Raw genomic sequence first — 72089 nt, forward strand, 5'->3', positions numbered from 1 at the left:
GTGCTCTTAGCATTTTCATATCCTCACTTGGGTCATCTTTAGTTTCTTTTCTTAGTAGAGGACTTTTAACATTGGAACCGACTTTCATACCATGCTTCAGACGCAGCTACAACTCATTTGCAATATTATATTAACCAATAGGAGAATCCACTTTGAGTGGAGTATTACCAGCTGATAATTTATTTCTTAAATTTTGCAAATGAATAATATTTTGAACCTTTGGTGCATATTGATTTGTACGAGGATCAAGACAACAATTTATTTTAAATTGTTCATTTGAACTTCTTGTTCATGATTTCAGCTGCTTATTCTCTCCCCCTAATATTGGAAAAATTAATTTATCAAGTGATAATCAACCTACTGGGCTGCAATCAAGTATTTGAGTATTTTCTCAAATTATATCCTCAAAATTGAGAGTCATTATATTTTTCCAATATTCTTTCACGACTCATCTTAATGTATTATATTGGAGAAATTGGAATATACACAACACATCCAAATGTTCACAAATATGAGAAGTATTAGAATAAATTAGGGAGGACTAAGATATAGTATCTTGTTGGCTTAATGCGAATAAATATCTTAATGTCATACTTTGGGTGTTTCAAATATATAATTTAGAATTGATGATCTCATAAGTATTAACCATATAATTAACTTTAGACGTCTAAAGAATGGATCTCCGGGTCCATTTTCTTTTTATGAACATATATTACATGATATTCAATATCAATTTTAATAATACATGAATTTCTAAAAAATCCAGAAAACAAGATCTTAGTCTAATTAGTTGAGAAAATAATTTCACAAACTTCTGGTTGTAAGTAGAGACATATGCATGATAGTTTAGTCGATGCAACAATTAATGTCATAAAAATGCAATTTCTCAAATTTTTATTTTCCTTTAGAAACACACGAAAATTGACTGAATTGAAGAAACTTCTGGTTCTTCAATACAAATTATTCGCATCATATTATATCCGAGATGACCCAATCGGTTTTACCAACGACACATTTAAGTCTAATTTGTAAACTACTGGTTTACAATGACATGTGCTTCAATTGTACTAATATAAGTGTAGTACAAGCCAGGGGAAAAAGACGGTAGCTTTTCTATTACACATTTTCTGTCCAAATTGTATTGTGTAATACAAGGATATTCGATACCTCCAATATAAGTCAAAACCAATATAATAGTATTTCATTATTAAACACTTTAATCAAATACATTCATATGAACATATGATCATATAATTATCAAAATCATACAAAATCATATCACTAAAATTATATCATCATATATATAGATGAAATATATATATATATATATATATATATATATATATATATATATATATATATATATATATTTATAATTCTAATTATGAAATAATTTATACTCTAACAAATTTAATAAGTTTTTAACATAGACAAATGCTAGAATATTACAATAATTCAAAAATATAGTTATCCTTCTGGGATGTGTTATAGTCACTCATATCATTCTTCTGGAATGACAAACATTTTATGAGTATATTACAATTTTTTTACATTAAAACACACAAATTTCTTTGTGAAATACTTCTGGAATACTTCACTATTATTGATTCAATCCATCTAGAATTTGATAATATAGGTGATGCAATCATTTTTCAAATTTTTAACATAACAGATGTAATCCTTCTGGGATATGTTATTAGTATAGATGCAATCCTTCTGGGATTCATTAATATCATGATAAAATTCTTCTAATATTCTAGTTACAACATTTTAAGGTGTGAGAAATCCTTATTTTAAAATTTTAACTCTTCGGGAATTATATATCACAAAGGATCCTCGTAGTGATAAAAAGAAACAATTACTTGTATAATCCTTCTAGGAAGCTCAAAAAAATTCCCTTCAAAGTCATGTCACAAATATTCACATCGATTAAGAAAAATAATTCTTTAAGCAATCCTCTTGAGATATCTTAACATTAGTTTAAGATATGTTTTTTTTTTGTGTAGTTCTTCAGGAACTCAATCACAATCACAATTTTTTTATAGTTCTTCAGGAACTCAATCACATTTTGTAGTTCTTCAGGAACTCAATCACAAATCGTTTACTAATAAAAATAATAATATTTATAATCATTCAGGGATGCACGCTATTCATGCAATTCTTCAGAAATGCATGAAAATTACAATTGTTGTTTTCATAAAAATTGAACAATCATTCTTTAAGCAATCCTTTAGGGATGCTTCAAGAACTTATCGATGATAGACAACTTTAAAATATATAATTGTGTTAATTAAACAAAATTTCCAATGAAATCTTAGACAAAAAAATAATAGAATAGTATGCTAAAATTTAATCTATAAGATGAAGAAAAATCTTAAAAACTTACTCGAAAGAGAAGAAACATGATTATGCAAATTGATCATAAAATCGCTCACACGGTAGAGTTTCGTGCTGATAACGTGTTATGAAATTAACCAAAACAATATAGATGAAGGAGAGATGAATGAGAGAAAAGAAGAGAAAAAGTAATATTGTATTATCATCTTTCAAGTAGATTGCTTTACATTGCAAAGTGGTCTCTATTTATAGGATATTAGGAAGGTGAAAAATCATAACCTTACTATACCACTTAATAGGGAATATGAAGATGAAAGATAAGAATATATATGGACATCCACAATAATATTTATTCATAACAATTAGAATGATAAAGCAACGTGGTGCAAATTTTATTTTCAAAGCGACTTATAATAAAAACGGAGAGAGTAGTAAATTAACATATGACCCACCAATTGCACGGTTGCAAATTTAATTTGTTAAAATTTTTAATTTTGTATTCATAATTTATATATATATATATATATATATATATATATATATATATATATATATATATATATATATATATATATATATATATATATAACATGGAAAATTACATAATTTTTTAATTGAATATGAGTCATAATCACTCCTAAAAAAATATTGCCTCTGTTTGATAAGACATAATTTTGAGCTTATGTCTTATAGCTTATAAGCGCATATGACAATTTAGACCTGTTTAATAACGGTCTTTTCATCACTAATTTATAGTTAATTTTACTATAGCGTTTTAGCTTATAGCTTATAGTTTATCATTTTTTTCTTTTTTTTTATCCTTATTATTTTATCATAAACTCATTTTTATTCTATTTTTTAATATAATATCATAAATGTAAGGTTCATGAATTAGGGGGAAACAATGTTATAAGGTTATAATATGACAAAAATGATCAATGCACCCAATAGCTACAAATTTGCCCCTATAATTTGGACAATCGTCATCAATTTCACATTTAATGTGAAATTTAATAGATTCTCCTGCATTGACAAGAGATGGTAAAACAATATTACTTAAACCTGATAAAAAAATTGTGTAGAAATTATATGAAGTAAAGAAGAAAATTAAAAAAGAATGTAAAAAAAGATTTACCAATAACACGAATGACAACAAATAAGGAAATATATAGAATCCAAATATATAATAATTTGGTAATTTTAGCCATACTTGTTCCACTTTGTTTGCATGTAAAAAATAGAATATAATTTTATCTCTTTGTAGCATACAAAGCTCATAGTTTTATATATGTATTTCTGTTAAATAGTAGTTTTATCACTTTTGAATTGAAATAATCTTTTATAAATTTATAATAATTATTAAATATTTCTTAATTATATAAGCGTATTATGTTTGCCCCTTTAGCTGACCTAATAAGGAGCCACATGATAATAAAGTGAGTTTTTTGTAAAAATAAAGGGAAATCAATATTTTTTATTCTCAAAAAAAAGAAAGAAAAGGAAATCAATATTTTTGAACCTTTCATTACTCCTAAATTTGTTGTTACTTTTTAATTTTCCATGATGATAAAGGGACAATTTTCTTTTTGAAACACAAGTTAAATAAGCAATTTTGTAAATAATGACAAAGAATACGTAAACAATAATCAAATAGGAGACATGTTTTAATTTAAAAATTGAACCTAATTGTTTTAAAAAGAAATACAATTATAATAATTTAAAATGGCATATCAACAATATAATTGTATAATAATAAACAAAATTTAATTATGATTATCTTGACTTTCATCAATTTTATTTTTTGATTGTATTAAATTTTTTGTTTCATAGCATTTCATCTGCATCAAAAATTAAAATATTACTTATTGTTTGACCTTATTTTTATACTGCAAATGTTAGTCCAATCATTTTTCATATTACATTTTCCCCACATTTAATATAGTTAATTAGTTTTTAACTAAGAAATTGATTTTTGCATTCTAATTAAATGATAAATTTGTATATTTCCAATAAAGAAATCGGATTTGTGTTCTTTCGTAGTGGATGTGCATAGTTAAAATTACAATTAGACCCATTTTCATAAATAAAATCAACCAATCCACGAATTTTAGTTTTCCAAACTACGAATTCTCTGACTTTTCTATTGCACGAGAGAATACGTAAGCACAAGATGCGATGTCTTGGCGAGTACAACAATAAAAAACCTAAAACTCATTTCTTTTCTCTTTTCTCACATAATGAAATAGCAAACTATCGCGCTAACACTCATTCGCAAGATAATTAAATGGGTCCCATCGAGTACGATGGATGAGGGAGGTACTAATATCTCACCCTTGCATAATATACTCCCGGATCCTAATTTGGATGCGACAACCATTTCTTTTTCTCGTGGTGGGTTTTATTCGATATTTTTCCTTTTTTCTTTGAATAAATAAAAATAGGTGGCGATCCTGTTATACCTCGAGCGTGTGTTACGCATGGTAAAATTATATATATATATATATATATATATATATATATATATATATATATATATATATATATATATATATATATATATATATATATATATATATATATATATATATATATATATATATATATATATATATATATATATATATATATATATATATATATATATATATAACTCAGTTTCAACTTAAAAACAGATTGTGCATAGTCTATAACTTTCATCTTCGAGTTTTCATCTCCAAATCTATCATAGTAACTTTCATTCTCATCACATGACTCCCGGTGACTTACAACACCATACCACCAACCTACCATACATGTGACATTGGTCTATTTTTTATGAGGATTGATAGGTTGACACTAATTTATTATACCGTAGACCAATTACACCACCATATGCATTTAACTCTTTTAGTGTTACACATATGCCAATGTAAGATTCAAAATTATTTAAAAAATTATGAGTTTTTATTGCTGGTATAAAGTACGGTGTAGGTGTAGAAAATAGTGTCAAAGGAGTATTTCTCATTTTTTATAGCAAATATCTTTTCTTCTCTTGAAACCAACATAATATAATAATATAAAAAATCTTGTTAGATCGTTGGATTATAGTGGATTATTTTTTTTTGATAAGGCGAAATCACCTTGGTGGGTGGATTGGAGTAACTTCATCAATTGTGAACCAGGATAAAAATAATCGTGTCATTTATTTTTATTCACTTGTTAACTTTGTGTTTTGAGTTGTGAAAAAATTATATTTGGTGCAACCCAATTCAACCCCCCTTTTCTTGTGTTTCCCTCACTTTCAAGGATTTGAGTATTGAGATGCCCATAGGATAGGGATACGGGTTGTAACATTAATGCCTACGCGGGTATGGGCTCGAGTACGAGAATTTTTTTAAGCTGCACGTATGGGGACGAGTACTATAGTAACTTGCCAAACCCTGCCCATTGACATCCCTTAAATCCATCCATATATCTTAATACTTAATAATAGTAAAAAATAGCACAAAACATATCATTTTTATAAGATTCATAAATTAGAAATTATATAAAACAAAATAAGAAACAACACTTATACTTAATTTACATAAATTCCTTGGTCTAATATTAATCTAGTAATATATTTGAAGATGAATGAAAAATTTGGATAAAATTGTGGTTTGTATTGATATGTTAGTTTTGTAACTTTTTAAAAATCACTAATGAATAATCGAACAAATCTATGTAAATTTGATCGGGTAAACAAGTAAATGAATTAGTTTGAGTAATTAGTAAGTTTGGTCAATTTTAATCGATGGATTGACGAATCGACCTGCAATTATAAACACTGCCAAATATGTATCCTATTTATTAGGTAGATAAAAGAGACAAACACAATTAATTTTTATAATTAATGGAACATAACAAAGCAGAGCAGAATGAGACATAACAAACTAGAATAGAGCGGAGCAGAATAAAGTATAGATCTCACTTTATTGTTGGACTATTTTATTAAAAATATCCCATTTCATTACTTACACGCTAATCGCATAGAACAAAAATGAGGAATTGGATGGAACACAAAGAAATGGACTACTGTTGGAAATCCATCAAAACCTGTGATGAATTTTTACCAATCTTGATGAACAAGATTGATATCACCACACAATAACGATGAACAATATAAAAGAAAGAATGAAAGAGAAGACAATTATTTTGTGCAGAGTTTCTCTCTTCCCACAAACTGTGGAAAACTTCTTATTCACTTGCAACTGCAAATTTTGTGAATACAACACAATTGACTTGATTACAAAAAATGGGGGTTACTCCCTTTATTTATAGATTTAGGTTAGCTTGCTCTCTAAGCCAATGCCTAAATCTATAAAAGCCTAAAATACCTATTTTAGAACTAAATCAAATATGTGTGTAACAAATTGTTTTCATACTTCTAAATCAAATCAAATAGTTTTGACATAAGGAATTATAATTTAACACACCACCTAATTTATTGTGTCTAAGTTATATATGAATATCTTAGCTCTTAATCTTCTGAACACTTGGACTTGCACTCCCTTCGTCATGATATCTGCAATCTGATTCTCCATTATGCAGTGTTTCATGTTCATCTTCCCATCTGCTACCTGCTCTCGAAGATAGTGGAACCTCATTTCAATGTGCTTGCTTCGATCATGTGCTATCGAGTTCTTTGCCATATTAATAGTTGACATGTTTTCGATCTTCATGGTAATTGCTCCATGATCTTTACCTGTGATTTCTTCGACCAAGTTCACCATCCATGTTGCTTGACATGCACAAAGAGAATCAGCTACGTACTCTGCTTCGCATGATGATAATGCCACTACTGGTTCCTTTCTCGAACTCCAAGCAACTGGTGCACCACCTAGCATAAACACATATTCTATTGTGGATTTTCGATCCCCGACATCACTACACCAACTCAAATCAGTGTATCCTACTAACTTGCATTTTTTTCCTTTATCAGATGCAGAAAACAGAATGCCATATTCAAGAGTTCCTTTGAGATACCTTAGTATTCTCTTCGTCGCTGCTAGATGTGATACCTTTAGCTTATGCATGAAGCTACTTACCATACCAACACTGTATGCTAAGTCAGGCCTCGTGTGATAAAGGTATCTTAATGACCCAATAAGTCTTATGTACTGAGTTGGGTCGACATCATTTTCATCTTTATCTTTCAACACTTGCAGTCTTGGTTCTGCAGGTGTCGAAGTCGAGTTGCATTCTTCTATCTCAAATCTCTTGAGAATTTCTCCTGCATATATTCTTTGATGCGTCATCAAACCTCTACTACTTTTGTAGAATTCAATGCCAAGGAAATATGAAATGTCACCCAGATCAGACATTTAGAATTCCTTGATGAGATCACCTTTGAAGTCTTCGATCTACTTATTGCAGCTACCTCTTATTAACAAGTCAACGACATAGAGATATAGTATAAGCAATTCATTATTGCTTCTTCTTGCATACTCTATGCTCAGTTGTGTACTTCACAAATTCCTTCTCCCTTAAGAAACTATCAATCTTCTTATTCCAAGCTTTTGGAGCTTGTTTCAATCCATACAGGGCTTTATGAAGCTTGTACACCTTTCTCTCTTTGTCATGTTTTACAAACCCAACTGGTTGTTTAACATAAACTTCTTATCTAAGGGTCCATTTAAGAATGCACCCTTCACGTCCATCTGACATATGTGCCAACTATTTATTTCAGCTAGACCAACAACCAACCTAATTGTTTTAATTCTAGCAACAGGTGCAAAAAATTCATCGAAATCTATTCCTTCCTTCTCGAGAAATCCTTTCGCCACGAGCCTTTCTTTGTGTCAAGTTATTTACCCTTTGGGATTCATCTTCACTTTGTATACCCATTTGACATCAATTGCCTTTTTCCCTTGAGGCAATTCAACAAGTGACCAAGTATTTTTGTCTTCGATGGATTTTACTTCTTCGTTCATTGCTTTCACCCACTTCAAATCCTTCAATATTTCATCTGCATTGATTGGTTCGACAACTGCATAGAAAGCATAATGTACCAGCTCACCTTCATTATCAACCATATCATCTGATGTAATCACATAATCTTGCAATCTAGCAGGCATGTGTCTTATTCTTTGAGGTTTGTTTGGGCCTGCATCACCTCTGACTTCTTCTTGTCAAACTTCTTCTCTTTCGACTTCAGTAGCTGGTTCGTCACAAAATATTCTCACTTAATCCTTCTTGACATTTTCATTCCAATTACATTATTTAAGCTCATCTATAATCACGTCCCTGCTGATCACTACTTGCTTGTTCACTGGGTCGAACAACTTGTAACCTCCAGTCGAATGATATCCTATTAGGATCATCTGACTCAACTTGTCATTAAGTTTTCTTCTCAACTGATTTGGCACATGTCTATGTGCTATAGATCCAAATACCTTTAGATGACTCAAGCTAGGATTTACACCAGACCAACATTCTTCTGGAGTAATTCCTTATAGCTTCTTCATCGGACATCTGTTCAAAATGTATGTCGCAGTCGACACAGCTTCACCCCAAAATTATTTAGGTAAATGCTTGCCTTTCAACATACTTCTCACCATATTCATGATGGTTCAACTCTTCCTTTCTGCTATGGAGTGTAGGGTGGCACCACCTCATGCACAATCCCTTATTTCTCATATAATATGTCGAAGTCTTTCGACGCATATTTTCCACCATTAGTTCTCTGAACCTTGAGCTTTCACCCACTTTGTCTTTCGACCATAGATTTAAATTGGGCAAATACCTCGATCACTTCACTTTTCTTCTTGATCAGGTAAGTCTATAGTTTTCGACTAAAATCATCTATGAATGTAACAAAGTATTTGTTACCTCCATTCGAATCCATCTGGATTGGACCACATACATCAGATTATATGACTTCAAGGATTACCTTCGATGTGCTTCCTGCATCCTTGTTGAAGCGGTTCTAGTGTTGCTTCGCCTGAACACATTCCTCACACACTTCTCTTGGAATTTCGATCTCTGGTAACCCTGAAACCATATTTCTTCTTTTCAAGTCTCTTATGTAGTTGAAGTTGAGATGGCCTGATCGTGACTTTTACGTGTCTATTAATCTGGTGACTGCAAGTGCACAGTCGTATCGTATAGTTTTAAAAGATATCAAATCCATAGGGACTATGAATCGATCTACCGTTATCTAAGGTAACTATGTAAATCTAAGCCTAAGGATACTTTGGTTGTTTCTAAAGGGAAAATTAAAATTGTAATTCTAAGAATATAATAATAAACGGATATCAGTATGTATTTCGTCAAACTTAGGTGATCCGAAGTTCCATTGGCTATGGTTCTCATTTAATCAAAAATCTCTATTAACTATGTCATTTAAAAGTCCTCCTCTCAAACTCTCGCTCTGTTGATTTAGACTACTATCCTAACTCATAATGTACGCTCTCACCATCCCATTAGATTTAGAAAAGCTTTTTGAAAACATCACAGTTGATAGAATGCTCATTTCATGAAGAGGTTATTTACTTAAATCTCCTAGTCTCAAACTCTCGCTCTATTGACTCAGATCATGCTAGTATTCCCTAACATACGCTCTAGCTGTCTCGCGTCGGGTTTAAAAACACTTTTTGAAAATAAATAAATTCTAATTAGTTTTAATATGCTCTCGCTGTCCTTAAAACTAATGTTCTATGTCTACTATCCAGTTAAAGATCTCAAACTCTCGCTCTATTGATTTTAACCTTTATCAGTTCTAAAATCTCAAACTCTCGCTCTATTGATTTTATAACTTTAGCATATTCAATTAGATACAAAACCAGAAACGAGTGATTTTTAATAAAACATATTTAAGCCAACTTGTTTCGGATCCCTACGGTTAAATTACTTTACATACCGATATCTTAATTAAATTAGCCAGACATATTAATACAGTTAAACATGCATAAATCAATTCGGTTCATAATATTAGGCATATTAATTGGCATACAATATATCATGCAATAATAATTAAAGCGGTAAATAGAATCTTGAATAATGTAAATCTGAATTAAATAAAACTTAAAATCTTCGAGTACTTGAACTTCCACCACAGGTCGGTTGGATCGTTCTTCAGAAATTATTCGTTCACATAATAAAAACAAGGAATTAAAACTAAATCTAACGTAAGATTAGATCTATTGAAGGTTCACAACAATTTCCGGTGTAGAAATTGTTGTGAGAAAAGAACAAGGAAATAAAAATTGCTGGAAAGTAAATTAATGGAAAGCAATGAAAGCAAGAAAATAAATATGGTGCAAAAACTCGGACCCTGATAATGAATTATCAGTTCCCTTTTATAGCTGAGTAGTAACGTCCATTTTCTCCCACACTGTGCCTTTTTTCTAGATTTCACGTACCCTATTTTTGACTGAGTTGGAGACGTGTGTCTCAACTCTTTGAAGTTAACTTGGCACACACTTGGAGAAGTGCGTCTCAAGTGGAGAAATTCTAGGGGGCATGGAGACGGGCGTCTCCCTGTGGTGACGTGGCAAGAGCCCCTTGGAGACGGGCGTCTCCCTTTGACTAGTGGGATTTTTCAGCTCCCACGTGGGCTGGGCTTCCACTAATGTCTTTTGGGCCTTGTATATTTGCACCTCCGGATCTCTTTTGCACCTCTTTTCACGTCTCTTTAATAAAAACAGATCAATTTTGCTCTGTTTCTTCTTCTTTTCACAAATATGCTCGCGTAGACTCATTACCTGAAACAAAGGAAAATACCTGCATAATACCATAATAAAATAACATAATTAAATGAAAATGCTAATAATATTTATGGAAATTAATGCTAGTCGATAGTGCCATATCCATTCATCTCTGCTAGCTGCAATTGCAAGGCACTTATGCTCCATCACATCGAGTTCGATCTTGAAGGTTCTATTCTGAGACATAGGAGCCTTCAAGATTAACCTTCCACTTGCATCGACAACTCTCATCATCTTGTCTTCGATCGATACCTTGTAGTTCTTTTCGACCAACTGCCCAATGCTGAGCAAGTTGCTCTTCATGTCTGGTATGTACAACACATTGGAAAGTACTGACCTTTTTCCATCTTTCCTCATAATTAGAACGTCTCCAATACCTTCAGCTGCTAGAGTATTGTCATTTGCGAATTTCACCATTTTCTTCATTGAGGGCTTTATGTTGACAAACCAATCTTTCATTCCAGACATGTGTGATGAGCATCCTGAATCCAAGTACCGTTGGTCCTTGAATTTATCTTTATCTTTTGTTGTGACCATCAACAACATCTCTTCTTCTTCTTGTTGTTGTTTTGTAAACTTTACATCACTTTCTTGATTCTTATTCTTTTCTGGACACTTTGTAGAATAGTGACCATACTTCTGACAATTGAAACACTGAATGTGACTCTTTTCATGCTTTCGACCACCACCTCTTCCTCTACCTGCGGCACCACCTCTTTGGTTGCTTTGGTATGAGGATTTTCTCTGTTTCAACCAGCTTCCTTCTTGCTGACTTCGACCAGTCAAATTGTTGTAGCCATCTCTACCTTTATTTCCATTCCAACTTCCTTTGCCTTTCTTTTCATTTGTTGACTGAGCCTGCAAAGCCACATCACTCTTCGACTTTCCTGCAGCTCTTTCATCCATTCGTTATTCATGAGATCCAAGCGTCCCTAGAAGCTCTTATTTTGTCAACTTCGATAAATCCTTCGACTCTTCTATGGCTACCACCATGTTATCTAACTGATGGGCTAAAGACCTCAAGATATTCAAAACAACAGCTCTTGTTGTTAACGTTTCTCCATATATCTTGATTTAATTCACTGGTTTCATAACCCTAGTGAAGAAATTAGTTATGCTTTCGCTATCTTCTATCTGAAGCAATTCATACGTTATTTTGTGAGTTTGTAACCTCACCTCTTTCACCTTCCCAACGCCTCCAAAAGACTTTTCAAGAATCTCTTAAGCTTCTTTTGCAGATTCAGAATCACTAACCTTTTTGAAGTTGTCTAGACTCAGACATTGATGAATTATAAAGAGTGCTTTATAACTCTTCTTCTCCAATTCTTCATGTTCTTCCTTTTCTTCTTATGAAGCATCTTCTCCAAGCTCTTCTACTCCATCCTTTACAAGATCCCAAAGACCTTGACACCTGAATAGAACCTTCTTCTGTTTGTATCAATTCTCATAATTATCTACTTTCAGAATTGGGAGACTTGCTGGATAATTTCCATTCCCGTAATTCATCACCATCGTGATTTCTTCTTCTTCCCTTAATCGATAAATCTGAGGTCTTGATACCAGATGTTGGAAATCCACCAAAACCTATGATGAATTTCTACCAATCTTGATGAACAAGATTGATATCACCACAAAATAACGATGAACAATATAAAAGAAAGAAAGAAAGAGAATACAATTATTTTCTGTAGAGTATCTCTCTGCCCAAAAACAGTGGAAAACTTCTTATTCACTTGAAACTGCAAATTATGTGAATACAACTCAATTGACTTGATTACAAAAAAAAAGAGGTTACTCCCTCTATTTATAGATTTAGGTTAGCTTGCTCTCTAAGCCAATGTCAAAAACTATAAAAGGCCAAAATACCTATTTTGAAACTAAATCAAATCTAGTCTATTTTAGATCTAAATCAAATCTATCTAATTTAGATCTAAATCAAATATGTGTGTAACAAACTGTTTCCACACTTTTAAATTAAATCAAATCTTTCGACACAAGGAATTACAATTTAACAGTTAAATCATATTCCATTTTATTCAATCTATTATTTTCATATCCAAACAATAAAATTTTATTATTATTCTATTACGTTTTGTTCGGTCGTATATTCCAACAATCCAAAGATATCGAAAAGACATTAATAATAATTATAATTTTACAAAGAATTTTTAGAACTTCAAAAGGGTAAAACTACTTCTTAATATATTAATTAGAATACAAATTTATATTTATATGCTATAAAGAGATTAAATTGTATCTTATCTTTTATATGTAAATTAAAAATATATATGGCTAAAATTTTCAAATTATTTTATATTTGGATTCTTTATATTTCATTATTTGTTTTCACATTACATGTTGATGGTAAATTGTTTTTTCTAATATTTTTATACTTTAAAGTTTATACATAACTTTTTATCTTGTTTTTGTAATACTATTTTATAATCTCTTCTCATTGTAGGAAAATTTATTAAATTTTCAAGAATGGAATGTAAAAGTGATGCCGATTGTCCAAAATTTATTACAAAATTGGTATCTATTAAATGCATTGATCACTGTTGTACGATTATATATTAGGAGTAAGCTCTACTAGAATACAAAAATGCTTTATTGAGGAGTATGCATTATAATTCTCAAAAAGATAAACGTGTAGTATATTATGATAAAATATATCCTCTAAATTAAATTTTATTTACTGTACGAGAACATTTTTATTTTTATTTTTCTTCACATTGGGTTTTTCTTATTTCTTAGATTAATTGTTTTCAAGTGTTATTTTTTTTATAATTGAATTGAAGATTTAAATTATTGATATATTTATTGTATTATATAAGTATTAAAGTCGCAAAACAATTTTGCTTGAGCTCTTGATTTAAGTTATTTGACAATTTTTATTTTTTTTGATAGAGACAATTTTAAATTTTATAGAATATAATAATATAATGGCACTGCAAAATTATAATTAGCTAATAAATAATATTATATCCATTTTTTATTATAAGTTTTTTTTACATTTCTTACATATTAAAAAAAATGATTGTTGTATGAAAATGAAAAATTATAAAGGTTTTTATAAAATTGTTCTTCCTTAATAACAATTAGAATATAAATTAATATAATTGAAATAAAAGAGAATAATTAATATTTAAGGATATAGTAAAAAAATAGGGTTAAATATGTTTGTGGTCCTTATAAATATTCCAATTTTCGCTTTTAGTCCCCCTAAAATTTTCCTTCAAACAATGATCCTCATAAAGTTTTCCATCCACAATTTGTGTCCCTGCAGTCAACTTTCATTTACGGAAGTTGACGTGGAACGCCGCGTGGAAGACAACTTGCCAAAAATCTAAAAACACTTGAAATTGCAGTGGTTTTAAACCTCCTCTAAACAAACCCTGAAACTGTTAGGAACAAAGTTCTAACAGACATTTCATCAAACACCTTAGACACACCTTTAAATATTGGGTTAATAGTAATTCACTCCCCCTGTAATGTTAGCGAATTTTGATTTTCCCCCCTCCCTACCTTTTGGCAACGGTTTTTTCAAAAAACATCATTGCCAAAACCTGCCTTTAGCAACGGTGGGACGGGGGTAAACCGAAACACACTCAAATTACAGGGGGTAAACTACTATTAACCCTTAAATATTGCAACATTATTTCCAAACACAATCAAAGTTGTTTCACCAACGACAACATCAGTAACTAGAAATATTATAATAGATTTAGGAACAACAACAACACCAGTAACATGTTTCTAATTACTACAAAGTTTCATATTTCCATGCGCATGCATCTTCCTCATTTCTTTGTTTCAAACATTCACTTATCTTATTTTGTAGTTTAAAGGATGTTCAAAATCAGTTGATATACTTAGTGGATATTGAGAGAAAAGTCTTGTTGCCAATTAGGAAACATACCTGTATCACCACTTGATGAAACTTGACTACCACCGATGTTGACTCTGTAAACAGTCTCAAAAGCTTTCATGAATAAGATAATGTCGCAATTTTCATCCATGGCCAGTTTACAAAATTAAAGATTAGGTCGAGAACCAAAAAGCATCTCCATCTTCAGATAATGGATTTTTCATGTATATTATTATTGGTGGTGATGAATTTTATATCCATAGGTCATGTAGCTACGCAATATTTTAATATTATTATTATTGGTGACCATGAATTTTATAAGTACTCTAATTTTCAATGTATATTATTACTCTTGTGACCTTGCAAGATATGTTTTCTGGAAATCAAAGTTGTGTATATTCCTCAATTAGTTTCATGTGTTTGCTTGCATTATTTAAAAGCTTGCATTACTCCTCAATTACTCGTGTATTCCTGAAACATTTAAATGAATTGTTCAAAACTTTTTGACGTAGCTGTTCAAAAGTTGCATGACAGTGCTATTAATAATTGCAAACTTCATTCAGGCATAACATCAAACATCTTGCATGCATCAAAAACGAAACTGCATTTGGAATATGCAATAACATTGTGAAAATAATCAATGGCCAAAATAAGTTATGGTATTTTCTTGGTCATGTCAATGTTGTTTCTTATATCTTCATTGGCTTCTGGGATCATACACTAAGGTTATAAATCAACGATACACTTTTGTTTTTAGTGATGGGAGTTATTGATATTTTGTTTTTGTTTTGTGATGAAAATTTTAAGTATGATAAATCATATGATTCAGTGTTGTGGTAAATGAAAAAGACTATGGTTCCCTCTTGTTTGAAGATGATGAACAGTTGATTCAATGATTCCCTCTTTTTGAAGATGATGAACAGTTTGAAGAATAGTTGTAGGATATAATATATGGTAGATTACTGTACTAATGAAGTCAGAAAAAGTACTACAATTTGGATTTGTTTACAGGAGGTTTAAATCCTCCGCAATTTCAAGTGTTTTTAGATTTTTGCCATGCTGTCTTCCACGAAAGTTGACGATAGGGATCAAAATTATGGATGAAAATTTTTATGAGAACCATTGTTTAAAGGAAAAATTTAAAGGGACTAAAAGTAAAAATAAGAATATTTATAAGGACCACAAATATATTTAACCCAAAAAAATATCATTAATTATTCATTGGAATGATAAAGCAATATGGCACAAATTTTATTTTCAAAGTGACTTATAATAAAAATGGAGAGAGTGGTAAATTAGCATATTACCCCCCAATTTTGTTGAGGGGAGTCACTAGGAGCATTGATACATAGTGTAGGAATGAACACCTTTGTGAGAGAAACACCACTTCTCCACCTAAAACCTTAAGGTGATAGGTGAGTGGGTTCTCCCACTTATATATGCTCAAGTCTCCACATTCCTATCCAATGTGGGACTAATTCCCCCACTTACTCACACTTCTATATTATTCCAACAAATTGCACGGCTGCAAATTTAATTTATTAAGATTTTATAATTTTGTGTTTATAATTTATATAATTTTTAAATTATTGAGTTTAAAAGAATAATATATGTAACATGGAAAATTACATAATTTTATAATAAAATATGAGTCATAATCACTCCTAAAAAATATTATATCATAATTTCAATCATAAACTTATTGAAAAATCATTCTCAATATAATTCAATTAAAACAAAATTAAATTAATTTTAATGGTATTTCTTGTATTTGGCAATCATAAAATTACATCTATTGACTCAATATTAACTATGCATAAATCTTTGAATTTTATGTAAATAATTTATTTTATTTTTGGTACTAGAAAATCAATAATATCAAATACAAATCGTATAAAAGAATGTTGATCGATGGAATACACTTTCTCTTTCTCTTTCATGTTTGACCACTTTATTTAAAACTGTTTTAAAGATGGTATATTCTATAATAATACCTTTCTGTGCTAGCTGTGGATAAAATTAGAAATTTTCTCAACCCACCCCATGGTTATCTTACACACCACACAAAATTCCATTTTTGCCCCAAGCTTCCGTAGATCCACATCCGGAAGCACCCCAAATTTTGAAAAAATTTGATTCCTTCCGTAGATGCATGTACGGAAAGGTAATAAACTAGTGTATATGAGATAAAAATACATATTAAAATATCTTAAGGGAAGCTTCTGTAGATGCATCTATGGAACAACTTAGCGCCACATGCATCTACGAAAGGGTCTGCTATAGTTTGAACCAGCATGATTACTCCCCCCATTGTTTCCTTTCTCCAAACTCATCATACTCCACACCCTAAAACCCCTACACCATCAATAACTTATTTCACTCCAACACTCAAACTATTTGGTGCAACAAATCAAAGTGAGCAAGAAGAGTCTGAATTTCAGGTAAATAATCACTTTCAACCACTACATTCTTCACATTGTCAATGAAATTTTCTGCAAAAAAGTTATGTTGCTTCCGTAGATCCATCTACGAAACATTTTGAAGATGAACACTTCCGTAGATAACGGTTTTTTCCAGCATCTTGTAATTCTGTGTGATTTTGTCAAAATAGGTATGGTGCACCCCGATAATATTTCAAGAGAATTAGCTACTTTAGTCGATGTAGCTACGAGTATCGATGGGGTATTCACAAATGTGGTAGATGTCGGAGGTGACTTTCGTAGCAAGCAAGACTTTGAGGATCGTGAAAGCATGCTAACATGGATTCGTAGGAACGCAATTAGTCTTGGTTTTGGTGTGGTGATAGGAAGATCGAATAATGGTACGGCAAGAAGAAACTTGTTTGTAACAATATGGTGCGAAAGAAGTGGGAAATACCCTCCTCCTCTAAAGAATTTTAAATGAGATGACACGGGTACGAGAAAATGAGAGTGTCCATTTAAAATCCGTTGTTACATGTTGGCTAGCACGAGGTGGAGATGCTCTGTTGTTTGTGGTTTGCATAACTATGATTTGTACGCAAAATTACAAGGACATCCGGTGGCATGTCGGCTCAATCCGGTTGAGAAGGAATCTATTAAAGACATGTCCTTGAATTTTGTTCAACCGAAAAATATACTTGCCACATTCAAAAGGAAGGAACCCGACAACATTTCAAATATAAGGCAAATGTATAATCAACGGTACCGCAATAAAAAGCGAGTATGGGAGATAGGAGCGAGATGCAACGTTTGTTGAAAATGTTGGATGATAACAAATATGTGGTAAGGTACAGATATTGCGATGACGAGGTTACGGTTTGAGATATTTTTTGGACTCATCCGGATTCCATAAAGTTGTTCAACACTTTCTCGACAATTCTCCTTCTTGATTCTACCTACAAGACCAACAAGTACCGACACCCATTATTCGAGATGGTCGGTGTTACATCCTCCGAGAAGACATTTGCCGTTAGTTTTGCTTTTTTGGAGTGTGAAAAAGAGGATAGTTTTAGGTGGGCCATGGAGGTGTGTCGCTCACTTTTGAAAAAACAAGTCGAGATGCCTAAGGCGATTGTTACGGGCCGCGACCCCGCTTTGATGAATGTGGTTGCAAATGTATTTCCTTCTTCCGATGCATTACTTTGTCGATATCACATATCATGTAATGTGAGAAGTAAGGTTAATCCCGCCGTGGTGAAAAAACAAGTACCGACCGAAGGTGGGAAAATGGTGAAGCCCGAAGTGATTGTTGACCAAATAATGGATGCATGGGCTTGTATTGCAAGTTCATCGAAAAAAGAATTATATGTCGATGTCGTATTGCAATTTCGGAAAAAATGTGAAAAATATCGCGATTTATTGAAATATATTGAAAGCACCATTCTTGACAAAGTGAAGGAGAAGTTTGTTTGTGCGTGGACTGATAAGGTCAGACACCTTGGGAATACAACCACCAATAGAGTTGAGTCGGCACATGCTACTTTGAAAAATTGGTTGTGTGATAGCAAGGGTGATTTGTGTAAAGCATGGGACACCATAAATCACGTGATTTCGAACCAACACAACAAAATACAAACGTTGTTCGGTCGGAGCATTACGGTTTTGGAGCATCGATTTAAGAACAACATCATTTACTCTCAATTGATCGGCAATGTGTCTCTCGAGGTGAAACAATTGGTGGCGATACCGCAAAGTGTGGTTGCACTATTACTATCACGTATGGTCTCCCGTGTGCTTGTGTTATTGCTAAAAATGTGAGATTAGGTGAGCCAATAATAATGAATGAAATCACTCCTTATTGGAAGAGACTTAGTTTTGATGATGATGATGATGATGATGATGATTGTGCCGAAGAAGATTCGAATATCACTATTATTTCCGAATTGGAGGCGATATAAGAGGGATTTTCGAAGGCCGATGACAGCATGAAATTATGCTTTAAAGAACAATTGCGGAGGATTGGATTTTCAGAAACAACCGACATGAAACCGTCGTCTCAACCCGTTAAGACAAAAGGTGCTCCGAAGAAAGTGAGGTCTACGCCAAATGACAACTCGACAATACAGTCTCCTTCATATTATGAGCACGTCGACAAACTCTTTCTAGACTCACCTACTCCGAAATCGCAAAAGTCTCAAAAGAGTTCAAACAAGGGAGCTCACCTAAGAAAACTGCCTCCGACACCTATTCCATCGCAAGTTCCGCAAGTATCGACTCCGATTCAAGTTGAAGAGGTACAAATTGCTCCAAAAATTCCACTGATTGACGAGATGCAGATTTTTATTTATAAATACATCGACCAGATCGTCAATGTGGTGGGGGACGGTAATTGCGGATTTCGGGCCGTATCGGCTCTGCTTGGTAAGGAAGAGGATTCCCATGAGCTTGTTTGTCATGATCTTATCGACGAGTTGGTGAACCATAAAGACTCGTTGATCAGTGGTTTTCACACATATATTTACCGTGGTTTTTAAGTATGTTTAAGTTATGTTATTGAGTGTTTTATTTCTTTATTCGTCAATTTATGCTTTGGTTGTATGTTTTAATGTTTTCAGACTGATATGGAGAAATTGGAGTAAATCAGTGCGAAACTCGGAGTTTTGAGGAAGTTCAGAAAATAACTTTCAGCAGGCCTGACACGGGTGACCGTGTTGCTCAACACGGGCCGTGTCAGGAAGAGAGCTGGGAGCAAAGTTTGAGAGAAAGGAAAAACAGTGAAGCAACACGGGTGCCCGTGTTGCACAACACGGCCCGTGTTGCACATCCTGGGAGTCAACAATAAAAATTAATAGGACAGGGGACCAACACGGGTGCCCGTGTTGCACAACACGGCCCGTGTTGGGTTTGACGCTGATTTCAGTGATTTTTGTGATTTTGTTCAGTGGTTTGCCTGCAAGGGTGTTTTTGGGATTTCCAACCAACTTAAGTGAGTCTGCACTATTTAGGAGGGTTTTCAAGATGAATTAGGGATCTTTTGGCCACACGAAGAATTAGAGGATTGAGAGAAGAAGCCTATGCAATTGGAGAAGAACAGAGAACTCTCATGAGCGGAAGCCATTGAAGATCAAAGTTCGTCATCTCTATTGTAATGTCTTTATTTGATATCTTTGTAATTTCTTTGGATGATATGAGTAGCTAAACCCCCCAATGCTAGGGGGGTGTCCCTGATTAACATTTGTGATGATTTTGAATTCCGAATTTCAATAACATATTTCTCTTTTACATTCAATTTAATGGTATAAGGTTTTTAATGCTTTCCTCGTCGGACCAACTGGATTGATTTATGACTGACAATTAGGATTGACCTCCATTGTTAGGGTTTTTATACCGTTATATTATAGTAGATATCACCTAGGACTAGGGATACCCTATAGTAACCGGATTGTTCTTGATTATAATAATATTTGATTTGATCACTAATTTCGAAGGACTTTGGGATTAGGATTTCAATGTTCAAAGGTTTGCCCACTAAGGACTTAGGAGCAAATACCCTTAAGAACCGGTAATTGATAAGTTGAACTTTGTTAATGAAATAAGGGTTCAGAATTGTTACATGTTAATGCACACACCTACCCTGGCATGTTACTCATATTTGGCCAAATCAACCTTTTTAAGTTTATTTGCAAACAAAACTCCAAATATAGTTTTTTGTTTAATTGAACCATTATTTAAACTCGATATTAACGTGCAGTCCTTGAGATCGACATTCGGGGAATTTCCCTATTATTACTACAGAGGCAAAATAGTACATTTGCTATTTTACCGATCACTCGTACACACTGGTATTTGGAGACAAAACCAAATTTCAATCGGTCAACAAAGCTCTTGTTCCTTGGGGGCGCCTACGCACCGGTTTCGCATTGGATGAGATTCCCGGAAATGGGACATCTTATTGCATGTGCATATGACATGGTATGCATTGACTTGACGCGCTATGGTTTTTCGGAAACTTTTTTCCGCTCTGCACCACACCTCCTACAAATCCAATTGATCGTATAATATGTGTTGGATGGCTCGCCAAATCGCGTCATTTTATATAAGTTTACTTGAAATCGGGATGCCCCATACCACCTACGTCACCGGAATGGAATCTTCATCATACCGAACTTGCCGAGACGTGGCCGGAGGTATTTGTTGATAGGATGCATGAATTCGAAAGATTGAAGAATATCGATAAAATCTCGAATGCAGAAAAGTCAAAATTGGAACCACCAATAGATTTAGTTGGCGACAGTTATTTTGATGTATTTATCTAGTTTCAAAGTGTAATATATGCACTCTATAACATTGCAATATAATCCTTTTTTGTGTTTGTGTATTTGTGTGTTTTTGTGTTTTTGTGTTTTTTGTGCTGCTACTGCTTTCTGTTCTAGTTTAAAAATAACAGGAAAACTTCCATAGATCCATCTACGGAAGGGTATTAAAATGAAAATTATAGGTCTTTACCATATATGCATCTACGGAAAGGTGTTACGTATGATCCTTCCGTAGATACATCTACGGAACTTTGTGTGACAGAGACTGTGTGGTCCATATTCTCTAAAGGCTTCTATAAATTTGGGGTTTATAGGTTTGCATTACACACAAGCACAAACCCTAAACACAAGCACAAAAACCGAATTAGGCCAGATGGATGTCACCGAACATCAATGAAGCGTCCCGATCCTAAACCGAAATACCGCATAAGGGACGGGCATGTCATTTTCTCTCCCGTCAAACCACCCGTGCCGGTGAAGTTTTGGAATATCCATTCCTTCGACCAACTTAAGAGGACTATCATGTCTTTTTTAGATGGGGAGTACAAATCCGGAGAAGAAATTAAAAGGATCCAGAGGCTTAGAACAAGTACCTCGTTTGCGGCCAGAAAAACGGAACGTTGGTGGGTTGAAGTGAAATGGAACATGGATTTCATTCAAATGATGCATGGATTAGATGACATTGTTTTAACCCTTGTGATTTATTAGATCTATTAGTTTTTTTAATTTTCTGTTTGAAATTTAGGTGTAATATCGATTAATCAATGAATCAATGCAATGTCTTTTATGTTTAGAAATGCTTCTGTTTTGGTTTTCTAGGTACTGGATTTATTCCGTAGATGCATATACGGAAGGCTTCTGTAGGTGCATCTACGGAACAGAACAACGTTAAATAAAAAAAATGCTTCCGGAGATCCATCTATAGAAGCACAGGAGTAAAATGGTCAATTCGGTGGTGCGTAAAAGGACCATGGAGTTGAGTGAGAAATTCTCTAAAATTATAAGTTTTTAAGTAAGACAAAATTCTTTTACAACTTAATTATTATACTAAAATCTCTTATAGGTGTTGGAATTATGGTGTGATATGCATGATGGTGCCATTGTGATACTTCTAAAATTAAGAGAATGAGACAATTAAGATAAGAGAATTTCTTAACTCATCCCATAGATATGACACGCACCACCTAATTGACAAAATTGTTCTTGTGCTTTCGTATATACATCTTCGGAAGCACCCTTTTTTTAAACTTGATTTTTTTCGTAAATGTATCTATGGAACCTCTTAAAACATAGTGAAACATGGGATTTTCCTAATTAATTGGAAAAATCATAATCTTCCGTAGATACATCTACGGAAGATTTCATTTTGGGATTTTCCCAATTAATTTGTAACTTAATTTGGGATTTTCACAATTAATTGGAAAAATATTAAATTTCACTATGTTTTAACGATTACGTAGATGTCATCAAACTTAATTAATTTGGGATTTTCACAATTAATTGAGAAAATCTCCAATTAAATTACAAATTAATTGAGAAAAATCTCAAATTCTCAATTAATTGGGAAAAATCTTCCGTATTTACATCTACGTGTCATACCCCGAAATTTGCCCGATCAAATCTGCGTCAATTAATTCATCAGGAGTATTAAATTGAGAGTCATGGGGTTTAACATTTTGATTGGAAAACCCACTCTCTTATAAAAAAATCCTGAATTAAAATGGGGTTAAAATTAGAAGGTACTTGGTCCAGTCATTTGGCCCATCTACCTTATTTTTTGGGTTTTTTAGTCATTATAATTCATTTTTATATTTACTTTTTTTATTCAACTTACCATTTATTTTTTATCATTATTACTAGAATTATTATTTTTGTAAATTTTACTAACTATTGATTAGGATTATTAATATTATGGTATTATTAGGATTATTAATATTAGGAGTATTATTGATTACTGTTTTATTAGGAATAACTATTAGGTTAATTAGGACATTAGGCCCATTAGGAAAGAAAACCTAATTTGACTAATATAAATAGGATTGATTTTAACAAATTAGAGGAGGCCACCCATTTTAACCCGTGTACATATTCTCTTCCTCCCTTTCCCGTATCAACTATTGATTATCACAAAAACAGAGGCCACTTTTGAGTCACAGAACTTTTTTTTCGATTTCTAACTAGCATTCTTTTTTTACACATACCATTCACACTAACAACAATTCTACCACATTTCTTTCACAGCAAAAGCTAACAATTTCATGTATATATTCTCACGTAGAAAAACCTGTATCACCTAAACCATATCCCAATCTACCATCAAAGCCACAATATGTAAATATGTTTCTCAAAAATCAAAGATCCATCCCTTTTTATATACGTCGTCCACCCTTAAAAAAAAAACCCAATTCCAAGCATACTATCCCCATGAGCATGTTCTTCATTCCATTGAGTCCAAACCATTCAAAACCAGTGACCCCGTAAACTGAAAGCATAGCGGTAGCAAGTTTCAGAATATATATTTTGGATCAAAAGAAAATAAGGCACATTGTAGACCCGATTTGTTGCTCCTCTTCCAACGCCAACGTGATCCATCCTCGTCATCGCGAAGCTACAACAAACAAACAAGCCTTTGCAACATCATCTCGTGGGAATTACAGAAGAAAGAGAGGAATAGATTTATTGTTGTTGTGAATACCATGGTCTTTGAAAGAGACAATCTCGCCTATTGTTAATTTGCAGATTGAATTGAAAAGCGGAACGTTAGCAGCACCTTCAGCTTCGAACAACATCATCATTTTCAGAACCGAAGCGAGTTCGGCGCAGCAACCATCCACCGTGAAGCCACACGCGTCCACCCACATCACCGCGAAACCGAGGCAGTGGCAACCTCACCGCGAATCTGAACACAACGCAGCAGTCCAATCGGCCGCCCTTTCTCTCCGACGAAGCCACCCCCCGCGGCCGGCACATCGTCGTTCGCCGACAACCCACTCCGATTCAAATCACACTCCGCGGACTCTCCCTCTGCAAATCGACAGCGCCGGACACCACCAATTCCGCTCCGCCACCGATTCCGATTTCGCTGGCTATGGATCTATCTCGGCAAGGTAACATTTTTGTTCTTTGATTCTTAATATTAATGTGAGTTTTTTTTGATTTGGTTTGCTAAGTTTTGAGAAGGTTTGAGGAGTATGGAAAACGTGTGAGGAAGAGATCTGAGTTTATATCTATTTGCTATTGTTGGGTTGGTTTTCATTATCGCCACGTGTCGCTAACTGAGTGGGCATTCCATTTGGTTGAAAAGTCAAAAAATATGGAGAAGGGGATGTACCGCCCCTGTTGGTTTCTATGTTGTGTTTTATTGTTTCTAATTATTTATTATTTGTATTGTTGTTGATTTTAATTTATTTATCAAAACATTAAAAATATATATATTCACACACCCTTTATCACTATCCTTTAATAACATACACCCCCTTTAAAAAATAAATAACAAAATTTAATTAATTAATTTTGTGAAATTTTAATTGTTTAATTATTTGTTGTCTTATGGTGATTAAATCTAATTTTCTCCTCGAACCGACTAAATCTATTAGTCGCATTAGACGAGAAATAATTTCTGATTATTTAAATAATATAATTGATTCTTAATCTAATTTTCTCCTCGAACCGACTAAATCCATAAATCGTATTAGACGAGAAATGACTTCTAATTATTTAATTTATTTGTTAATTCTAATTTAAGTAGCTCTTGTTGAATTCTCTCCTCGACCCGACTAAATCTATTAGTCGCATTAGACGAGAGATAAAAAATACATAAATTCAAAACATATTTAATTTGCTGCCCGCGACGATCAATCCATCGATCTGAGTAACCAGCAATGCCCCATAATCCGTTAGCTATACTGATCAAATCTATTGATCACCGCATCTAACGGTGACATATCAAATCAGGGTTGTACGCCCAAACAAACACTTAAAACACATCAAACCACCAACTACGGATTTTCATCCTTTCGAATCAGGCAACTCAAAATGCCTTTCAAATCAAATTCAAAACTACGACAGGCCATTCAAAAAGCCTCAAAACAACTTCAAATACATTCAATTCAATTCAAAGGCGTACAATCCTGTGCCCGAACTACGTAGACTCCGTACGTAGGCACTTGGATAACCAAGGCGAGTCCCCCTCCCTAAAATCTCAATTTTTCCCCTATTCACTTTCTTAGCTATTAAACCTCAATATTTCAGCCATAAAACTGTTACCCTAGATTCAAAGCCAGTAGGAAAGGGTTGAGGGTGCCTAACACCTTCCCTCGACCTGATTATAATAACTTACCCCGATCTCCAAACTGCGTAGGGTTTCCTATTCGCCCTTCAGAATAGATGGCGACTCTAAACCTTTCAATTTTAGGGCAGGTTGCTACACTACGGAAAGGTTTGATGGGGTTTGATAATAGAGTGTTTCGTAGATGCATCTACAGAACTTGGAATTTTCCCAATTAATTGAGAAAATCTCACGTTTCACTATGTTTTATACGCTTCCGTAGATGTATAGAGTGCTTCTGAATGTGCATCTACAGAAGCATAAGACAAAATTAAAATTTTATGTGGTGTATAAGAGACATATGGGGTTGAATGAAAATCTACTCATTGTTATGTTATCATTATCTTTTTAATATAATATCATTAATGCAAGGTTCGTTAATTTAGGGGGAAACAATGTTATAACTTATAAGGTTATAATATGACAAAAATTATCAATGCACTCAATAGCTACAAATTTGCCCTTAAAATTTGGACAATCGTAATCAATTTCACATTTAATGTGAAATTTAATAGATTAATTATTCTACATTGGTAAAACGATATTATTAAACATGATAAAAAATTGTGTAGAAACTATATGAAGTAACGAAGAAATCATTTATCACTTTTGAATTGAAAAAATCTTTTATAAAATTATAATAGTTATTAAATATTTCTTAATTATACAAGCGTATTTGTTTGTCCCTTTAACTTACCGAATAAGGAGCCACATGATAATAAATTTTTTAAAGTAAAGGGAAATCTATATTTTTTAACCTTCCATTACTCCTAAACTTATTGTTACTTTTTAATTTTCCATGATAATAAAACGACAATTTTCTTTTTGAAAAACAAGTTAAATAAGCAATTTTGTAAACAATAACAATGAATATTTAAACAATGACAACAATGAGAATTTATGTAAATAAACTCAGCACGATTATTAACTCATTCGCCATTTTTTTTCTTATGCATCTTTATAAATAATTCATCCAATCAATAATCTCTTTGAATTTTGATATTGGTTGGAAGGAGGATAGTGGATGTAATGACTTATGGGCAGTAGTGTGCCTTTTCCTTTGGAGCTGAGGAGAGTCATTACAATTCGTATTAAGGATTATGATATGGTGTGTAACATTGAGACTTACATAGAGGTGAAATGGATTTGCTGGTATCCTCATAATGTGGGGTGGATGAAGCTTAATTCAAATGGTGCTTATGATGTTTGAGGTAGAGGGGAATGTGGAGGTATCATTAGAGATAGTAGTGGTAAGTGGATAATCGGATTTTTCAAGAAATTGGAAATGCGCGATGGTATAGTTGTTGAATTATGGGGAGTTGTAATACAGTGGGAGAACTGACTTTTTGTTTTGTTTTTCGCAAAATATGTTGCGGTTAGCAAGAGTCGCCACCGACTTTTATTTTATCCAATTTTATTAGGAAATGCATAAAAGAACCGAAAAGACTTTTAAAAGATTTTGAGTTCGGGGGTAGGTTATACAAAGTGTTAGCACCCTTTGTATCTGTGGTTATCCATGAGCTCTTAATTGCTTAGCTCACTTTGTTTGACTTGTGTGTGAGTGTTTGAAAATACTTTGGAAAAAGTTTAACTTTGTAATTATTCTTGTACGAATAAATACAAAGTGTTATTTTTGAAAATATTTGTGTTTGGAAGTAGTATGTAAGAAAGCTTGACTTTGTAATTATTCTTGTATGAATGTATACAAAGTGTTTTTCTTTTGAAAATAGCTTTGAAAGTATGAGGTGTGAAAATGAGTTTGAGTGTGAGTAAGCAATTATGAGCACATACCCACTAAGTAATAGTTTTTCCTATTCTATTATGTTTTCTTTTGGAGATAGTAATATCCATACCATTAATCCGTAGGAAATCCTATCTATTGGATGTGAAAGGACAGGCGTAGGGTCATCGAATGGTCATAGAAGGCAACATGTAAGGATACCTTAGCAATTCAAAGGGACTGTCATTATTTTATCATAGAGTCGTCAGAGACAAGATCATCTTATCGTAGGCAACTCAAAAGGTCTATGATCTTTGCATTGAAGGGACTATGATGATGTTAGTCATAAGCGTCTTTGCTAAGATATCCCTACGTTCGAGGGACATGACCATGTAATTGTAAGGCAACAAGAGAGGTTACCCTAAAAGTGAGTGTGTGAGAAGTGTATTGATTCAGATATTTATCTTGAATTTAGGGTTAGCTATTGTTCAGTTATTAATCTTGCCATACAATCCTATTAAACATATATCTAGCAGTTATTACAGTTTATAGGGTGCAGAAAGTAAATTACGGAAAAGTAAATCCTAATTACTATTGCATGGCTTTGGGACAGATACATAATCATAAAAACCCTGACAGAAAATAGAATGCGGAAAGTAAAAGTCCTAATTACTATTACTTCCCATGAGCAGATACATAATTTGTAAAATATATGCGAGGAAATTAAACTACGACATTCAATCATTTAAGAAATTAAATAGTAAACCGGAAAGAAGTTAGAAGATTTTAGGGTTAGAAAGGGTTTAATGTTAATTAAAATCTAAATCTAAATTAATCATGAGAAATAAACCTAATTCTAATTAATTAATTATGTACACTAATTAAATTAATTAAATCTAATTATACCTAAATGTCTATTTACTTTTTTAAACCTTAAAATTATTAACTAAATCCTAATTAAGGTTAATTAACAATTATGTCAAAATTTATTTAATTAAAACCTAAAAAAAACTAAATTGTTTTTATATTTTTATGATTAAAACTTAACTAAATGAAAACCTAATCTCATTTAAAATAAAATTAGCTAAATAAAATTAAGAGAGAAAAAATAGTTGATTAGTTAAAAACCCTAATCCTAATTTGTTAGATTTTAATTGGTTAGAAAATAATTAAAATTTAATTAAAATTAAAATAAAAAAAGGAAAAGAAGAAGGATTGAAAAGGTGAGAAATTTGATGAAAAAAAGAGTGCGGGCACCTAGGATTGAACCCGGGACCCTTTGGTTACCAGCCTGTATGCTTTGCCATCTATATTGCGTTGGTTAGTTGTAAGTGAAACACAAAACAAATATTATATGACAAAATAAAATTTAAAACCATGGAATTCAAAGTTTCCACACGTGGACCCCATGTGCGCTTGACTGGCCAATGGGATGGCAAAGAATTGCCACGCAGTAAGTCAAAGAGTCAGCGCCACTATTCATCTCCTTCGTCCTTTTGAACTTGGAATTAGCTACGATTTTGCTACCATTTAGCTACAATTTAGCTACATTATTTTTGTAGCTAATAACCTGTAAATCTCAAATCTAGCTTATGGCCACAAACTAGCTACGATTATAGCGTAGCTATTCGTGCAAACATCAAACCTGCAAAATAGGATTAGAACAAATATACAAAGAACTCATATCACCTAAAGCAGCCCTTACGAATTCAATGGGGGCATTGGTTTTGACTGAAATGGCTTGTAAATGGAGCTTCGAGAAAATAGAACTTCGGAGCCCTAACAATGGAAATTCATGTTACGCGCATCAAAGCTTCAACCTAATGATTCAAAGTTTCTCTACATGGTACCAGGAACTCAAATATGCAGTTAGTGTAAATTAAAACATGATAACACGCAAGATATAAAAATCAGAACTTGAACGAACATGATGAAAATGATATGAACATTCCAGATGTCATAACGCTTAGTTATTGATGCATTCTTACCCTTTGATACCTCAGGAGTTGAATGATATGAATGGTTGGCTTTGAATCTTGCTGAAAAGAGAATTGGATCGTGCTCCTATTATTTGACTTTTTTACAACTTCGAAACCCTTGACTCCTTGCCAAAATTTTGTGTCCTTGCCTTCTTAATATAATAAGTATTTATAATAGAAGCTTTTAGGTTAAAGAATGGGCTTGGACATCAATTTATTAGTGAGATTTGAAATTTGATTCAAATATGTATTAAATCTTTCTAATTTTGGATGATACCTCTCCATACCTCATGCTACACGAATTTGGACTCTTGTGGGATATTATTTGGGCTTTTATATGATCCAAACCAAAGCCATGCAACTTATTTCATTTATTTTGTAATTTTACTTAATTTATTTGACTTTTAATTGAATAAAATTCAAATAAATATAAATAAAAGTTAAAAAAAATATGAAGATGGGTTTAAAGGTCCTTATTTAGGTCATGAATATGTTTGAAGTCCAAATCTTAGGCCCATTAGTCAAAAAAACTCAAAATTGTCCAATTAGGGTTTCATGCACTTCTCAAAAATTGTCCAACTTGCATCAACCATAACTTGATCAATTCTTATCATATGAAGGTGTTCTTGGACTTTTTAGAAACCTTAAGATTTCTAATACAACCTATTATTGGTAATTGGTACATTTGGAATTTTTATCTTCATGTAAATTGATTTGATAAAAGATGTGTTTTTGTTGACTTCCAGAAGGACCTGTAATGTTTTTACCTATTATATCTTTCAAAAGAAGCATTTTTGGCCTTGCCTTTGGTTTGAGAAAGTTGTAGAGAATTGAATTTCCTTCAAAATGAGCTTTGGTTGGAAAATTTATGATGAAGCATGTGAAAGTTATGCCTGGTCAAAGTTCAGTTGACTTTTGCCTAAAAAACCCTAATTTAACAACTTTGACTTTTGATGACTTGGAGACTTTCTTGATGAATCATGATCAAACCTTGATCAAATTATGAATATGACCTCAAATCCTTGATGTTGACCAAAAATATTTATGTTTGAATGTACATTGACCATAGTTGACTTTTGGGTCCAACATAGTCGACTGTTGATCATTTGAGCAATTGAGTGAGCAATCTTGCATTGTGAGGCTTGAAACTTGGCATGGAGATACCTTTAGAAATATGAGGTACTATAAAATCCACTTGAGGCCTTGGAAGTTCCATTTCCTTGAGAGAAATCAAAACCCTAATTGGATACCCATTGCTTAGGAGGCTTCTTGGAATAAATTGTCTTGAATATGTGAGGGAAAATTTGAGGGTCTATCAGGAGTGCTGGAAGGATATTATATTTCTAAGAGAATGAGTGCGAGGGATATTGAGATAAATAGTGATACTATGGAGGTAGTTAATGGGATAAACAATTTCAAGGAGATTAATCCCATGGAAAGAGCCTTGATGAAAAAATCCAAGATTGTATTAAGATGGATTGAAATATTTTGGTTCGGCATGTTTACAAGGAAGAGAATTATTGTGTGGATGCTCTTGATATGAGAAGTCTGAGAACTCTGGATATTCTTTCTATTTTGATTTTTTTTCCTATTTAGATGAGGCATCTTATGGATACTGATTTGGCCAGAACTACGGTTCCTCAGTTTGTTGTGGTTTAGTTCCTTTGTTTTTAGGCTTTAAGCCCTATTTTTTCCAACAAAAAAAAGAGAGAATATTTTGAGTCTAAAAGGGTGATGATATCATATTTAGACAGTGTAAGTAGAAATATTCGAAATAAAGAAATAGTTGCAGTAAAAGATAGTGAATAATTTCTTGATGAAAATAATCATGCAGAGTTAAGGAATTAAAATATAGATATAAAAATTGTGATAGTCTATAAATTATGAGAGGTTTACAAAATTCATTTCTTATTATTCATAGGGGTGTATAGAGGTTGGTTTGGATCAAATTCGCTCTAACCCATCACCTTGTCCGTTTAGATTTCAATGGGTTGGATTCATCATCTAACATGAAATTTCATGATCAAAATACAACCGAACTGGCCCGATCATTTATGGGTTGAGTTGAGTTGGATTCATGAGTTTTATTTCAAATAAAAAATATTTTGATAATTTTTTTTCCATTTATAAAATACTTATAACACAATTCAATACAAATGTGCACATTTTCAACAATCAAATTTAATAAAACACGGCATATTCATACATATGTCATAACATGATAGGGTGTTTAGCTTTGAAGAATGCCTTAATTCTATCAATTTTTTGTCGTGGAGGTGGCTATCCTTATGTCACGACAAAAATAATTATTCTTTTCAAGAATGGTTCTCCTCTCCTCTTGATTTTCTCTAGGGTGCGTCCCTTTGTATTCGGGTTCGAGTATCCCTAATACTCGTTTAATGAATTTTGTCGCATATTAAAAAAAACACTTAATGATAGTGGAAAATTTCACAAAACATATCATTTCTATAAATGTATATTCGGGTTCGAGTATTCCCTTGATTATCTTACATGAATTAATTGGTCAATTATTGGTCTAACAATAGTATTGGCTGTGAATAAAAAATTTGGATAAAATTGTGATTTGCAATGATATGTAATTTTGCATTTTAATTTTTTTAAAATAACCGATGAACATATCAATGGGTCCACGGGTTGAGAAAATTAAACTTGATAATCAAACCAAAACTATGGGAATTTGATCAAATAAACCCATAAATAAACTAGTTCGAGTAATTAGTAAATTGATTTTATTTTGATCGACCCACACCAATAAACCGTCTAAACTATATAGTCTCTTTATTAGATAGATAGAAGAGACAAACATACCTCATTTTGATAATTAAGAGACATTAATAAATGATTATAATTATATAAAGAACTTTTATAACTTCAAAAGGGGTAAAACTACAATTAAATTATTAATATAAGAATAAAAACTTTATAGGCTATAAAGAGATGAAATCATATTTTGTCTTTTACATACAAAGTGAAAAAAAATGGCTAGAGTTCTCAAATTATTTTACATTTGGATTCTTTATATTTCGTTATATGTTTTCACATCACTTGTTGTTGGTAAGCCATTTCTTCTATTCTTTGAAGTTTACTCAAACTTTTATCATGTTTTTGTAATATTGTTGTTTATAATTTCTTTTTATTGCAGGAAAATTTATTAAAATTCCAATATTGAAATGTAAAACTGTTGCCGATTGTCCAAAATATATTACCAAATTGGTATTTATTATGTGTCTTGATCAGTGTTGTACGATTGTACACTAGGAGTGTAATTTTAAAAAGATAAACATTTAGTATATGATGATAGAATGTATCCTATAATAGATGATATGGAAAATTAAATAATTTTATAGTTAAATATGAGTCATAATCACTTCTAAAATAGTTGTCATAATTTCAATCATAAACTTAATGATAATCATCCGCAATATAATTCAATTAAAAAGAAATTATGTTATTTCTAATGTTATTTCTTGTATTTAGTGTGTTTTATTTTTTATTAGGTTTTAATTGTTGATATCTTCATTAGAGTTATGTCAAGTGTTTTTTTTTAAATATATTATTTTATGTTTACTACAATGTTCCCATAAAACTTTCCATCAAAAGATTTTAGTATTGTTATATGTTCTGAATTGAATTTAAACCCAAAATGTCTGGTTAAATTGAAAGATCTCTTGTCATCTCATTCAAATATCTTTTACATAACAACCTCAATGTTATCTTCCAACTCACAGTAGCTAATGTTCCTCTTGAGTATTTACCACAGCGTACAGAACACGACAAAGCAAATAAAAGAGTGTTGAAAATACGCTTAAATATATTAGCGGTGCAAAACATAGTAATGGTAGCAAATTCACACAATCATCAAACACAAAATTTATTCACGTCAACCAAACAATTCACGATGCTTTTATGTATACAATGCGACTAACTCATCAATGCAATGCATGTGGTACCAATTTGGATATCAGAGACATGTTATTGATCTCGCCCACTCAACAATGGTTCTCCTTCGAACCGAGATCCATTTTGAACCCCACTCGTCACTAATCCCTACTTCTAAACCAGCAACTCGTCATTGACCCCCACTTCTGCATCAGCGACTTATCTCAAGACCGAAGTCCACACGTCAGTCACTTACTCATATGATGCATGACAATGTAAGAACAAAACATGGATGCAATATTCACCACTGGTTCAACTTCAAACTGTCACAACACCAAATAAGGTTATAACAGTAGTTCTTACTCCGAACTACCCGTCTTAGCATCAACAACATGCAATTATACTCATCGGAGCATATTAATCATCACAACCAAGCATAAAATCATTGTCATCGCAAGGTCATACAATAGTTCCACCAAACCAAATTAATCTTAGCATAACTCGACACAATCATTGAAATCATACAGTTTAACGATACTCATCATTATAACATTCACATAACCACCCAGAACAACCCAACATCACAACTCAACACATATTTATAATTCTCAACAAATAATTATGTAAGACATCTCAAATATTGTTAAACTCGTCATAATATTTTATCACAACAATTTGTCATACTCTTCATCAACACATAGTAACCCTCAGTTCATGATTATATAATTATTCATTAATCATCTTCTAAAACACATCACAAGTAAACATACTCTTCATGTTTTCATTTGCATATCTAACCTCTAAATCATTATTATAAGCTGATATTACACGTCAGCTTCCCAACGCTTTGAACCGCACCTTAAACAGAGTTACGGAACTCAAGTTACGCATAAAAACATCGCGTTTGGTACAAAATATAGGGAACTGCTACAATCGCCTGTGTTAGCTAACACGGCCCGTAACACCCTCGGACCAATCCCCCTTTGGGCACGCCTCTGGTACAAAAACCATAGGGCTTCTAGGGCCGCCCGAAGTAGTGCCTAGAAATCCCAAAAACTGTTTTGCAATTTTGTGCGACGGCTCTTGTTTTGCAATCCTTTATTAGACCCCAAACCTTATTTTTTACCTCTATCGTCCCAAAACATAACATACATCATTGTACATGAAAACAAATGAATTCTATCATTTTATATATCTAAGTCAATATTATCTCATCAATTAATCATGTTCATAATACCAAAAGCCCAAACATGAACAACAACCCAATAATTTGTACATATCAACACATAAAAAAATTAACATCAAAATCAATACACAAAATCATAATCATTACAACATATGAATTAAGTTTCACATAAATCTTCCCCAAACACATCAAGCATCAACAATGGTGAAAAATAGAATAAAATCTAGAGGAGGGTGAGGATCTCTCTCTACCCTTCATGCATTTGACACCAATATTAGAGTAATCCCCCATTTACCTTAATTTTCCAGCAAATAATTCAAGCTTTGGTTATAGTTTTTCCTTCCTAGAGCTCTCTTTAAGGTTCCTTGCCTCTTTCTTCTTTTTTACAACTTTTCACGTACCTCACTTTTTAATTTAAATGACCTAATAATATTTTTTGTTAATTCCAAACTCTCCCTCAACTCTTGGGCTCTTTCTCTTTAACACTCAAATTGCATTAAAATTCTAATTTCTCCCTATAACTAACAATTCTTATATTTATATTATTTTAATTAAATAGAAACCTCACTAATTCCCAATAAATCCCAACCAATACCAAATAATTCATATAAATTCACTAACACCAAAAGTAAGTAAATAAAAGCAAGTTAAAAGTTCAATTAAATAATTACTCGAAAATTCGGGGTGTTACATATGTTGTTATAGAAGAAGTAAAAAAGTGATGTCAGTGTATTTTTGGCCAATATTTTCATATTTACATAGATCAAAAGAATCTTAGAAATGTTCTGTCCCAGAAAATCCAGACACCGAAACAGCAGAAATGTGCTTCAAAATTACAAAGATTTAAATTAGAGATTTTTACAAACCTGGTAAAGCAAATCTCGTAGATAATGCTTTGAGTGGGAATTTTTTTTGAGAATTTCTTTAGCCACCTCCCTATGGGGGTCACCCCAGCGAAAATCCCAAAATACCCCTGCTTCGGAAATGAACTTCCGAAGCGCTTTTTTTATAAAAAAAATTTCCATAATTCGGAAGTGCATCTCCGAAAACACCTCATGGGGGGTGTTTTCGGAGATGAACTTCCGAAAACATGTCTTCGGAGATGAACTTCCGAAAACACCTCATGGGGGGTGAATTCGGAAGTTCATTTTCGAATTATGCAGAGACTGTGTTTTTTTTAATGTTTTTTCTTAAACAGTCTCGCATTTTAATTAAACGCAAACGCCAAATAAAATAAGCGACATATAAACAGAAAATACTAATACGATAAATAAAATCCAAATAATATATACAAGCCGAACCAAATAGTAAATAGTGTGCGCAAGATACAATCCGAAAACAAAAACTAAATAAACCCGACCACTACTGGGTGTGCCTAACCCTCTCACCCTGAGCCCTCCTCTACCGCCTGTACCCCGCCGCACGGCCCGCATCAGTGACGATCGTCTCCATCACGGCGACTGCATCTGGACCGCCCTGAAGAACGACACCCCGATCCAAGGCGTTCCGCCCAAGCATCGCTATCCGCTGGCAGATCGGCAGGAGATCAATGGCGTGGTCATCCTCGGCCTGCTGGTTCTCCAGGATCTCCTCATGTGCTGGCCTAGGAGCGCCGGGAACGTCGGGTCTCAGTAGAGGATGGGACATCCGGTAGAACCATGTAACGTACCCCTCCTCACTGTGCCAGTCCTGTGTGACCCGAGTGAGACGGTACTCCTGCGGTACCACATGATGCTGCCAGTCCTCCCATATGGCAGTGAGCTGCACTCGGGTCACTGTGTCAGGAGCTGCCTCAAAGGGTGACCTGGGTATCCGCTGCACGAATCCGAACTGACGCATGCACCGCTTAGGGAGATACCGGACCATGATGTCGGTCCCGCATGCCAACCAGCCTGAATATAGAGCAATGCCGTCAAAGGGGACAATCTGGGCGTAGTCGGCGAACGGCCTCCAGGTGACGTCGTCGTGCATCGTGCGGTCCAAGTACAAACGGTATGGTCCCACCGCATCGTTCCCCCTTTGGAGAGCGTATCTGGCGGCCCTAGGCATGGCGTCAACGTACGCAGGATCGATGTGGAAGCCGTGGATGCGGGAGAAGTAGGAGATGATCCAGCTCTGAAACACAAACACGATAATGTATTAAAAATAAATACGAAACATAAATAAATAAATAAATACGATAATGTGTTAAAATAAAACGTACCGTAAGTAGTGTGCAGGATCCGACCAACTGCCTCGTCCTCCAGTTGGAGGCCTCATTCAGCTTCTGGTAGAGGTATGCCAGAGTAGCTGCCCCCCAGTTCCACTGGTGAACGGTATCCAGGTCCATGAAGTAGCGGAGGTAGGTCACGTCGACGTACCTGGCACTCTTGTCCACAAAGCATGCAGCGCCTACCACATGCATGTACCAGCACCGGAGAGCGCAGCCGCGGTGATACTCTGTGAACAGCTCGTTACCCACACCCTCAGCCTCGGCAGCCGCGTCCAGATGGTGGTCAAAATAAGTGCTCAGTGTGGTGAACCGGACATGAGGCCCAGAAGTCGTGACGCACTCAAAGTGAGCAACCTCGTGCTCCATGCCCAAGTAGAGCGTCATCCACTCAATGGCCTCCACCCTCTGGATCTTGGAGTGGGTCAACAGCGGCCCCCTAATCGGCAGGTGGAGAAGACACTGCACGTCATGCAAAGTGATCGTCATCTCCCCAACCGGCAAGTGGAAAGAGGACGTCTCCTTGTGCCAGCGCTCCACAAATGCCCCCTGCATGCCGGTGCTGATGGTGGTGTACCCCGTCATGCAGAGCCCGCTGAGCCCTGAACCTCGCACATGGTCGTTAAACCACTCAACTGCTGGTTTAAACAGACTGAAAATCTTGCAGGCGTGGTTCACCATTTTCAGCGGCTCTCTCTCCTGTTACAAAAAAAAACAAATAAGCGACATATATTAAATAAGCGACATATATTAAATAAGCGACAAATAAACGGTTAAATTATAAAAAATGGTGACAAATAAACGGTTAAATTAAAAAAATACCTCTCCCTCCCAGATCCGCCGAGCGACGTGATCGTGGTAGTGAATCAGCACGGAAGTGTCAAAGGGCCCTCCCGGATAGCCGTCCTCCTGCTCTTCTTCCTCCCCGGCTGGAGGGTCAACATCCGGTACCCCCTCCGGCTCGTGGTAAGTCACTGCCACCACCTCCTCCTCCTCCTCCTCCTCCTCCTCTCGCTGGCGGGAAGAAGATGCCCGAGCCAACCGACTCCTAGATCCTGAACCAGATGTACCCTCTCCCTCGCCCACGGGAACTCGCACACGGCGTCCCCGACCATGCCCCCGTCCCTGGGTCGACGCCAGCTGCGCCGCCGCCCGCTCGCGTCTAGCCGACGCAGTCTGGGTCTCCCTACCCTGTCTTATGCGTGCTGGTTGGTTGCCTGACATGTTCCTGTAAACAATTGAAATCGATTAATATGCGAGACAAAAGAAGAAACAAAAATAATTGAAATTCTGATACAGTTCGGAAGTTCATTTCCGAAAACTGGGATGGAGGTGTTTTTGGAAATGAACTTCCGAAACACCCCTGCGAGGAAGTTTTCTGCAACTTCCATGGCAGACCCCTAAACCAAACATCAAACCTATGTCTACACATTCTAAACATCCTAAATATCAGTATAAACCTAACCTAATACTTTTTTTGCTATTTGTAAACACCCTAATATACATTTTAATCATAGATCTTAAAATCAAAATGCTTACCGATTGAATGGATTGGAGGACTTTTGAATGTAATAGAGCAAGTTGATGGAGCCTTTGAGGTAGCTTGGAACTGGTTTGCACAAAAATCTCTTGGGGTGTGAGTTTGGAAGAAGATTAGGGTAAATGATTAGGGGGAGGGGGTTGTTTTGCTTAATCTGCAAAACGCGCAGTATTTCGGAAATGAACTTCCGAAATGCTGATTTCGGAAGTGCATTTCCGAAATAAGTCAAATTTTTTTAAAAAAAAGGCGCTTTCGGAGATGCATCTCCGAAAACACCTTTTTCTTGCATTTCGGAAATGCATTTCCGAAGTCAGGGGTATTCTGGGTTTTTCACCAGAGGTGGACTAGAAGGTAAGGAGGTGGCCAAAGAAATTCTCTTTTTTTTTACTAAAGAATCTTTTTTGTTGACCTTGTCCTCACCAATGCCAGATCTCCTAACCTAGATCCAACAGTTTTTTGCAAAAGACAGTATGGGTTAGAATTTGGTTGAACAGATGTAACAAGATGACAAAAAACACAAGTTGTACACGTTTTCAAAATGATTACTACATTACAATAAAACTTTTGTACCTAAGAGCATCTCCAATGGTAATACTTTCCATTGAATTCTCCAACTATACATAAATATAATAATTAAATATTCAAACAATTGGCCATGTCATAGTACAGTTGCATTGCAATGCAACTAGTAAAAAATTGTGGCACCCAATCAAATTACTTTATGAGGTAAAGTTGTAGGACCCATTATAATTACACCAATAAAATAAAAATTAAATAAAATGTTTTGAGATGATATGGCTGATGAGACCCATAAAGAACTCAAAAATGAGTTGCACCATTGGAGATGGTCTAACCTTCAAAAGCTTCGCAACACTCTTTTACATGAATATCACTCCAGTCCAATTGCATGTCACTGTGGTGTATAAACCATCATTGCTCGACTGACAACCTCTTTTGCTTGGCCTAGTTTTTATCAGGAAGTAAAGAACTTTTTGAAACAATAATGTGTTTTTTAACATAACAAATACCATACTCATAAAAATAAAGGTTTTCTATAACCTCTACCATTACCAAATCAAGTATGGGATTAACTTACCAAGGATTTTATAATAGGCCCATCAGAGGAAAAAAAAATCAATTTTATTGAAATATTTTTATTATTAAATAAAGTGCAGTTAGTAAATTCCTCTATCTAAAATTTTTAGTGTGTTTCTAAAAGAGGTCTATGGCCCGTTGTTATTAGAACATCCTAGTGTTTATATTGTAATATTCATAATTACTACTAACTACTCATTTGCAACATGAATGTTCCACGATGTGGCAAACATGAGGGGTACTTGCGATTACTACTAACTACTCACATCAAAGACTAAAAAAGGATAAAAAGGGAACGTGATGCTCGATTCCGTCCTATATTTGATAGAAGGTGATTTTAATATTATTCATTCATTCTTCTTCAATTTTACAAACTATTATAACCACTTATATTTATAGAAATGAATGTATGGTTGTTAGTTAGTTACATTCATCTTTGCATGGTGATTCTCCCTTGATCACATACATCCATGCACATGCTAATGATATGATGTATGATACTTGCAAGCTAAGCTATATTCCTGAGACTCCCCTACAAGCTCGTGGAGATGAGAGGGCCACGACAATGAGCTTGGTGCGAAGCTCCTAAAAAGATGCAGTTCCCAACGGTTTAGTGAGAGTATCTGCAACTTGCACTACGCTAAATTTAAGTTTTAGCAGCGCAGCTATGAAAGCGCTTTTGGCAAAAGCGCTGCTATAGGGCCTCGCTAAAAACAAAACTAAAAATCAAGGAAAAAAAACGCTCCTGTAGGGGTACCTACGAAAGCGCTTTTAAAAAGCGCTGCTATTGGCTGCCTTAAGAAAGCGCTTTAGTAAAGTGCTGCTATAGGATACCTTATGAAAGCGCTTTTGAAAGCGTTGCTATAGGTGTAGGCTACGTAAGCGCTTTTCACCTAAAAAGCGCCGGTAAAGGTTCTTCTACAAAGGCGCTTTTGAAAAGCGCTCTCGTAGGGCATTTAATAAAAAAAAATAAAATAAAAGAATCCCTTCATACGCGTTTTCCCCCTTTCATTTTCCAGACACGAGCCCTATAGCAACTCTCACCATCGTTTTCTCTTCATCGTTTTCCAGAATATCATTTTCATCATCTCCAGTCATCTTTCTATCTCCAGTCGCCATCTCACCATCTCTGCGTTCAGCCACCACATTGTTCATCATCGTCGCCACGTTGTGTTTTCTTTTGGAATTGGAAGCCAAATCAATCGACCCCTACAAGGTTAGTTTCATTGAAACCTATCTAGGGTTTTATTATTTGAAAGAAATTCGAGGTTAAAATAGTGGAAAAGTATTGAATTTTGAGGGTTTATAATTTGGGGTTTTATATTGTAATGTTGTATATTGTTTCTATTTTATCAAAGAATATGCATTTGCAAGTTCTTATCTGTCTTTATTCTAGCTTGAGGAACAAGATGGTTCCGAAAGGGGAAAAGGGGGAAATTTTTTGTTTTGATTTGAATTGTATTGTTTGCATAAGCTTTTGATTTGAATTGTATTGTTTGCATAAGTTGATTGCCCAAGGTTCAATTTTTATCAGGTTCTTGGGGTTGATAAAACTGCCAGTCAACGAGAAATTAAGAAGGCTTTTCACAAGTATGTTGATTTTGTATTCTTGTTGAAGCTAGCAATATTTGATAGCTTGGCCTTATATATGTTGTTTTATTTTTTTCAGACTCTCTCTTCAATATCACCCTGATAAGAACAAAGCCAAAGGTGCACCATCTCGCCGCCGCCGCCGTCATCTTCATCTCCAGTCGCCATCTTTCTATCATTTTCACTCAAGAGGATTTCTTGCATTATTCAGAGGAATTGAGTGAGTTTATTTCTCACTCTCAAGAGGTAAGTTCAAATCTCTAGCATGTTTCAGAAGGATTGATGAGTGCTTCATTCAACTTCCTTTTGTTCCGTTTTCTTTCTGCGAATGGAAATAAAAATGCTTAAATTCTCTCTTTTTTGTTTTTATGAACTACTTACTGCATTTTTCAAAAATCGAGTTCTAGCTAATTGAGTCTAGAACATATTTGAGCATTTCGGTTTTGTAAATTCGGGTGTTTGTAGTTACTAGCGAATTGATAATTGATTTCATATCATTTTAAATAACTGAGTTCTACATTGGGGTTTTTTTGATATTGTGTTAGTAGTGGTGTATTTAACTGCATCGTGTGTGTTTAATTTTACAGTTACTTTGAAGCCTCTGGTTTCTACTTGTACAACGCCGATTCAAACCTACCCGTCTCCCACATCAAGTCCAACTCAGGTTACTAGCCCTTTCTTCTTGCTTATAGTTTGTTGTTTTCTGCTTATAGTTTATTGTTTATGGTTCTATTTAATTTCAATTTAGTGTCTCTCAATCAGTTTTTTGGTTTGTCGACTTATATTACCTTGAAATAAGGTAATATCTTCTTTAAGAAATCTGGTGTAGGTTGAAATAAGGTACTGTCTTCTTTTAGAGACTCAAAAAATCGAGACAATTGTAACTTCCTATCTTTAGCTAACTACCAACTTAACCAATATGAAAGCTATAACTAATAGCAATATGACATAATGTAACCTTCCAGTTATAATCAAGGATGGCCAAGTCAGCCATAATAGTGTTTAAGTATGTTACATTTCTAGCTAAATGACGTCTTGCTAGACAAGAAGTAATGAAATGAGACATCACAGTAGTATATTTTTGTACTATAGTTGCATAACATTATATTTCAAGACTTGAGTGGTTTGACAAGATTTATTTCTATTATTCACACTTTATAGGATCTCATTAGGTATTCTGATCAAGACATAATGATGATAGTTATTTCTTATCTTGACAGAATTCCTTAGTACCTGATAGAGAAACCAAGAAGCAAAAGCATTTGTTTAGCTTAATTAAGACATGGATAAAACATGGATGAATTCAAACCGATTGTCGAAAGAGTATGAGAAAGGGGTATGGGAATTAGTTAAGTTTGCGGTTGCGCACGCCGAAGACCCGATTCGAATGGCGTGTCCTTGCTTGGGTTGTTGTTATGGGGGTAAGGTTGACGGGAATCAGTTGGCATCGCATTTACTACGGTTTGGAATTGATAGAAGTTATACATGTTGGACAATGCATGGTGAGAAAAGTAACACGAATGTTGAGTCGAAGTGTAATACGAAGTATGCTTCAAACGACGATTGCACAGACACATATGATTGTGATCGATTCGAAGAGATTGCAGAAGCACTTGAAGAAGATCTTGAGGATTGTCCCAAAATGTTCGAGAGGTTGGTAAGCAATGCAGAGAAACCGTTGTATGATGGTTGTTCAAAATTCACAAAATTGTCTATGGTGTTAAAGTTGTACAACTTAAAGGCGGACAATGGATGGTCGGATAAAAGTTTCACAGAGTTATTAGCCCTTATGAAAGATATGCTACCAGAGGATAATGTTCTTCCCAATCGAACGTATGAAGCCAAAAAGATGTTGTCCTCTATTGGCATGAGCTATGATAAGATATATGCATGTCCAAACGATTGCGTTTTGTTTCGAAACGAGTATGCAGCGTTGAATGAGTGTCCTAAATGTGGTGCCCCTCGATATAAGAAAAAGTTGTCTCTGGCCAAAGTCTTATGGTATTTTCCTATAATTCTGAGATTTAGACGCATGTATCATAGTGAAACTGATTCAAGGCACTTGACTTGGCATGCAGATGAAAGAATTATTGATGGAAAGTTGCGACATCCGGCAGACTCACCATAGTGGATGAAAGTTAATAGTGAATATCCTGAATTTGGAAAAGAAGCAAGAAACATTCGCTTGTCATTATCTACTGATGGAATGAACCCGCATGGTATTCAAAGTATCTCGCATAGCACATGGCCTGTGATTCTTATGATTTATAACCTACCTCCGTGGCTATGTATGAAGCGTAAGTACATGATGTTATCTATGCTAATTTTTGGGCCTAAACAACCAGGGAATGATATAGACGTATACTTGGCACCCTTAATCGAAGATTTAAAGTTTTTGTGGGAGAACGGTGTGGAGGTTTATGATGGGTATAGGAAAGAAAGTTTCAACTTGAGGGCGATGTTGTTTGGAACAATTAATGATTTTCCAGCATACGGAAATCTATCCGGGTACAGCAATAAAGGTCAAAAAGTGTGTCCTTTTTGTGAAGATGAAACCGATACGACACGATTGGATCTTTGTCAGAAGAATGTCTTTCTCGGCCATCGTAGATTCTTAAATTCTAATCATCACTACCGTGGGTGGAGAAAAGCATTCAATGGAAAGGCCGAACAACGTACAGCCCCGCCTTTTTTGACAGGTGGTCAAATTTTTGAAAAGGTGAAAGATGTGAGCACTCAGTTTGGCAAGCCTTTTGCACATTCACTTGTCAAGGGTGGGTGGAAGAAGAAGTCAATTTTTTTTAACTTCCATATTGGAAGTCGTTGTACGTAAGACATTTCCTCGATGTTATGCATATTGGAAAAAAATGTATTTGACAGCGTTATAGGTACGTTACTCAATATACAAGGAAAGTCTAAGGATGGCCTTAACATAAGGAAGGACATGGTAAACATGGGAATGAGAACTGAATTGGGACCCGTGACGAAAGGAAGACGAACATATCTGCCACCTGCTGTTTACACTCTATCTAGAAAGGAGAAGAAAACATTGTGTAAGTTCCTCAGTGAAGTTAAAGTTCCAGAAGGCTACTCTTCAGATATTAGAAGACTTGTGTCCATGAAAGACCTCAAGTTAAAGAGTTTGAAGACGCATGATTGCCATGTTATAATGGAACATTTTTTACCAATAGGTATACGTTCTATTCTGCCAGAAAAAGTAAGAAGCGCAATAACTAAACTGTGTTTTTTCTTCAGGTCAATTTGCAGTAAGGTGATCGATACCGCGATCTTACCAACATTGCAAAAAGAGATAGTTGTTACTTTATGTGATCTTGAAATGTATTTTCCTCCCTCTTTTTTGACATAATGGTTCATCTAGTCGTTTATCTTGTGAAAGAGACACAATTGTGCGGACCAGCTTATATGAGATGGATGTACCCTGCTGAACGTTATATGAAAATATTAAAAGGGTACGTGAAAAACAGAAGTCGACCGGAGGGTTGTATTGCCGAACGATACATTGTTGAAGAAGCGGTTGAGTTTTGTACTGATTTTCTGTCAAATGTTCAATCAATTGGACTCCCCAAATCTCATATTGTTGAAAAAAAAGAAGGAAAAAGGCTAATTGGAAATAAAGTTGTGACAGTATCAATGGTCGAGCGGGATCAAGCGCACTTGTATGTTCTGCACAATGAGATTGAGGTTGAGCCCTATGTTGAAATGCACGAGGTTGTTCTCCGAGATTTAAATCCGAATAGAAATGAGAATTGGATAGTACGAGAGCACAATTGAAGTTTCATATCGTGGTTTAGGGAACATATTTATTCAAAGTATCGTTCAGATCCTGCTTCAGTAACAGAAAGGTTGAGATGTTTAGCCTATGGTCCAAGTATAATTGTGTTTTCTTATAGCGCATACGCAATTAATGGATACACATTTTATACCAAAGAACAGGATGACAAAAGTACTATGCAAAATAGTGGTGTTACCTTGGTAGCTGAAGCAATGCACATATCAAGTGCGAATGACTTAAATCCGTAATTTGCAAATTTGTCATATTTTGGGGTTATCGAGCGCATTTTGGTGTTTGATTACGCGAAGTTTCAGATTCCTGTATTTGGTTGCAAGTGGGTTGAAAATAATAATGGCATACGAATGGATAAGTCAGGATTTTTGCAAGTGGATCTCAATAGGGTGGGGTACAAATATAAGCCTTTCATTCTAGCCTCTCAAGCTAAACAAGTGTTCTATGTCAATGATCCGACAAGTACGAAATGGTTTATAGTGCTTTTATCTAACAAAATAGTTGATGAAAACATTGGAGATCAAGGTGATATTGGTGTTGGCATTAAATCTTGTACAAGAAACGATCAAAATGAGAATGAATCTTGTACTAGAAATGATCATAATGAGGGTATTTGGATCAATCCAACCGTCCGCGTTGTTAAGAGGCGCGTAGAACACAATCCTACTAAGAAAAGAAAGAGACGTTAGTGAAAAAGGTAATAGTATACATATTCCGACTAATGTGCTTTATTCAATTTGTACTGATTGTTATGTATTCAATTTGTATAGTTTTTTCAATTTGTATTCCGATTGTTACAATACTTATTCAATTTTGGTGCATATTTTCGTTTTGTACATAACTTTTGAACCATGTATCCGTTTGTCGACTTCTTTACATGTAACTATACTATTTTGACAATTCCGGAGCTGCTCATTCACTTATCTTTACATTTCGGGACTGTTTTTTTATCGGTTTTGCTTCTGCCCGTGATCAAAAGTCGGGTTTAGGGTCTGAATTTCGGAAAACCGACTTCATTTTTGAGTCCGTGAGGACGTTTTACCATAGCCATGTAAATTTCGTTCAATTCCGACAACTTTCTTTTTTTTTACGCTTATTCTGATTTCATCGATTCCGATTCCGATTTACTTGTACATGCATGGTTTGACTTCCATTTGACTTGTATAGATTGTTAGCTTATTAATAGTGTACTAATGTGCTTTAGTTTGTTTGATACAGGTTCAATGGCTAGTAATCAAGAAAACTCACAAGAAAACTCACAAGATAGAGATGCTCCGAATACAAATCCTCCACCTGATACATCATCAAAAGAAGTTGCACGAGGCATCACCATTATGAAGGGAATCATTCGACATAGAGACCAAGGATTAATATATAATTTGGAATGGAATTCTGATAACCAACCAATTGGTCCTAATTCTACAAAGTTGACAAGCTATATTGGTACACTTGTTCGTTTGCATATTCCAGTCTCCGTAGCTAAATGGAATCTGAAAAGCAAAGAGTTGGACGATAAAAAAACATGATTTGGGACGAGCTTAAGGCATCATATATGGTTGTTGTTATTATCTTTACGATAATTTGTTTAAATTACTTATACTAACACACTCTATGCGTATGTTTGTTTACAGAGGTCTTTTAACATACCAGATGAGCGTAAACGCTACATTCTTGGTTTGACCGGAAAAAGATATAGAGGGTGGAAAGCTTTTTTAACAAACACCTATCTTAAGGATAAAGAAGGAAACTTTCTTGAAGAGGCCCCGGGACGTCCAAAAAAGTATGAGATCTTCATTGATGAAGAAGATTGGGTTGAGTTTGTAAATCAAAGAGATGAAGCTTTTCGGAAAAGGAGTGCCACAAATAGTGCGAGAGCATCAAAACCCGCGTATCCATACAAAAAAGGGCGTTTGGGATATGCACGCTTAGAGGAAAAAATTGTAAGTAAATAGAAATGCGTTTTAATTAATTGTCTAAATGTGTTTTATTTGACGATTTTATCATTTGTGTCAATGTATAGTTAGAGGAGTCGAAAAGTGAGGAAACCTCACTTCCAGTACATGTGTTGTGGAAGGAAGCTCGTGTGGGCAAGAATCAAGTTGTCGATCCCGATGTTCAAAGAGTTTATGCTGAATGTGTAAGTATAACACTGTGTCTTTGATTAAATCTTTTTTTAATATATAATTGATTTTTTATCTCCACTAATAATTATTGAAATGTAAATGAATTACAGGAGACCATGTCGCAATCGGTATCACCGGTGAGGACCAGGATGATAGGAGCGTACTTAGTAGAGCACTAGATGCTCCTGAGTATCCTGGTCGGGTGAGGGGTAAAGGACATGGTGTGACTCCAACCTCTTTATACAAGAATTCTAGGAGAAAAAATCCTACCAATGAAGAAGTGTTGCAAAAATTGCAGGAATTACAAGCACAAGTCTCTGGATTGCAAAGAGATAAAGATATGTATATGAGAGAAAAGTGCAATACTTCATCGGTGAAAGAAACTAGTGATAAAGCTAGTATCAACTGTCAAAGAAAATTTTTCGAGGTAATTATAAATTTTTTTCCTTAAAAATTGTTATATTTTATTAATGATAATGACTCTATATTTACTATTGGTTTAGGGCATTTCATCTTGCCAACTATACTTATCGTCACCGAATTATCGCCTAGTTGGCAAGGGAAAAGTGCACAACACTTTGGGAGATTTACTTCACCATAGACCGCTCCCGGATGGACACCTGAAAGTATCAGTTGATGTTGTATTAGATCATGATGCGGTGCTACCGGTACCTGACATGGTCTCAGAGACAACATTGATGCGAGATGCAATAGGGTCATTTGTTGCATGGCCCTCGGAGCTCATTATCATTGGTGATGAGGTATATTGAAAACCATTATGAATTATTTAGTTTTCGAATGTCAATTCTGCACCGTTACGTTAATTATTTTTTACATTTTAATTTTAGACTGCTCCTACAAAACTCGCAATTAAGGGTAAAGGGATTTTACAGGAGGAGGAGTCTGTTGCATCACTAAAAGAGGTACATTTAAAGTGTTAATATATAATCTAAATCTAAAACTGCATGATTTTATATTTTACCTAACTTATATGATTTTTAGGCATCTGCTCGGGGGTCACAACAAGTGACGCAGCAAGTTCGTAGCGTACCACCCAAGGGTCCTCCGAAGCCAGCGGCAAAAAAAGGTGGTGCTTTTGTGCCTCGATACCGGACGACGCTCGGAACACTTGTTGATATGTCCGATTTGAAGGGTGGTGCTTTCCGTGAAATCAATATGGATGAAGGTATCTTCGATATTGAATTCATGTCAAATATTGCACTAGATGACTTGGAAGAGATTTTTACGCATGAACAACTAGGCGTCGGTAATATGCACTCATACATCCGGTAATATTCACTCATTCGATATATTATTTAATTAGTCGAACAATTTATTTACACATTTCAATGAAAATAATCTAATGTTTATTATGTTTTTATTTAAGGTTGTTGTATGACAAAGTGTTGCGCGGGACTGCATTGTCAAACTGATTCCGTTTCGTGTCTTCCACCCATTGCAGCGGAATGGCAATTGCTATGGAACCGGAATCAGTTAGACAGCGCTTAGTCGATAGATTCCTGTCCACCGGCAATACAGAAAGTCTGATTCTTTGGGCGTATAATACCCGACCAGTAGGGTTAGTTTCTCATTCTTGGTTCATCTAATCTTTGTTTCTTTTGCGTAGCAAAATTTTCATATAAACTATTGTTTTAATTTATAGAGCACACTGGTTGTTGCTTGCTATCAACCCTATAAGAGAAGTGGCATATTTTCTGAATTCGGTAGATGGTGAGTGGACCAATTATCCGGCTATGAAGTCAATGGTTGATACGTAAGTGAGATCGTTCTAAATATTTGTGTATATTTATATATTTAATTATTTGTGAGATTGATCTAAACATATGCTTTTATATTTTTTTAGATCAATACAAGTGTTCCGAAGTCAAAGAGACGCACAGGTATCCCGGACTAAATCAAACAACATTACTTGGATCAAAGTGGAAGTACATTAATTTTCACAATTCTGCTTATAATATTTATGCTACTTGATAAAACAAGACAACTATAAAATCTTATTTGTTTTTCTATGTAGTGTCCGATACAGCGAAACAGTTCAGATTGCGGATACTATGTTTTGAGGTTTATGAAAGAAATCCTTCAAACGAATCAATTAGAGATTCCAATCACGGTATGGATTTATAACTTAATTAGATAATTTCTTATAATTTATTACATTTAACTAAATCATTCATATTATGTTTTTGTTATGTAGTACTTTGATGACTTCTATGCTGCTTCTTACACGAGACTTAAGTTGGAAGAAATCAAAGAGGAATTGTGTCAATTTTATATTCATCAACTATTCATGTAGGTATGAATACATTATTGTGTGAACAGTTTTATGACTACATTATTTTGTTATGTAGTACTTTGGTGGATTGATTTGAAACTGATAGTTTGTTTCATGTTTGTTTTTGTTGTTATTGAGCCTTTAATTGACCGTGTTGTTCTGTTCATACTTTGCAGGACCAGGCCGGGAAACGATCAAACTTTTGAAGTATAATATTATAGTACTCTAGGGTGGTTACTAACTTTGTTCATATTGTTGCCAATATTTGAAATGAGTTAGTTACATGTGAAAATATTGGTTTGTTGCTGATTTAGTTTGTTTGACATGAGTTAGCTACATGTGAAACTTTCTATATATATATATATATATATATATATCATACTTTACATGATTTAGTTTGTTTGACAGGAACTATAATGATGTATATATATAATTTTGGATATTATAATGGTATTATATTAGTATATATATTGTCCTACCTATGGTTGAAAATATATCATCGAAAATATATTACAGGTCAAAAATATTACAGGTTGAAAATATATTACAGGTCGAAAATATTACAGGTTGAAAATATATTACAGGTCGAAAATATTACAGGTTGAAAATATATTACAGGTCGAACTGGGAGGCTTAAATTACAGGTTGCACTTTAAAATACCTCATTTAGCAACGACAGCGCTTTTAAAAAACGCTCTTAAAGGGCCACCTACTAAAGCGCTTTATCACTAAAAGCGCTGCCTAAGATTAAAAAAAAAGCATAAAAAATAAAAAAAATAAAAAAAAACGCAACCTACGAAAGCGCTTTTGGAAAAGCGCTCTTATAGGGGGGCTACCAGAGCGCTTTTTCCAGAAAAGCACTCTGATAGGGGGGGCTACCAGAGCGCTTTTTCTGGAAAAAGCGCTCTTATAGGGGGGCTACCAGAGCGCTTTTCTGGAAAAAGCGCTCTTATAGGGGGGCTACCAGAGCGCTTTCCTGGAAAAAGCGCTCTTATAGGGGGGCTACCAGAGCGCTTTCAAAAGCGCTGTTGTTACCTACGGCAGCGCTGGCTTTGGCAGCGCTTTAAAGCGTTGTTGTTACCTACGGCACCGCTGGCTTTGGCAGCGCTTTAAAGCGCTTTAGTAGCCTAAAAAAGCGCTTTAAAAGTCCTTTTCCGTAGTAGTGTTGCATGGACCTTGGCACATGCTACATCTTCATGAGTTTGGAAATGACATGTTCACGCACAAAGTGAATGTCCAATTCGATGTGTTTTTTGCATGCATGGAGGAGGGGATTATGAGATAAGAGAACAATGCTGATACTATCGTACAAGAGTGTAGGGGAAAGAAAAGGAACATGGAGCTCTTGAAGAAGAGACTATAGCCATAGAAAATCAGAAGTCGTGTGAGCTAAGGCACAATATTCTGCCTCCATGCTTAAGCAAGCCACGAAGTTCTTCTTCTTAGAACTTCATGAAACAAGATTTTGTCCAAGATAGATGCACAAGACAGACGTGTAACGCCTATCATCGAGATCATTTGCCCAATCAGAGTCACTATAGGAGCGAAGAGGTACTTTGCATGATGGTATAACATGAAATAGAAAAAAGTCATGATTGATAATACCACTTAGATATCGCAAGATACGTTTGGCAGTCGCCCAATGTGAATCTAGAGGATATGTCATGTATTAAAAGGCTTTGTTAACACTAAAGGCGATATATGGGAGAGTAAGTGTCACATACTGAAGCGCATCAGCCATGGAGCGATACATGTATGGATCTAGAAATGTGGAAGAGCCATGCTTTTTTAACTTACAGGTGCTAAGTATTGCAGTTGTGACACCATTTGCATTGCTAAAGTATTAGAGTTTGGCCTAACTTTAAAACTTGGTATATAAATTCGATATAAACTCTTTCAATGTTCTATCTCCAACAAATGTGAAATTTGAGATCTTCCCAATACACCTCCTCACGCCCAGTACTCTTTTGAGTTTAGTGCGTGGATTTAAGTGATGGGAAGTCCAATGTCCAATCGATAGACTCTAATACCATAATAGAAAATGATTTTCATATTATTCATTCAATCTTCTTTCACTTTTACAAACTATCGTAACGATTTCTATTCATAGAAATGATTGCATGGTTATTTTGTTAGTTATTTGCATTCATCCATGCATGGTGATGCTCTCTTGATCAAGTAAATCCATACACGTGCTAACAATATGATGTATGCTACTTGCAACCTAATCTAAACTACTCTTCTAATAATATTTTATCAAACTCATCACTACAATATTGCATCAACGTTTTACATTTGTTATAAATCACATTATCAATAGTCATAATAAAACATTATCAATAGTTTTTAATAAAAGGGCAATTAATCTTAGCTTTTTTTTAATTTTTAGAAGTCTATAGTGACACTTTTATATAAGTGTGAAATTATTAATAGCGCTCTTTAAATAAATGCTATTAATGTTTGATTAAATTTGATTAGAAATTATTTTGTAAATCAAAATGAAATATATAACTGATGTGAACGGTTATGTAGATACATGTTTTTTTACTCAACAATTTTATCAATAAAATATTAATCTTACAAAGCATTCTATTTGTGCATAAACATGTTCTCACCTAATGGGACATTATTCTAACAAATAAATTTGCATGAAATATTGTTAGTATCATATGAAAGGGTAAAATAATTTTCTTTATAATTATGTGACCTCTTTATTAGGTGTGCTAAAGAGTCAAATATAACACCTGATATACTTAAATGATATTTTATTATGATTATAATTTTATAAAGGATGTTTACAACCTAATAAGTGTTTAAAACTATTTAATCAGTTAAATTAGAGAATAAATTTTATAAACTATAAAAAGAACAAATCATATTATATTTTTTATATACAAAGTGAAGAAAAATATGACTGAAATTCTCAAGTTATTATATATCTTATTTCTATTTCTTTCCATATTTCTTATAGCAAAGCAAGTTGGTGCTGCCAGTAAGCCATTTTTTCACCCTCATTAGATATAGATCTTTACTTTGTAGTTTATACATAATCTTTTATCATATTTTTTTAATTTTATTTAATTATTATCTCTTTTTATTACAGAAGACTTCATTGAATGTGCAACTGATGCTGATTGTCCAAAATCTTGGAATGAATATTTAGCTATTAAGTGTGTTAATCATGTATGTGAGATTGTTAGTAATCTTCCCTGATTTTATATGTACCAGAGTTCAAATATTCTCTATAGAGAAAAATGAGTTATTGTGCTAAAAAAGTAAATATGTAATATACCTTATCACATAATGTTTCATGAATTATCATTTGATTATCATATAAGCACCTTATAATTTTATTTTTCAAATTTCATAAACTTTCTGTATATATTTTATTGTGTAATCATAACATTACATTTATGGTAGTTAAAATATGAAGTTAACTTAAAGAATCATATGATTTAGATACCAATTTTTGAGTGTTTTTTTTAATGAAACTTTATATATTAAAAAGAAACATTATAAGAAGAAGGATGGAACTAAAACAGAACTCATCAAGAGATGAATTTAAAATTAGACATTTTTGGTCTATTAGAAACAAATTTCTTCCTAATGTTTAAATGAATGGAATCAAAAAATATGAGAGAGCTACAAGTTAAACCTATATTTGCTATAAAATCGGCACAAGAGTTACCCTCTATGAAGATGTGCGAAATAAAAACTGACTAGAAACTAAAAAAAAATTATATAATTGGTCCAAGCGATTTTGGCCTACCAAGGAACTAAAACTCGCTTAGAAAAGGCTTGAACCACTAAAGCTGAGTCAGTTTCAATCCATAGGTTACTCCAACCTCCCTCGATAGCAATTTCCATGGCACAAATAACCCCAGTGAATTCAGATAAATAAGACGACGTCCAAGGGACCGTATATGCATACACCAAAAGGAAATTTCCTATATAATCTTTAAACAAACCTCCACAAGCAACAGGGAGGCTATTGTGATTATAACAATCATCGCAATTACACTTTATCCAACCAATGGTGGGTGGTTTCCATGAAAGAGTTCTTCCTTGATGTGATATTTTGCAACCCTTTAATTGTTACTGGCAAGAAAATTTGCATTGCTGATATAATTTTAGTCCCACAACGGTATTGTTAAAGTTATATTCATTGTTTAAATAGTTTATTCAAACATTAGAAAATTTCTGTGGGTTGAAAAGAATTCACAGCAAATTGGGCTTTGGCCCAAAATACTTGAGAATTTCTTAATCCATCCTTTGATACTATTAGGCACTTAGCGTAATTACATTTATGTCCCCTGTTTCCGGAGATACATATCAGGAAGCACATTTTTTTGCCCAAAATATAGTTTTGTCCAAAGCTACATCTACGGAAGTATTTTAAACTGGTAAACGTTGAAAAAAAACTTCAACATAATTCAGTTCAGGAAAATTTTCGTAGATGCATATCCAGAACGTATTAGCGCTAGACTTTTCCATAGATATAGCTCTGGAAGTTTCTGTATATTTTAAATCTGCATGATCACTCCCCCCCATTTTTTTTTCTTCTTCCACACTCACTTTCACCAACCTAAAATATCCTACATCATCAATATCATTTTTCACTCCAAAACTCCAACTTTTTCGTGCAACAAATCAAAGGGAGCAAAAGAAGATTAAATTTCAAGTAAAGATTCAATTTTGTCCATTACATTGCTCATATTAATCATCAAAATTTTGTAAAAAAAAAAAGGAACGTTGCTTTCGGATGTACATCTACGGAACGTGTTGAAGATGAACACTTCCGTATGTACATCTCTGAAACATGTATGTCCCGTTTTTTGCAGCAGTTTTGTAATTTTTTTCTTATTGTTTACAAATAGATATGGTGCACACCCAATAATACCTCAAAAGAATTAGTTTCTACAAACGATGTTTCTCCGAATGTGCAAGGGGTTGTCGTAAAGTTGATAGATGTCGGCGGTAACTTTAATAACAAGCAAAATTTTGATGATTGTGATAGCATGCTCACATGAATTCGTAAGACTGCAAGTACACTTGGTTTTGGTGTGGTTATAGGAAGATCGGATAAAGGTTCGGAAAGAAGAAACGCTTTTGTAACTTTGTTGTGCGAAAGAAGCGAGAAATACCAGACTCCTCTATGGAAGTTTAAAAGATACGACACGGGTAGTAGAAAATGTGAATGTCCTTTTAAAATTCATGGTTACATGTTTGTTAGACGCTGGCCTTAGGATCTAGAGGGGGTGAATAGATCTTACACAGTTTTGCGGAATTAATTGAACTTTAAGCGGAAGTGATTCTGAATCGACTCGCGTCTATTCTGAACCACTATTGAAACGATTGTATATGTGTTAAAACCACTAACCAGCTTGAGATAAACGATAAGAGAATACACTATAGAATCAATACGTCGCTCTATTGAAAATCAATTAACTTCTTATATGATGAACGACGTTTGCAATGCAGCAATAGTGAAATAAGCAAAAACACAAACACTTGGTGATAATGATCAAATTGATGGTGATTCAATGTGTGATGGATTGTGATGTTTATATAAGTTCTTAATTCACAATCTTAACACTCGAATCGTTGATCAATTTGCTATTATAACCAAATATGAACAGAACGTAAATTTAAAAGGTAAAAGCGACAAGAACACGATATTTGTTTAGGCAGTTCGTCGATCGTCCTCGCTACGACTACGTCTGCCCCCAATTCCAAACTGAAATTGGGAAATCTTTCATTAATGTTGAAAGCAGTTTATACAAAGAAGATAACAAAGCGATAAACCATAAACCAATTATGTCGATCCTTTGAATCTTCTTCCCCCTTAATCTTGAGTCAGATCAAGGTGATCCAAGAGCTTCACTTGATCCCTTTTCTGCAGTGTCTTGAATTGCCTTGAATCCTTGTTCTTCAATCTTCACACTCAGATGGATCCTCGTTGAAACCTCTTGATAAAAACCCCCAAGAAACACCTATCTTGGAGGACAAAACCCGCAGATTTTATTCACCAAAAACCCCACAAATCTTCACCCACTAGGAATCTTCAATTTCGTTCCATGGACGTTATCGAACTCGATCACTAACCCTCAACGCAAGAATGATTATGTGTAATTGTGTTGGAGATGACGAAGAACGAAGATGAGAAGCCTTTGTGTATCTTTCAGTCGTTGGTGTTGATGAATAATTAACATGGAATGATATATATAGTTGCTGGTATGTTGGAGCAGAGAAAACACATAATTTGGGAAGTTTTCAGCAATTAGGTTGACCTACTTTAGTGCTTAGGTCGACCTAACAGAAGCAGAGTTGAAGTTGTCCCAGTTAGGTTGACCTGTTAGGTTGGCCTAAAATCTGTTAGGTTGACCTGCTGAAGGTTTAGGTCGACCTAAAGTCAGTTAGGTTGACCTGTTGAAGGTTTAGGTCGACCTAAAGTCATTTGTTTCCAGTTAGGTCGACCTGTTGAAGGTTTAGGTCGACCTAAAGTCAGTTGAAATGCATTTTTGTGACTTTTCTTCAGTTTAGGTCGACCTAAGAGTGTGGGTAGGTCGACCTAACAGTGACATGTGTAAATCCCTTCAGTTTAGGTCGACCTGGGAGTGTGGGTAGGTCAACCTAACAGTGACCTTGTCAGTTTTGCTGAGTTTGCTCTGGTTTTGAGTCGACCTAGGGCTTTGCTTGGTCGACCTAACAGATGCAATACCATTTTCTGAGTGATTTGAGCTTCATAATCTTCCATTGTCTTGAGTCATTCATTTATGCTTTTGTATTTGGTTGCTTGTGATGTTTGACATGAATCAAAAACTCATTTGTGAGTGTATGCTTGTTCTTACAAACTCCCCCTTTTTGATGATGGCAAACATTTGATTAAATGACGAAAGCTCCCCCGGTCTTGTATGCGTAAGCTCCCCCGTACTAAGCTCCCCCGTACTCTCAACTCATCTCCCCCTTTGACAACATCAAAAGAAACCAGGAGAATAGTAGAAGAGAATAACAAAATAATCTAAACAAAACAATGTCTTACATAACACACTAGTAAAGAAATAGAGCATAATATCCAAACATATTTAAAGGTACAAACCAAGCTTAAGTTCAAGTAATAAAAGACATAATAACATGACAGAAATGAGATGCAATGCAATGAAACGAACTAATGCAATGCTCGCTAACGTTTGCCCAAACATGTTAGATGTATGCTTATTCTACTATTTTTATGTCCAAACATGATATGTTATGAGTAATGATGAACAACATATACATGTAAATGAGATAGGTGGAGAAGCATATAAGAAGTCACTATAAACATGTTAATTGATAGCATATTATAGCATCAATGATATTTTTGGAAGTGAATCAACAAACATGTTACCACTTTCTCAATTATAGGTATCTCGTCATCATTTCGTAGAATGAAGTATATTCCTCTAGTCAATGTGGAATGATACTTGATGTGATGATGAACTACCTTCATACTGAGAGAGATGTTAGCTTGAGCATAATCAATATATATAAAGTAAAGGAATAAAATTAAGAAAACAAACGCATTTAGCTCAAATTAGAGATATCTAATATCCCTAATTCCCAATGAATGTTGAAGAACTGCTCCGTTGCAAGAGGTTTGGTGAAGATGTCAGCTAGTTGCTTCTTGCTCTTCAAGTTTATGGTACTTGTGTTGTCGCACATGATAGGTATACGATCAAGCTTAATACCAAAGTCAAGAAGTTGTTGCTTGAGCCATAATATCTGCGCACAGCAGCTTCCGGCAGCTACATATTCTGCCTCAGCAGTAGATAATGCAACCGATACTTATTTCTTGATATGCCAACTTATCAATGAATTTGAGAATAGATGACATGTTCACTGGTGCTCTTTCTATCGGATTTGCAGCCAGCAAAATCTGAGTCGGAGAATCCTACCAAATAACACTCATTTCCCTTCGGATACCATAGGCCATATGTAGGAGTTCCACGTAGATATCGCAGAATTCTTTTGACAGCTTTTAAGTGAGATTCCTTTGGACAAGATTGATATCTTTCTCATCTTTGTCTAGGTTAGTATTTGTTGCCATAGGTGTGTCAATCTCCTTTGCTTCACTCATTCCAAGTCTTTTGAGCAGCTCCATGAGACTCATCTCAAATTCACTCTTCCTATTGATTGTAACCTTGAGCAACTAATCTAGCTTTGTTTCTAGTGATAACTCCGTTTTCATTAAGTTTGTTACGAAAAACCCATCTAGTACCGATTACTTGATGATCTCCCGGATGAGAGACAAAGTCCCAAACATCATTCCGTTTAAATTGGTTTAATTCTTCTTGCATGGCCATTAGCCAATGCTCATCAAGTAATGCGTCCTTCACGTTTTTCGGTTCAACTTGTGAAACAAAAGCAAAATGATGACAAAAGTTACTTATCTTGGAGCGTGTTGTCACACCCTTTGAGATGTCCCCTATTATGTTGTCGATTGGATGATCTTTTACATTTGTCCAGGCCTTAGGAAGTTCTTCATTGTTTGAGATACTTTCTTTTTCAACACTATCATGAGACTCATCTTTCTCTTTCTTAGCATCTTCCTTTGCAACACTTTCACTTTCGTCTTCCTCATCTTTGACAATTTCTTCAGTGGATGGGCCTGCACTATCAAAAGATATACCTTTCTCGACACATTTTGCATAAGATTCGTCAAAAAGAACACATGAACTGACTCTTCAACAATAAGTAGTAACTGAATTGATAGAACCTATATGCCTATATGCCTTACTAGATTGAGAGTAAAAAAAAAATATGCCTTCTTCCAAGTTTTAGCATATAAATGTGGTTTACCCATGTGCCATTAAACATGATCTCTCTTTTCTTAATATGTTCTATTGTGCAGCCAAAATTTGTAAAAGTTACTTTGAAGTCTTTGTCGCACAATTGACTAATACTTAGGAGATTATGTTTAAGACCTTCTACTTAGTAACACATCAGTTATAGTTGTGGTAGACGGGTTACCTACACTTCTTTTACCAAGTATAGCTCCCCAATTGTTGTCTCCATAGGTGACATACCCCTTTTTCTTTGCGTGGAACTTTAACAAAGAGTGATATGTCTCCCATCATGTGTCTTGAACATCCGCTATCAAGGAACCACAACCTTTCGGCAATGTCAAGACACTTTTCCTACAAAATTAATTTATAGTGGAAGGTCCCCAATCTTCATTGGGTCCTGGGTGGTGAGTACATAAACTGTTGCATTTAGGCAACCATTGAAATACTCCTTTAGGAACTAAAATCCTCCTAAATTTGCATTTTTCAATGGTATGTCCCTTTTTGCAACAATAGTGACAGGTAATATGATGAGAATATGCTGTTTTGCTAGTTGATACTTTTGGTACAAAAGTGTATTTACTATATAAAGGAGTATACGATCTTTTGAACTTATTTGGATCAACCGCAAACGTCATTTTTGGTTGTAGAGCCTTATCTAATTTGGCCTTTAGGTCTCTCACTTCTTTTTGCCAAATATGACATGTCTCACAACCAAACCATGATGTAGGATCTTCCTCAATTTTATCCTTTTGAATATCTAGCATAGATTGTTTCAAAGCTTCCATTTCCTTTTCGGTCTTCTCAACTTTTGATTCAAGATATGAAAAAATTTTCTTATTTGAGGCCAAAAGTTTAAAAGCTTCAATTGCATCTCTATGTAGTTCTTCAAAGGCTAATTTTAATTGAGCATGAGATACCTTATCTACAAGTTCAGGTTTAAGATGACTTACACGTTTCTTTTTCTTGTGTTGATGAGCCGTAAGACATAAGTTTGTCAATTCTTCTTCATCGCTTGATGAGTCTTCACTAGATGAATCACTTTCCCATGCTATGTAGGCTCTTCTAGATTTGTTGTGACCTTTGCTTTGGTTCTTCTCTTTCTCCTTCTCAAGGTATGGACAATCCGGTTTGTAGTGACCGACTTTGCCATAATTGAAGCAAGGACCTTTGATTTTTCCTTTGTTATTGTCATCTTGTTTGAACTTGTTTGATTGCTTTCTATAGTTGATCAACCCTTTGTCAGAATGTTTTGCTCCATTTTTCTTTAGGTATTTGTGGTATCTTCGCACAAACAGTTCCATTTCCTCATCATCGGAGTCTTCATCATCACTTGTATCACTATCCTCTAGCTCTTGTCTTGAGGTCTTGGAGCTTGAAGCTTTTAGAGCTATTGACTTCTTCTCTACCTCTTTCTCCATGTTCTTCTCTTTCTTTGCCCTTTTCTCATGCATGTCAAGGCATTTAAGATGTTGTTCATGTTCTTCTAGTTTACCAAAGAGAGTGGTGATGTCTAAGGTGTTTAGATCATTTGCTTCCTTTATTGCTGTAACCTTGGGTTGCCATTCCCTGTTCAAACATCTTAAGATTTTGTTAGTAGCAACTGCATTGGAAACAGGTCTATCAAGAGAATTTAACCGATTTTTCAGGTGAACGAATCTCTTCTGCATGTTTTCGATGGATTCACCATCTTCCATGTGGAAGAGTTCGAACTCTTGAGTTAACGTATTGATCCTAGCTAGTTTGACATCATCCGTTCCCTCGTGGGCAACTTGCAATGTGTCCCACATAGCTTTAGCGGATCTACAATGGGAAACGCGATAGTATTCATCAACTCCTAGAGCTGAGATTAGAATGTTTCTCGCTTTCCAATCGTATGCATATCTCTTTTCATCTTCAGCATCCCAAGTATTTTCTGGTTTTGGAACAACTGCACCAGCTGCATTTGTCATGGTGATCTGAAAGGGACCATTGACAATAGCTGTCCAGATGTTCCTATCAATTGCATTGATGTGGACACACATACAATCCTTCCAATAGCCATAGTTTTCACCGTTGAAAACTGGAGCTCTATTGTGAGCCCCTTTAGGTCCGGAAGCCATCTTTCCAATAAGTGTTTCACGTAGCACGGAATAAACCAGAGCTCTTGATGCCACTTGTTAGACGCTGGCCTTAGGATCTAGAGGGGGTGAATAGATCTTACACAGTTTTGCGGAATTAATTGAACTTTAAGCGGAAGTGATTCTGAATCGACTCGCGTCTATTCCGAACCATTATTGAAACGATTGTATATGTGTTAAAACCACTAACCAACTTGAGATAAACGATAAGAGAATACACTATAGAATCAATACGTCGCTCTATTGAAAATCAATTAACTTCTTATATGATGAACGACGTTTGCAATGCAGCAATAGTGAAATAAGCAAAAACACAAACACTTGGTGATAATGATCAAATTGATGGTGATTCAATGTGTGATGGATTGTGATGTTTATATAAGTTCTTAATTCACAATCTTAACACTCGAATCGTTGATCAATTTGCTATTATAACCAAATATGAACAAAACGTAAATTTAAAAGGTAAAAGCGACAAGAACACGATATTTGTTTAGGCAGTTCGTCGATCGTCCTCGCTACGACTACGTCTGCCCCCAATTCCAAACTGAAATTGGGAAATCTTTCATTAATGTTGAAAGCAGTTTATACAAAGAAGATAACAAAGCGATAAACCATAAACCAATTATGTCGATCCTTTGAATCTTCTTCCCCCTTAATCTTGAGTCAGATCAAGGTGATCCAAGAGCTTCACTTGATCCCTTTTCTGCAGTGTCTTGAATTGCCTTGAATCCTTGTTCTTCAATCTTCACACTCAGATGGATCCTCGTTGAAACCTCTTGATAAAAACCCCCAAGAAACACCTATCTTGGAGGACAAAACCCGCAGATTTTATTCACCAAAAACCCCACAAATCTTCACCCACTAGGAATCTTCAATTCCGTTCCATGGACGTTATCGAACTCGATCACTAACCCTCAACGCAAGAATGATTATGTGTAATTGTGTTGGAGATGACGAAGAACGAAGATGAGAAGCCTTTGTGTATCTTTCAGTCGTTGGTGTTGATGAATAATTAACATGGAATGATATATATAGTTGCTGGTATGTTGGAGCAGAGAAAACACATAATTTGGGAAGTTTTCAGCAATTAGGTTGACCTACTTTAGTGCTTAGGTCGACCTAACAGAAGCAGAGTTGAAGTTGTCCCAGTTAGGTTGACCTGTTAGGTTGGCCTAAAATCTGTTAGGTTGACCTGCTGAAGGTTTAGGTCGACCTAAAGTCAGTTAGGTTGACCTGTTGAAGGTTTAGGTCGACCTAAAGTCATTTGTTTCCAGTTAGGTCGACCTGTTGAAGGTTTAGGTCGACCTAAAGTCAGTTGAAATGCATTTTTGTGACTTTTCTTCAGTTTAGGTCGACCTAGGAGTGTGGGTAGGTCGACCTAACAGTGACATGTGTAAATCCCTTCAGTTTAGGTCGACCTGGGAGTGTGGGTAGGTCGACCTAACAGTGACCTTGTCAGTTTTGCTGAGTTTACTCTGGTTTTGAGTCGACCTAGGGCTTTGCTTGGTCGACCTAACAGATGCAATACCATTTTCTGAGTGATTTGAGCTTCATAATCTTCCATTGTCTTGAGTCATTCATTTATGCTTTTGTATTTGGTTGCTTGTGATGTTTGACATGAATCAAAAACTCATTTGTGAGTGTATGCTTGTTCTTACAATGTTGACTACCAAGAAGTAGAAATTTAATGTTATTTGTGGTTTGCATAACCATGAATTATGATCAAAGTTACAAGGTCATCCTAGTGTATGTAGGCTCAAACCGGAAGAGAAGTCTATGGAGATTGTTATAGACTGCAATACCGCGTTGATGAACGAGGTGGCAAAGGTATTTCCTTCTTTTAATGCATTACTTTGTCGATATCCCATAACAAAGAATGTGATAAGTCGGGTTAAACTCGCGGTAGGGACGAAACAAGTTGAGTCCGAAGGTGGAAAATTGGTGAAAGTAGGTGTGATTGTTGAAAAAACAATGGATACATGAAAAAATAATGGATGCGTTTAAAAAATTATGAAAAAATAATGGATGCAATAAAAGATACCTCCAAAACCAGTAAATATGGGATCTTTCCATGGATATCGCTACAGAAAGAAGTTTGACAAAAAATGGTTCGTCCATATTCACCTAGGTTTTCTATAAATTTGGAGTTTCTTATGTTGTCTTTCACACAAACACAAAAATGTCTCAATTGTATGATATCAACATCTGTTGGGCAGACGTTCAAACTCACCGAGTACACCTCACTCAACGATATCATTGAAAAAATCCACTATCGCCTACCTTACGTAGACAAACAAAAGATTGTGAAGCTCGAGTATCGTTCACCTTCAGTTGACAACAAAGAGAACGTCGTTTACAGCAAATTTGAGCTCAAGAACCGAGAGGATGTTTTAACGATGTGGCGAACGTATTTCGGTTTCGAAGAGAAAATCTCGCTCGAGTTGGTTGCGACGGTACGAAGAACGGTCGAGTAAATCTTAGAGATATGCAAGCGTCCATCGGAATATTTGAAATGTAATATTTAATTTTCTGTTAAAATCATCAATGTAATGCCGATTTTATTTTATGAAAGTTGATTTTATTGTTGCAATGTTGATTTTATGGTATTTTGTTTCTGGTTTTCTTTTGTAAATATGCATACGGAAACATTTTGTAAAAAGTACGTCCAAAGATACATCTCCAAAAACAAGAGGTATTTTTAGAAACGCACATTGTACCTAAGAATCCTAAAGGGTGGTGTAGGAAATTCTCAAATATTCCTTTTAAAATTTATATTCATTAATATTAAATTTTTCAAAAAAATTAATTAAAATAATTAACTATTAATTTGTCTATAAAAAATATTAAATAATAAATTATTAGTCAATATTGCCAACTGACTAAAAATATATTATTTCGTTATAATTATTAGTGTCACGTCTATAAAATTGGAAGGGGCCAATTAAATTTCAAGTGATCTAAAATTTAGAAACAAAAAAAATGACTTTTAAATAAAATAATAACAACGAGACACATATTCTTAAATTTTTAAATTATTTAATTTATTCGTTCAAACTTAATTTTTATTTTATTTGATATATTCATAAAGTATCAAACATTGGTCATAATAATATTGTAATATATAGTACTTTTTATCATATAATAATATATTTCTTACTATTAATATTATTGTTAATTTGGACGTCAATTATATTAAGCATAATTAATACTTTATATTGTACATATAAATATAAAATATAAATATTCTACAAATATATAATCTATCATTTTATATAGGCAAAATTTCATCTCTTAATTTTTCAAATGGTCAAATTAATGCTTTAACTATTAAAGTAAGGCATATAAGTCATTTTCGCCTATTGCATTCAAACATTTGTTTATGATTGTATACGTGGCAGCTAAGTTGACAAATGAACTTCATCTTCCTTATTTCTACGTCGTATGCTACGAGTTCTCCATTCCACTTAGGGTTCTATGTCAAATTTGAATTAGAGCTTAGGGTTACATCTCAAATTACTCATCCAATTCCAGAAATTGAAGGTTAGGTTGTAGCAAGCATGAAATCTGGTCGTTGTTCATCCCTATTGAAACAGAAGAGCTCTGAAAGCTTGAATTCCAATGTATACACGAGCTCCAAGCTGCGATGGAAACCTATTTGTCATTGTGGAGACAAATGTTCTTCGTAGGGAAACCAGAGTCAAGAATTTTGGAAAACAATTATGGGATTGTCCACATTTTAAGATATGCAAGTTTTTTAAAAAAAAATTGATACAATAATTTCTATGAACTTCTATTTGTCTTTGAACTACAATCTATGAAAATTTCAGGGATTTTTACAAGTTGGGTGTAGGTGTTTCGATTGGTTCCATTAGGATGTGGGAGATGAGAAAGGGTAATTTATGATGAGTGGGTTGGAAAAGCTGACAAAGGAAATTGATGATAAAAAATGGAGTTTGAAAAAGTTAGGGTGTCAAATGAATATCTTGAAGTGGAAAAAATTTAGAATATGATGTGTTTTGTAATTTTCTATGTATTAGTTTTTAGAATCTTTTAAGAGTATGTACTGACTGTACTAAGTAGAATATTTGGGTTGTATCAGATGAATTTAATCAGTTGAATGTTACTTCTTTGAGTTGGTTATTGACTAGCTTAAGTAGTCTGTCTTTCTTGAGTTCTTGGAGTATATTGTTGTGTTGTTTGTGTTGGTTGCTGACTAGCTTAAGCAGGTTGTTGAGAAGCTTGAGCAAGTAGTTGAGAAGCTTGAGATGGCTGTTGAGAAGCTTGAGCAAGTTGTTGAGAAGCTTGAATAGGTTGTTGAAAAGCTTGAGGTGGCTATTGAGAAACTTGAACAGGCTGTTGAGATGCTTGAGTTGTTGGTGTCACCTTACAAGTAGATTTGTTATGACCTGACTGCTTGCACCTTATTGCACTTGACAATCAAACATGTTCTCCTCATTTTGCGATCAGACCCGTTAGTCTCTCTTTGCTCAAGATCCCTCCTCTTCTTTAGTCTACCAGACAATTTTTTATACATAGATTGTTGTACATCTGAACATTGTATCCTAACCCAAAGGTTTGATTCATTTACAGAATAAAGCAAAGCATATTTTGTAGATTGACATGTACCTTGATTTCCTGTATTACTCATGGAATCTTATCGTTCCTACTCTTTATATATACAATGTAGGAATCTTATAGTTCCTACTCATGGAATCTTGAAGTTCTGTGAGTTCCCATCTTCTGGAAGAGCTTATATGGTCTTTCAAATTTACAGAAAAATTTTCTGCTGAATTTTCAATATGCCTTACTTTAAAGATGTGTTCATCAGACATCCTACAATATGTTTACATATTTCAATTTATGCATATATGTGTTCAGCTGACAATGCACAACAGTAATAACCAAATTAATCAATCTTACATACTTGACAAGCCATAAGTTGATGTAAGTTTTGGTTCTCTCAACTTTCCTTCTAATACTAGACATAACATCATCATCAGCCAAGTTTTGAAATCTCATCCTATTAGTAGCCCATCTTTCTATAATGTAGGTTCTACTCTGTCCAACATAGTTACTAATGGTTAAATCCTTGACTCAAGAATAACACTTAAAAACTTCCCTTATTCTCAGCAAAATATTTGATCTACCTCAGAAAACAACAAACAATAATAGAACCAAAATTCAACAATGTAAATAAAAGAGAAAAGTTATTATCAGGAATGCCTTTATTTGCATCTGATGTTTAGGAACATTTGGTGGTTGGACAGAACAGATGAGTCAGTACAAAAAAGTACTTCCCTTATTCTTAACTATACATTAGTCTATTGAATCAGGAAATCTTATGTTATGTATCAATATGTTGTAACTAACTGACTAACCAGTTCGTCTTGCATGCAAACGGTAAGTCAAGAACTGTCCCGCTAAAGGATGCATCGACAAGGGCATGAAGTTTGGCACCATGAGGCAGAGGCTTAACAATTGTAACATTGATTTCGTCATCAAGTATCATCCATTCGTGCTCATAGTCAACGGGACATATTGCTTCATCATACCCGTCAGCCTCATCCCTGTTACGATCTCTAACCCTTGATCCGTGTCCGCAGAAATAAAACACCGATGAGTCTCCTGGTTTGCAGCTCTCGACCAACCACTTCATCGCCATTCTCATGTTACTTTTTGTCGGGATTGTGTTTTTCTCCTCTGAATCATCTGCATGTTATATATAAAAGATGTTAAATATATATAAATATGCATTAGTACTATAATGTCATAAAAGTTGAACAGAAAGTACCTGTGAGCATGTAAATTGAATTGCTCGGAAATCCCAACTTGTCAATCAGAAACTGTTTCGTGCACTTAGCATTGTTCGCAGAACCTCTAAGCTTCCTCGGAGCCGCTGTGTTAGCATAACCGCCTCAATGAAGGATAATAGGGACGAACCGGTGTTCCATACGTAGTAGCAGGATATTGTATGCTGTAACTGTAGTTGTAGAGGCTAATGAAAACTGATCCTTCATCACCGTCCTTTAATCCGTGCTTAGCAGATATAATAGACTGCGATTCCACACTAACCAACTCTAGCTTTTGCTGATAAATACTATTCAACATCGTGTTTTTCATTCTAGTTTTTTCAAGGACTTGAATGCTACCTTGATATAGTGAATGTGAAACCGAGCTGAAGTAAAACTGTTCTTAACCCGCGCCTGTTTGGCAGCCGAAGACAGTGAAGGAAGGAGAATCTTTCGATTGCGTTAAGATAAGATTTAGGTAAGTCTTTGAATTATGATCACTTATCATGATGAGCTAGATGCTGCAACCTTCTTTATTCTCTATTCAGTTAAAGGGAAGGAAGACTATATTTTTTTATGATCACTTATCAACATGAATTTTCATCTTCGTTGCGTGTCTATGCACCTTAACATTAGAAAAACGAATAGTATTTCGAGCCATCCAAATCGTACGAAAAGTATGAATGATATTTGCTACAACGATGTAATTAACCTGAGTGCTCCAAGAATTACTACAACTATCAAATATAGAGATTATACTCGAACGATCAAAAGAAATCTCAAATGTATATCCAAGCCATAACCAAAGTTCCACAGCAAAATGTGTATTTATTCTTTTATATACTTCAAAGCTATAGCGGAAAAATAAACGTATTTATAAAATTGGAGATGATTTTTACTCCTAAATGAGGATTGCAGCAAATGATAGATACTATTATTTGTTCATCTTAAGTACTATGAAGAAAGAGGAAACATAGAGAGAAATTTAGAAGAAAAATGATGAGAAGCATTACAAACAATTTGGTTTCAAATATTGGCTGCAATAATAATAGAGCAACACACCATGCCAATGCACCCCAGCCTGACCAATACCTAACTGCAATATAACAAAATAAGTATTATATATCGAGATCGATCTTCTACGTTAATATATAAAATTTCAACTCAACGGTGAATTTCGTAAATTTTGTATTCGTCAAAACGCTATTGATCCCTCCCGTATAAAAAAAAAAAAAAAAGCTCTTACACAACCAAGTAAAAGTAGTAGTTTCCTTCACAAAAAAAGTTACGAAATTGAAACCTTCATCATCTTGATACCCTTGTCAAAAAGACAAGTCCTATCTATGACTTACTGAAATCGAACGGTAATGTCTTTTGAATTTGTTCTTTGAAAGAAGGTGGAGAAGAAGAGCGTGATTCTGAATCGATGAGGAATGACTTCAAATGTCTAGCGAATTCTTTGGACTTTTCAATGTTCAATGCATGCCCTGCATTCTTGATGATCCCCATTTGAGCATGTTCACCTATATGCCTGTTTCAAAGAGGAGATGAGTCCGTGCTAACTAGTTTAATAATAAGCACGCGAATTCAACGCAAATTATAAGTAGCAAGATGAATGAAGTTCCATTGAGTTGAAATGTTACCTTTTTAATCTGTGGCCTAATTCCAAAGGGAATATCTGATCTTGTTCACCCCACATGATTAGAGTAGGAAGCTTCAATGAAAAACCAAAATATTGCCAATATGTCTCAATCAATGCATTCCAGATAGGAAGATATATGATATTTGAGTAAATTCACCATTGTAGTACCGAGTAGCATCAATACCTCTGAATAAAGATGTGTCTAGCGACACCGACACGACAGTGACACATATAGATAAATTCAGTTTATTCATTTTTATATATACCTGTTTGATCTTTGGAAGGTTGGAAAGGTGTCTATCTTTTAGTATTGCCACAAGCAATTCCTTCTTTTCTTCAATGTAATCTGTGCACATCACCTGTCAAAATCATATAGCACATCCATGATAAAATCATCATGATAGTGATATAATAGTGATACGTGATAAACCAAAAACACAAACTAAAAAAAAAACACCAGACAAGATAAGACACTGATGCGTAAACACTAGTAATAATTTAAACACATCACCTGTCAAAATCAATAAGGACATACATGATAAAATCATCATAATAGTGATACGTGATAAACCAGAAACACAAACTAAAAAGAAACACAGACACAAACACCAGACAAGATAAGACACTGCACAGATACAGACACCAGACAAGAGACTAATGTGTGTAGCCATTATCTAATATTCGAATATGAAGAAATGTCGGTGCTACACAGATCGGAAAAGATATAAGCTTAGTTACATACATGAATGAAATCTTCAAGGAAATAAGAAGGCACAACCCTAGCAGGTTTAACAAAAGACAGCCTCATCAATTCCCTAAGCTTATCAGGAGTTTGAGGCAACAAAATACTAGAAGCATCATCCAAACTAGAAACCCTAAACAACCCATTTTTCATATCAATCTCTTCCAAACAAACACCAGCACAACACAAAACCAACTTCTCCACCACCTCAGGAAACTGAGCAACCAAACTATACCCCACAAATCCACCATAGCTTATCCCAACCAAGCTCAACCTCTCCACACCATGAGCCTCCATGAGTCTCTTCAAACACACAGCTTGAAAACTCTCTGTCCTCTCAGGCCGTGAAGTGAAAGATCCACCAAAGAAAAGAAGATCAGGAACATACAAATTGAAATGTGAGATGAAATGTCGAAGATGTTCACCGTATTGCCACATTGCATTGGCGCCAAAACCGTGAACAAGAACAAGTGTTGGTTTTGATGGGTTATGCAACTTGGGCACCCAACAATGCATGATTGTTCCGTCGCCGAGATCGGTGACGACTGACCGGAGACCGGCGACGGTGAACGTATGACGGTATAACCAGTCTCTGGAAGCGGTGAAACTGAAGCATTTTGAAAATCTTGTCAACATTGAAGAAAAAAAAAACAAGAAAAAAATGAAACTTTTTATGATTAATGTGATTGTTTATGAAGATTATGAAATGGGTTGTGAAGAAATTCAAATGGGTTTGTTGTTTTTGTATGATGGTGATGATGATTTGAGAAACAGAGGAAAACAGAGAAAAACAGAGGAAAACAGGGAAAACAGAGGATTTCGATTAGTTTAATGGAGAATTGTTTATTGAATGATTCATAGGATTGATCGATGGATGAGTGTGTGGAAATTGGAGATGGTGATGAGATAAGGCCAATTCATGAAGCGGTTAGAAGCATCTTCTTCAACATTCTAATTTTTTATATATGTAAAGACAAAGGTTAACATGGGCATGGACATGTGTTTTTTCAAGTTTCACTAAAGTACAGATAATAACATTTTTTTTTAAAGGGAAAACATAGAGATGATAACAAGTGTTGCATTTGCATATATGTAAAGAAATATGAAGTTCAGTCCTAGATATGCATATATGTAAAGAAATTGTCTAGTTTTTCAAAAAGTTGTTATTTTTATGTATCTATTCCATCATTTTTATGTATGTATTCCATCATTATATGTAAAGAAATTGTCTAGTTTTTCAAAAAGTTGTTATTTTTATGTATGGATTCCATCATTTTTATGGATTCCATCATTTGTAAGGATAATTTCTCATCTCACCCTATGAGTCTCTTACGCACTACCGAATTGATAAAAATATCTTCGTGTTTCTGTAGATGCATCTCCGGAAGCACCTCTTTTTTTTTGTTTAAGGTTGTTTTGCTTCGTAGCTGCATTTACAAAACTCTTTCGTAGATGCATATACAGAAAGGTTTGATGTTATAACTCGCGCCACACTTTTTCCCTCCCTCATTCTCTTCATTTCAACCGCTGAACTCTCAACCACTCTCAAACTTTCTCAACCCCAAATATCAAACTTCAAATTTCTTTCTCCCAAGTTTGGCTACATCGTCAACATCAAGTATCAACACATTCCATCAAGTTCAAATCTCTATTTAATAGGTAAATTTTCGACATTTTGAGTTATTTTAGAGTATTTGTGAAATCAAATAGAATTTGATATTTAGGTGTAGAAATGATTGCATAGGTTTAGAAATTTAGTTTAGAGATAATGTAGGTACTCGTTGAGGTTTAAAACGGACGATCAAGCCAAAAAATGGAGTTTTTGGGTGATTGAATAGTGGAGTTACGCCATTGTTGCGTTTCTGAGCTTTAGTGTCTTCCGTAGATGCATCTACGGAAGAGATGAACGTTAATGCATTTCGTAGATGCATCTACGGAAGAGTGTTTTTTTTCCTTTTCTTGTTTATTTATAAATCCTTGTTCATTTATAGATACATAGTATCTAACTCGATGTTATTTGTATCACAGTGCAGACATTATGATTCACGGTTCGGATAAGGATATACATGGGAGGACTGCACAGCACGCATCTGTGCGGCGTAAACGGGCGCGTGTAGTATATCAGGTCACTGATGAAGCTGACGTTCCACCTGATACACCCGCTCCAGCCGGGCCTTCTACATCTATCCCAGTTGAGGGCTCTCTACATCCGTTCCACTAGAGGGGTCTTCCTCGTCTACTACTACACCACGAAGGCCCCGAGATGATGTTGAGGGTTCCTCACGGATGCCACCCCCTCGCAGACGTTGTTGGGGCAATTCTTCTACTTATACTCATGTGCCTATGCCAATGACGGCCGATGCAGAATCTGTTGTGCCATCTCCGGAGGGACACAAGGATGAGTTGGTGCCAAAGCGTATCTTGTATCCCAGGGGGTCCTATAGACGCATCCCTTTTGAAAAGGTATGACGATCATGCAATCAGGCGTATCTGGGATGGAGAGGTAAATTTTCTTTGTTAATTAATTTTTTTCTTCAGTTTTTGAATTTGCTTATTAATAATCGTGTTTATTTTTTAAAAAATATCAGGATAGGGATCCGCAGAGGTTCTACAACGACTGCCGCAAGATTGTGACTCTAGCGCAACCTGACCAGTCGTGGTTCCAAGATGTACTAGCAGCTTATGGCCTGAGGGACCTCTGTCAGGTGGGCTACACGACGATACATAATGGAATGCTAATGGCATTTAAGGAGAGATGGCATCTGGAGACTTCCTCATTTCATCTTCCTCGTGGTGAGATTACCATCACTCTTTATGATGTGGCATGCCTCCTCCATCTTCCTATCAGAGGTACCCTCCTTGGTCACGGTAGACTGACGAAGGAGGAAGCAATGGAGATGTTGATTGTTGAGCTGGGGTGCGATCAGATAACGCACTTAAGGAGGTGGAGAGGACCCGCGGGGCACATGTGAGGTTTCACACCTTGCAGAGGTTATAAGATGTGGAGCTTCTTGCGGCACATCAGGCTGCTGGCGACGAGGTGGAGGCAGATATACACAGAGACCGGACGTTGAGATGTTACTTCCTATATTTGATAGGCACTCAGCTCTTTGTGGACACGAGCTCGTCGTACACATACGTCGTCTACCTGACGTACTTATTGGATACAGTATGTATCCATGAGTACAACTGGGGAACGGATGTACTGGCGTACAGTTACTACAGACTCGTAGAGGGATGTCTGTGGAAGGCAAGAACAATGGCAGGCAGTTGTACCCTTTTAGTGGTAACAATCTTATCCCCTTCTACTTGTTATATATTTGTGATAGTAAATTAAAATTACCGTGTGTATTTTTTCAGGCTTGGATACTACAACACTTCCCAGACATTATTGACTGGGGAGAGGTACCTACCTACACTGAGCTCAAGCCGCGTGCCAGTGCATTCAGCCCCCTCGGAGGGTACCAGGTGTCGGATCCTTATAGGCCCGGACTTGATCGGATGACTGCCGAGGACGTACGTTATGACTGTTATGCT

At 34.8% G+C, this 72089-nt stretch overlaps 2 protein-coding genes, 2 long non-coding RNA genes and 1 pseudogene across 4 annotated transcripts; 3 read left to right on the forward strand and 2 right to left on the reverse strand.

Moving 5' to 3' along the window:
- Positions 1-19336: 19336 nt before the first annotated feature.
- Positions 19337-19990, forward strand: LOC131598655 (uncharacterized). Its single transcript, XM_058871238.1, has 2 exons — positions 19337-19825; positions 19967-19990. The coding sequence occupies exons 1-2, from the start codon at positions 19337-19339 to the stop codon at positions 19988-19990; spliced, it is 513 nt and encodes a 170-aa protein (XP_058727221.1).
- Positions 19991-31480: 11490 nt separating this feature from the next.
- On the forward strand, positions 31481-33287 carry LOC131625222 (uncharacterized). The gene is made up of 2 exons (XR_009290779.1): positions 31481-32768; positions 32857-33287. It is a non-coding gene; the product is annotated as an uncharacterized LOC131625222 (long non-coding RNA).
- A 7428-nt stretch (positions 33288-40715) lies between these two features.
- LOC131625228 (uncharacterized) lies at positions 40716-41339 on the forward strand. Its single transcript, XR_009290781.1, has 3 exons — positions 40716-40839; positions 41158-41213; positions 41293-41339. It is a non-coding gene; the product is annotated as an uncharacterized LOC131625228 (long non-coding RNA).
- Positions 41340-63670: 22331 nt separating this feature from the next.
- LOC131645095 (metacaspase-1-like) lies at positions 63671-66896 on the reverse strand (annotated as a pseudogene).
- A 145-nt stretch (positions 66897-67041) lies between these two features.
- On the reverse strand, positions 67042-69630 carry LOC131645094 (uncharacterized). Its single transcript, XM_058915752.1, has 5 exons — positions 68553-69630; positions 68077-68169; positions 67812-67882; positions 67521-67699; positions 67042-67264 (listed from the first exon to the last, which is right to left on the reverse strand). Exons 1-5 carry the CDS (start codon positions 69186-69188, stop codon positions 67116-67118), a joined length of 1128 nt encoding a protein of 375 aa, XP_058771735.1. The 5' UTR covers positions 69189-69630; the 3' UTR covers positions 67042-67115.
- Positions 69631-72089: the final 2459 nt, after the last annotated feature.

Source organism: Vicia villosa, linkage group LG1 (genome assembly GCF_029867415.1).
Source record: "Vicia villosa cultivar HV-30 ecotype Madison, WI linkage group LG1, Vvil1.0, whole genome shotgun sequence".
Classification (NCBI taxonomy): Eukaryota; Viridiplantae; Streptophyta; class Magnoliopsida; order Fabales; family Fabaceae; genus Vicia; species Vicia villosa.

Bases quoted from the DNA above. Each gene is read 5' to 3' on its own strand.
- LOC131645094 (XM_058915752.1), bottom strand. From the start codon at position 69,188: ATGTTGACAAGATTTTCAAAATGCTTCAGTTTCACCGCTTCCAGAGAC. The intron at 67,883-68,076 runs GTATATATAAAA...TTTTCATTGAAG, and splicing joins ACCTTCCAAAGATCAAACAG to CTTCCTACTCTAATCATGTG. The intron at 67,265-67,520 runs GTAAGTCATAGA...GTTATATTGCAG, and splicing joins GACATTACCGTTCGATTTCA to TTAGGTATTGGTCAGGCTGG.
- LOC131598655 (XM_058871238.1), top strand. From the start codon at position 19,337: ATGAAATTATGCTTTAAAGAACAATTGCGGAGGATTGGATTTTCAGAA. The intron at 19,826-19,966 runs GTGAACCATAAA...TAATGTTTTCAG, and splicing joins ATGATCTTATCGACGAGTTG to ACTGATATGGAGAAATTGGA.